Source organism: Rhinoderma darwinii, chromosome 3 (genome assembly GCF_050947455.1).
Source record: "Rhinoderma darwinii isolate aRhiDar2 chromosome 3, aRhiDar2.hap1, whole genome shotgun sequence".
Lineage (NCBI taxonomy): Eukaryota > Metazoa > Chordata > Amphibia > Anura > Rhinodermatidae > Rhinoderma > Rhinoderma darwinii.
Genome location: NC_134689.1, coordinates 178,211,319 through 178,283,407, shown reverse-complemented (window position 1 = coordinate 178,283,407; position 72,089 = coordinate 178,211,319). Strand labels below are relative to the sequence as shown.

The 72,089-nt window shown below is 43.2% G+C and overlaps 1 protein-coding gene across 1 annotated transcript; it reads left to right on the top strand.

Annotated features, from left to right (window-relative positions):
- The first annotated feature begins 31,461 nt into the window (after nt 1–31,461).
- TMEM168 (transmembrane protein 168) lies at nt 31,462–59,888 on the top strand. The gene is made up of 5 exons (XM_075857091.1): nt 31,462–31,599; nt 46,037–47,280; nt 50,279–50,421; nt 50,865–51,139; nt 54,871–59,888. The coding sequence occupies exons 2-5, from the start codon at nt 46,147–46,149 to the stop codon at nt 55,416–55,418; spliced, it is 2,100 nt and encodes a 699-aa protein (XP_075713206.1). The 5' UTR covers nt 31,462–31,599; nt 46,037–46,146; the 3' UTR covers nt 55,419–59,888.
- The last annotated feature ends 12,201 nt before the right edge of the window (nt 59,889–72,089 follow it).

The window sequence follows — 72,089 nt, the reverse complement described above, 5'->3', positions numbered from 1 at the left end:
TCAGTGCTAAATATGTTGTGCCACTGGAGAGACATACCCCATAAATAGTTAGGCTGGTTCTCCTGAAAACAGTAATACCCCATGTAATGATGGGGGTAGGGAAACGTACAAGTGAGCCCTAATCTACCTGCCACTCTGTCCCTGCCTACTTGCAACGACCCGCCCTAGGCGACGGGGTACAACTGGGCGGCGGTCCCTACTCTCAGTAAGTGCACGAGACAAACAGACAAGGGAACACAAAGCTAAGGGAAATGGGGCAGTTGCCCACGGCAACACCGTGAGCAACAAGAGTGGTGAACGAGCCGAGTCAAACCAGGAGTGCACAAGGTACCAAATGCAGAGCAGGAGAGTAGTCAGTAAGCCAGGGTCAGTATGGAGCAGGATCAAATAGTCAGAAGCTGTAGCTGGGCCAGGAAACCACACAAGAAGAATCACAAGCAAAGGAGGAACAGAAAAGGCAGGTATAAATAGACAGAAGGCGGGAGCTAGCTCCGTCTGGCCAGGCTGCGATAGGCTCTCCCACTCCTAAGCCTGCCATCCTGAGTGGTGGAAGATGGAGTCAGTCTCAGAGGCATAGACTCAGGTGCAGACTGAATACCTATGGGCGTATACACAGAAGTTGTGCCTGGCAGATCCTTTACAGTACCCCCCCTTTTATGAGGGGCCACAGGACCCTTTCTAAGTGGACCTGGTTTATTGGGGAAACGAAGGTGGAACTTCCTGACCAATACCCCAGCGTGAACATCCCGGGCGGGTACCCAAGTCCTCTCCTCAGGCCAGTATCCTCTCCAATGGACCAGGTGCTGGAGGGAGCCTTGGACCATCTTGCTGTCCACAATTTTGGCCACATCGAATTCCACCCCCTCAGGGGTGAGAACGGGAACAGGAGGTTTCCTCGAGGGAGCCAAGGACGGGGAGCAGCGTTTAAGGAGGGAGGCATGAAACACGTCGTGTATTCGAAAAGATGGGGGCAACTCCAGTCGGAAGGAGACAGGATTGAGGACTTCAATGACCTTATACGGCCCAATAAACCGGGGAGCAAACTTCTTGGACGGGACCTTAAGGCGCAAGTTCCTAGACGATAACCACACCAAATCCCCGACCACAAACAAGGGGTTAGCAGAACGTCTTCTATCAGCCTGAGTTTTTTGTACGCTCTGGGACGCCTCTAGGTTCTTCTGAACCTGGGCCCAGACTGTGCACAGTTCCCGATGAACGACCTCTACCTCGGGATTGTTGGAACTACCAGGTGAAACGGAGGAGAACCGTGGATTAAACCCAAAATTACAGAAAAAGGGGGAGACCCCTGACTAGTTACTGACCCGGTTATTAAGGGAAAATTTGGCGAGGGGAATGAATGAGACCCAATCATATTGACAGTCAGAGATAAAACACCTTAAATATTGTTGTAGAGATTGATTAGTCCTCTCAGTTTGGCCATTAGTTTCAGGATGGAAGGCAGAGGAGAAGGACAGATCAATCTCCAACTTTTTACAGAAGGCTCTACAAAACAATGAAACAAATTGTACCCCTTTGTCCGAAACAATATTGACAGGGACCCCATGGAGACGCAGGATGTGTTTGACAAACAAGGTAGCTAACGTCTTGGCATTGGGTAGTTTCTTGAGGGGCACAAAGTGGCATATCTTACTGAAGCGGTCTACTACAACCCACACCACCGACTTGCCTTGAGATGCAGGCAAATCGGTGATAAAATCCATGGAGATATGGGTTCAAGGTCTCTGGGGATTGGGAAAAGAACGTAGTAAGCCCGCTGGTCGGAACCTGGGAGTCTTGGACCTAGCACAAACCTCACAAGCGGCGACGTAGGCCTTAACGTCTTTAGGCAACCCAGGCCACCAATAGTTTCTGGCAATGAGGTGTTTGGTACCCAGGACGCCTGGATGACCAGATAATGCGGAGTCATGATTTTCCCTAAGTACCCTTAGCCAGAATTGCAGGGGAACAAACAGCTTGTCCTCAGGAAGGTTCCCGGGAGCTGAACCTTGATCAGCCGCAATTTCAGAGACTAAATCGGAATCAATAGAAGAAATGATTATACCAGGAGGCAAAATACAAGCAGGATCTTCCTCCGAAGGAGGGCTGGCCATGAAGCTACACGACAGTGCATCGGCCTTAATATTTTTAGACCCAGCCCTATAGGTAACCAAAAAGTTGAATCTGGTACAAAATAGCGCCCATCGAGCTTGTCTCGGGTTTAGCCTCCGGGCAGATTCTAGGAAAACCAGATTCTTGTGGTCGGTAAGGACTGTTACCTGATGCCTAGCCCCCTCCAGGAAGTGGCGCCACTCTTCAAATGCCCATTTAATGGCTAAGAGTTCGTGGTTGCCAATATCATAGTTACTCTCAGTGGGCGAAAACTTCCTGGAGAAGTAGGCACAGGGACGGAGATGGGTGAGGGACCTGGTACCCTGGGACAAGACAGCCCCCACTCCCACCTCGGATGCGTCAACTTCCACGATAAATGGCTCCATTTGGTTGGGCTGAACCAGCACCGGGGTCGAGATAAAGCACTTCTTAAGGACCTTAAAGGCCTGGACAGCCTCAGGAGGCCAGTGGAGGAGATCAGCACCTTTGCGAGTGAGGTCCGTAAGAGGCTTAGCGATGACCGAGAAGTTAGCAATAAATCTCCTGTAATAATTAGCGAACCCCAAGAAACACTGTAACGCCTTCAGGGAGGCAGGTTGGACCCATTCCACCACAGCCTGGACCTTGGCGGGGTCCATGCGGAATTCATGAGGAGTGAGGATTTGACCCAAAAATGGTATCTCCTGTACCGCAAACACACATTTTTCGGTTTTCGCAAACAGTTTGTTTTCCCGAAGGACCTGGAGCACCTTCCTGACATGCTCAATATGGGAGGACAAGTCCTTGGAAAACACCAGTATGTTGTCAGGTCCGTATTTCACACCGAATAACCACCTCTGTAAATTGAAAGCTGAAGGCATGCCTGGAGAGAAGTACACCACACAATTGTCTGAGGTACAGCTTCAATGTCAGCCAGGAGGAACTGAACTTTATTCAGAACAAAGAAACACACACAGAGAAGACACATGCCCCTCCCTATAGATGTGGGACTTGCTTAAATTCTATTCGCTCCCCAGCTGTAACTTTTCCTATACATTCTTCTGCACACTCCTCTTTGCATTCCAGGGGGCGGCGTCTACCATAGGTGTGTCCGACATGAACAAAGAACTTGTTATATATATCAGTATATTACACAAAGAACTGAAATGTATATACATATATGTGAGGATAATATTTTTCAAACAATATACATAGTAATGATCCCTGACAGTCCCCCCTAAAAATATTATTACTCTATCCCTGAGTCTTGCCTAGCAACCTACCACTGACCACTCGAACCAGGCGGGTAGGGGTTTTGGATTTCTTCACCAGCTTGAGACGAGCTACTCCTGATGAGTAACCCCCCTTTGTACCTGGACTTCCAAGGTGTCGGAGTGGTCCTAACTTTCCCTATTCTCCTCTGGATACAGGATGGTTGTCTTGATATAATCTACAAACCACTGCTGGTTGTAATATATATATATATATTAATCCGGTCTACATTTTTATTAACAGTAATAATTGTCGCACTGTCACTTACTGTCCTAATGGGACTTTACCCCTGCAGATATGACAGGTCATGGGCAACACAGTGACCTTCACCTCACACCTTCACATAAAACTCCTCAGATTGTAATTTGCAGCACCGTGGCATATTTACACACATTATAATTATAAACCTCAGACATTATAAACAATAGGGCCTCAGCTAATAACATAATGCTATCACCAATCTCATGCTATCACCCTCAGGTCTCGGGTCCCATCAGTTCATTGCCAGTCCTGTACACCATCGTCTTCTTCTTCTCCTGTCTTCTGCTCTTCACTGACTGTCACCCTCAGGGTAACCCACACAATTGTGGAGTCAGACTACGTTGGTGTCCAGTGGGGGAGTTATTATTACCCCCTCCTGGTCACTTAATTATCAAAACACTTGATCCTGCTGACGGATTCACTCAGGTCTTTGGTCTTTACTTTGCTGATGTCATCAGGACTTGGTTTGATCATTCTCATCTGTCCGACACCGTCTCCTTTAGTTTACGTCATCAGGCTGTACATAGCACCTCATGTTGTGAGCCTGGGGTGAGATCCCACGTAGGCGGATTAGTGGAGTTGTATTGTGACTATCAAACCCTCCGCATCTGTACTCTTCCTCTGGCAAGTTACTTGTCTGGGCGGCCGCTTAGAATTGTGACACTGCCGTCAGTTCATGATAAACGCGTTGTACTGGCTCAGGCTGTGCCTGCCGCATCTCAGTGATGGAGTTCATCGTGTTAAAAGTCTTATTGTTCATATTTACTGGCACTTGCTGGGGACCCCCAACTCTTGTCAATTGTTAAAATAAATACTAATCTGGTGATAACATCATCCGCATACACTATAAACGTTGTTCTAAGTACATACAATAATGTCAGGCCCTTAAACAACATCAAACACCTTTATATATATATATATATATATATATGGAAAAACTTCTCTGTTACAATGGGCAGGGCACCTAGAAGATGTGTAATTTATTGGGTACATTTCATTTGCACTTGGTGATACCCTTTCAGCAGGATTTGTACCTTGATCTCAGCTGATTGCCTAGAACATCTCCACCTCACAGAAACATACACAGATTCCACATGTTTATCTGACAAGCGTCTTAAACCTATTTTTCTTACTCTAATCTGGTTCGTTCTACCTGGAAAGGCCTCTCAAGGTCGGTTCTCTTCGTGGGAGGCGGGTATGATAAGGTTGGCACCGGTCTGCCAAGACTGTTCTGTAGGCAAATCAAACAGCTCTAACAGAATTTAGCAGCAACAGCTGTAAGGCCTGGGACATACCAATTAGATCTTACCAAATCGATCCTTGCAGTCTTGGGGCATATGTGAGGTCATACACCATCAAAACAAGTGCCATCAAGAGTGAATTGGGTGCCACTGTTCACCTTCCTTTATCCGTCCACATTCTGTTAGAATATGGTTCTCCCGCCTTCCGCTCCCAGTTGGACTCTTCCTGTGGAGAACAAGCTTTTTCATTGCATAAACATTAATTGATCTTAATCAGATAATTCAATTGAAGAGAAACATTAACAAATAGCATCTTTACATCAAACGTTCACACTGGTCAGTAACTAAAACTTACAAACTGATTCTTCTTCTTTATATACATATCTATACATACACATATACACTGCACAGAATTCTCTGCTCTAAAATTTCCCTTTCACAGCAAAAATAAAAATAAACAAATAAAAATGTTTTCGAATGGGAATATTCCGCTTCTGTACCTTTTATTTGACGCATGACTCTAATAGTCCAATGCTAAGGCTGGTCCAGAACTTTACATAAAACTTAACCTCAGTATTTAATATTCCCACTAAACTTAAATACAATTATTAAACAAACTAACTTTGGGATAACATCTGGAGAACTGCTGATATCTTATTGTACAAACATCAGGTCAATACCTGGGATACCATTGTTCCCCTGTCACTTACACACAACGTCTGCAGTGGGGAAGATACCGGCCATGCTTCAGGCCCCCCTGAGAACAGGTCTACACACACGAGCACATTGTCATACACTTCTACCTCCGGTAGTTGTATGTTCTGCAGTCGCTGGGACTGTTAATCTGGCCGGGCTGCACTTTTCACAGGTACCTTTGCTGTTTCACCTATGTCATGCCGTGCGCACATAATGCCGGCTGCTACAAACCTAGCGGTGGCATTATTGTATCCAGGGACAAGCCAATTTACTGACACCTGGCCGCACATACTCTTGTTGTCAGGTCTGTCTTCTCTCGCTCTCTCAATTGGCTTACCCGATGATCCAATAAAGTTCCTACTACCAATGGGCCCATAATTGTGGGCGATGCCAAAAGTGTACCTAGAGTCAGTGTAAATGTCGGCCGTCTTACCTTCTGCCAGGTTACAGCCTCAGCGAGCACCTCCAGCTCCGCTCCTTGAGATGAACAAGAAGGTGAGAGTGGTTTCTGGATGATTTACCTGGTGCCTCGTATCCTGTCTTGTACATATTGTATAATAAAATATCTCTTTATTACAAATTTACATTAAAAACCCATGTCACATATATATATATATAACATCTCAAAGGGGTGGCGTCTTCATCCTCTAAAATAAAACCAAATGTTATACACTTCTCCACACTCATCTGATAATCCAGAATACTTTGAGAATCTCACTTTTATCAGGTTCTGCAAATACTTGATTAATACAAAAACAAATAAAAAAGAAAACATTCCTAAAAACTTTACATCAAATTAACAATGTCCAGACAATTTTTGTTTTGCCTTCTCCCTCATCTAAATCCATAAAGACTCGTGTGAGTGACGTCACCTCTGCCTCCTGTGTAAATTTGCTGGAGGGGGATGGTCTCTTACACAACCATCTACACAAACCTCAAAATGTAGGTTACTCTCATACCCATTTAATCTGGATTACTCATTGAGGTCTCTTACACATTTTTAGATCTTCTGAAACCAAATTAATTAACTCAAAACAAACCAAAATTGTACCTGATCAAACCAAAATTGTACCTGATCAGTTCCTTCACCCTTCCCCCCTTTGTGGACTCTGCGAAAGTAATGTAGCAGAGTTCAAAACTACATCTCAACATAACAAAGTCTGGCACTCTATCTGTGCGGCACTAGTTTAACCCCCTGTAATGTGCAACAGCCTGAAACAAAAATGACTTTTTCCTGACGAAAATACATTTGATCTTTACAATGACATAATTTATGTGTGAAATCAAAAACAAAACAATTGTAGTTAGTTATTCAATAAACCAAAAAATATTATCTCTGATAACATTAATTACTGCAAACCAATAAACTGTATATATAAATAGGGAACGGTGGGGGCACATACATTTTCAAAACCCCGTGTCTCACAGTATCTAAAGTTTAATACATCTGAATGATCAAAACACATGAAATCTGATCACATCATAGCACATAAATATCGGAACGTTTATAAACAACAGCGCATGCGCAAAAGAGAAGAAATTTATTTAGGTTTGTAGACATTACTGATATATATATATATATATATATATATATATATATATATATATATATATATCTCAGCAGTGCATATTGAAATCCCTTTGTCTCATCAGCCCTGCAGACTGCACCCAGTCAGCCCCTCTCCTCCTCCTCCCAAACACAGCACACTACAGGGGAGAGGGAGGGGGGTCACACACTCACAGCTTCTCCCAACTTCTCACAGCTTCTCACAATCTTAACACTTTCAATGCCGGCAAAACAACATACGTATCTGCAATCATTCATCACACCATTGTATAGGAATTATCTACGTTCAAAACATCAAACATATAATGTGTAACAGTCTACAATCTGTCGGCCACCATCTCTATATTATGATGACGTGTTGTTTCATCAGTGAACTAGACTGGAACTTCTGTAAATAGAAAAAAAACACTACAAATGACAAAATTAACAAGGTGATTATTTCATACTGATTTGGTTGGGCCGGGCGTGGCCACATCAGGGGCAGAGGGGGCAGCCTCTCCCATTGGAAACACAGTGCGCAGCTGTGAAGGGGGGGGTGGTTTCCCACCAACAATGAGGACACACTCAACATGAGGTACGGAAGCCATTACCGGGCGTCGGCTGGTCCTGTTTTCTAATACATACAATACCTTTCTTATTCCTAACTTCCTCTTCTCTTCGCTTCATTAAATCATATGCCTAACAGTCTATATTATACACGTAATTTATATAACAATTTTCGGTCAATGACTCCCAGGCCTCGCAGGAAATATTAAAATTCCTCAGTCTACAGCCCCCGGTCCGCCGAAATATAATTTTATTTTAGACTCTCCGGCTACGCTGGAAATATAAAAATTTCACAGTCGATAACTCTCCGGTCGCTTATATAATCTTTATTTCGATTCTCCGGCTACGCTGGAAATATAAAAATTTCACAGTCGATAACTCTCCGATCGCTTATATAATCTTTATTTCGATTCTCCGGCTACGCTGGAAATATAAAAATTTCACAGTCGATAACTCTCCGATCGCTTATATAATCTTTATTTCGATTCTCCGGCTACGCTGGAAATATAAAAATTTCACAGTCGATAACTCTCCGATCGCTTATATAATCTTTATTTCGATTCTCCGGCTACGCTGGAAATATAAAAATTTCACAGTCGATAACTCTCCGATCGCTTATATAATCTTTATTTCGTCCCTAATTACCCAGAGGATGGTTAGTCGAGCGCGACTAAGGTCTCACAGGTTTTTTTACCCTCACAGCGGAAAATATCACCTCTGTCGCCTGAGATAATCCAGGAAATCAACAAAAGGGTTCTACAGATCGCCACAAGACTGCCCACTAACACAGATAAGACGAAGATTTATAAAATCAATTTGCTTACCGTGTTATTGCGGAGGTGATCAAATTCCTTCAGTGGGCAACTTTGAGTCCTCTGTTTCACCCTGTGATTGTCGACTGTCCGGATTTTGACTTTTCCTCAAGTGAGGTCCGGGTTTCGGCACCAAATGTCAGGTCCGTATTTCACACCGAATAACCACCTCTGTAAATTGAAAGCTGAAGGCATGCCTGGAGAGAAGTACACCACACAATTGTCTGAGGTACAGCTTCAATGTCAGCCAGGAGGAACTGAACTTTATTCAGAACAAAGAAACACACACAGAGAAGACACATGCCCCTCCCTATAGATGTGGGACTTGCTTAAATTCTATTCGCTCCCCAGCTGTAACTTTTCCTATACATTCTTCTGCACACTCCTCTTTGCATTCCAGGGGGCGGCGTCTTCCATAGGTGTGTCCGACATGAACAAAGAACTTGTTATATATATCAGTATATTACACAAAGAACTGAAATGTATATACATATGTGTGAGGATATTATTTTTCAAACAATATACATAGTAATGATCCCTGACAATGTCATCAAGGTACACTACAAGAAATACCCCCAGGTAATCTCTTAAAATCTCATTTATGAAATTCTGGAAGACCGCAGGAGCATTACACAACCCAAAGGGCATAACGAGGTATTCGAAATGACCTTCGGGCGTGTTAAACGCAGTCTTCCACTCATCCCCCTCTTTGATGCGGATAAGGTTATACGCCCCCCTGTAGATGAAACTTAGAGAACCATTGGGCCCCCTGAACCTGATTAAAGAGATCAGGAATCAAAGGAAGGGGATACTGGTTCCTTACAATGACCTTATTCAAGTTACGGTAGTCAATGCATGGCATAAGACCACCATCCTTCTTCCCTACGAAGAAAAAGCCAGCACCTACCGGAGAAGTAGAGGGGCGAATGTAACCCTTGGCCAGACATTCCTGGATATACTCTCGCATGGCTTCACGTTCGGGACAAGAAAGATTAAATATCCTACCCTTAGGGAGCTTAGCTCCTGGTACCAATTCGATAGCGCAATCGTATTCTCTATGAGGAGGTAATACTTCGGAGGCCTCCTTAGAGAAAACATCAGCGAAGTCCTGAACAAACTCCGGTAGCGTGTTCACCTCCTCAGGGGGAGAAATTAACAGAAAAACATGACGTCAAGCATTCATTACCCTATTTGGTAAGCTCCCCAGTATTCCAGTCAAACGTGGGGTTATGCAACTGCAACCAGGGAAGGCCTAAAACCAAATCGGACGATAATCTCTGCATCAACAGTACAGAGCACTGCTCCAAATGCATGGAGCAAACAAGGAGTTCAAAAACAGGGGTATGCTGCGTAAAATAACCATTAGCAAGAGGAGTGGAGTCGATACCCACTACCGGGACAGGTTTAGGCAAATCAATCAAAGGCATAGCTAGAGACATAGCAAATTCCACAGACATGATATTAGCAGAAGACCCTGAATCCACGAAGGCACTGCCGGTAGCAGACCTACCACCAAAAGAGACCTGAAAGGGAAGCAAGATTTTATTACGTTTCAGATTTAGGGGAAATACCTGTGCGCCCAAGTGACCACTGATGATCACTTAGGCGCGGAAGTTTTCCGGCTGCTTATTTTTACGCCTAGGACAGGTGTTCACTTGATGCTTGTCATCCCCACAATAGAAGCAGAGACCATACTTCCTGCGGAACTCTCTACGTTGTCGGGGGGACACGGAGGCCCCGAGTTGCATAGGTACCTCCGAGTCTTCCGTGGAAGAGCGAAGCAACGGGACCTCGGGAGGCATCATGGGGGAGTCAGAGGGGAAAACACAAAAACGTTCAAGTTGTCGTTTCCTGAGACGTCGGTCAAGTCGTACCGCTAAAGCCATAACCTGGTCTCGGCAGTCAGAAGAGGGATAGCTAACTAGCAGGTCTTTCAGGGCGTTCGACAGACCCAACCTAAACTGGCACCTTAAGGCAGGGTCATTCCACCGAGAAGCTACGCACCACTTCCTAAAGTCAGAACAATACTCCTCAACAGGTCTCTTACCCTGACGTAAGGTCACCAGCTGACTCTCGGCAAAGGTAGTCCTGTCAGTCTCGTCATAAATGAGTCCGAGAGCAGAAAAGAAACGATCAACGGAGGAAAGTTCAGGGGCGTCAGGAGCCAAGGAGAAGGCCCACTCTTGGGGCCCTTCCTGGAGCCGGGACATAATTATACCCACCCTCTGGCTCTCAGAACCTGAGGAGTGAGGCTTTAAGCGAAAGTAGAGCCTACAACTCTCCCGAAAGGAGAGAAAAGTCCTCCGGTCCCCTGAGAACCGGTCAGGCAACTTGAGGTGAGGGGCACTACCATGGTAGCATCAGGCTGGTTGACCCTCTGAGCCAGGGCCTGGACCTGTAGGGAGAGACCCTGCATTTGCTGGGCCAGGGTCTCAAGGGGGTCCATAGTAGTGTCAGGGACCAGGGTAGACTAGGTATATGGGCTTGTGATTATGTAATGATGGGGGTAGGGAAACGGACAAGTGAGCCCTAATCTACCCGCCACACTGTCCCTGCCTACTTGCAACGACCCGCCCTAGGCGACGGGGTACAACTGGGCGGTGGTCCCTACGCTCGGTAAGTGCACAAGACAAACAGACAAGGGAACACAAAGCTAAGGGAAATGGGGCAGTTGCCCACGGCAACACCGTGAGCAACAAGAGTGGTGAACGAGCCGAGTCAAACCAGGAGTGCACGAGGTACCAAACGCAGAGCAGGAGAGTAGTCTGTAAGCCAGGGTCAGTATGGAGCAGGATCAAATAGTCAGAAGCTGTAGCTGGGCCAGGAAACCACACAAGAAGAATCACAAGCAAAGGAGGAACAGGAAAGGCAGGTATAAATAGACAGAGGGCGGGAGCTAGCTCCGTCTGGCCAGGCTGCGATAGGCTCTCCCACTCCTAAGCCTGCCATCCTGAGTGGTGGAAGATGGAGTCAGTCTCAGAGACATAGACTCAGGTGCAGACTGATTATCTATGGGCGTATACACAGAAGTTGTGCCTGGCAGATCCTTTACACCCCATGTGTGGTTATAATCTGCTGTTTGGCTACACTGCCTGGCTCTGAAAGACCACCATATAACTTTTTGATAGCAAATTTTGCTTGGTCGTAGTTTAGTTTGGGGTATTACAGGTATTTCAATTTTATAATGTGTGGCCGTATGTAAGCTTTGTGGAGTATATCATGGCATAATAAGAGGGTAAAATAATGGGGTAAAATAAATAAATTATTAATCCATGGCTGTGTTTTATGCTTATTGAGTAATCCTTTATGCACAGGCCAGTTGTTTTTTTGCGGGGGAGGGGGGGGGGACGACTGTGTTGCACAGATAAATGGTATCCTTTCTTATCACCCGTTTGGAACACACTGCACCTTTTTTTGGTTCCTTCGCTTTTTTGCAGTTTGGGGAACTTCGGTGGGAAAGTGTTGTTCTGGTAAAATATAGGTAGCTTCGCTTCCAGTGAAGATGAAGACTTTTAGGGCAGATATGTTTGGGCCCTCTCCTTCCTGGTTCCCTAATATTAGGACCTTAATAACCACCTTTTGAAACTGAAGAAATGTTTACTTCTGGCCTGCAAATCGGGATAGTATGTACGCATTATACAGTGCCATCTGCACAATGTATAAACCTACAAAATAATGGGACAAGGAAGGATGTTCTGGAATGTATCAAAAAACTTAATTAAACTGACGCAATCCTGGCCAAAATATATTAGACTGAAGGTGTGATGGTTGTGTCAGCGGACATTAGTTATATCGATATATCAGAGAGAAGTAAGACCCAAAGAGACAATGTTTTGTATACCTAAAATCCTTCTCTGATACTATTGTAATTACATTCTATCAATAAACTAGGGGAGTAGGCTTGAGCTCAGCGAATCACGTACAAATGGGACGTTGGATCTAGCTCAGCCGATCACGTACAAGAAAGGCATCTTCTGGAAACTTACATGCAAGACGAGAGCTTCTCACGAAAAATGAGTAGGATTAGATTTCCCCATAACAACCTTCAGCTGCAAGGCCAACACATACATTATCCTAGCAGACCCAGATAAAGAATGATAAACATAGCTATGAATGTTTAACCTTATGAGTGTCCAGACAATCCCAGCATAAATTACATTTTACAAAGAAACATGATTCTCCAAAACATAAAATGGATTCTTCATACAAGAACCACGCTTAAATAATGGAGTCTCATTAACATATTTTACTCACTTTCACATAGACATACAGGACAAATGAATACAAAGTCACACAACGGATATCACCAGAGTGAAATACACAGGGTAAACACATGCCCATAGAAATATGGATACATCTTATGAATGTGCATAGTGCATAGTGCTAAGCAATATATGAATTCATAAAGATATATACGTATATAATATAAATTATCTTTGCAATACTGTAGGGAGGATGAGGACATGAACAAGAGGCTAGATGCAAGCAGTGACGGAAAAACCCTTTAAGACCTTTTGCACACAGTAGGACTTTTCATGGCAGCCCACAGCCGGACCAAATGCAACAGAAAAAAAGCGGTCATGAAATCGGAGGCACAGTAAGGCCTCATGCACATGACTGTAGCCATGTGCACGGCCGTGATTTCTGAGTCGGCCGCCCACGGAGTGAGAGCCGCGAGCCGCCTGCAAATCGCGGGCTGTGCACATGGCCGCGGCCATTATTTTCAATGAGCGCAGAACACGGCCATAATAAGGCTTGCCCGTTCTTTCTGCGGTCCGGACTCCGGGGCCATGCACGGACCGTGAAAACCACGGTCGTGTGCATGGCCCCATAGGGATGAATGGGGCCGCAATTCTCCCGTGAATTTTCGGGGAAATTGCGGCCACAAAAGCACGTTCGTGTGCATGGGGCCTAAGACCCTTTGCACTTCTATGGGTACCCTATAACCACTCTCTGCAAAGCAGGGCTGCAATACAGTCATGTGAATGAGGCCTAAGGCGTTGTTCAAGCAGCAAATATTCGACGTGAATGTTGACCCGGTTTACACACCGAAATATGCATCAAAAATTGCTTAGATTAAGCTTCCCATTGACTTTAATGGGAATACGTGGCAATAGTGCAAATGCGTGTGTTTCTGACGCTTATTTGAAGTGTTTTTAGAGGCGTTTTTTCCAGCCTCCAAATTACGCTGTGTAAACATAGCCTAAGGCTTTCATTTATACTTTTCCTCTAGGATACTTTCCTAACTTGAGTTAATAAAATGTTTACAATTGACGACTGTTCACCCACTACTTTTTTGGATCTTGTCCTGCAGCGAAACTGAAGTATTAAAGAGGCTCTGTCACCAGATTTTGCAACCCCTATCTGCTATTGCAGCAGGTAGGCGCTGCAATGTAGATTACAGTAACGTTTTTATTTTTTAAAAACGAGCATTTTTGGCCAAGTTATGGCCATTTTTGTAGTTATGCAAATGAGGCTTGCAAAAGTCCAAGTGGGCGTGTTTAAAACTAAAAAGTCCAAGTGGGCGTGTATTATGTGCGTACATCGGGGCGTTTTTAATACTTTTACTAGCTGGGCGTTCTGATGAGAAGTATCATCCACTTCTCTTCAGAACGCCCAGCTTCTGCCAGATCACGCTGTGACGTCACTCACAGGTCCTGCATCGTGTCAGACGAGCGAGGACACATCGGCACCAGAGGCTACAGTTGATTCTGCAGCAGCATCAGCGTTTGCAGGTAAGTAGCTACATCGACTTACCTGCTAACGCCGATGCTGCTGCAGAATCAACTGAAGCCTCTGGTGCCGATGTGTCCTCGCTCGTCTGACACGATGCAGGACCTGTGAGTGACGTCACAGCGTGATCTGGCAGAAGCTGGGCGTTCTGAAGAGAAGTGCGCCCAGCTAGTAAAAGTATTAAAAACGCCCCGATGTACACATATAATACACGCCCACTTGGACTTTTACTTTTAAACACACCCACTTGGACTTTTGCAAGCCTCATTTGCATAACTACAAAAATGGTCATAACTTGGCCAAAAATGCTCGTTTTTAAAAAATAAAAACGTTACTGTAATCTACATTGCAGCGCCTATCTACTGTAATAGCAGATAGGGGTTGCAAAATCTGGTGACAGAGCCTCTTTAAGTCCTTTCTTAATAGCCCTCTTCTCTATAGGTCTCACGGCCACCTGACAAAGTCCTGTGCAATCGTATGAAGCCTCCGTGCAGTTATTGGATAATACATTGTGTTTGGATGGAAAAGAGAGCTGCCTAAGAATGGGAAAGATTGTCAGGGGGTCTTTCATTGTAATATGGTTAAAATAGCTATATTAGGACATGCACACCCATTTTGGGTCTGTGTGGCGAATTTGGCCCAAATCAATCCACAGACTGCTGTTCATGACAAACTGTACTCTGTAAATGGGATTCAAGCTACAGACTATTAGAAAACAGCTTGTAGTCTGATGACCGATATGCAAGGTTCTCTTTGAATCTTGTTATAGAAATTTTCCTGCAACTAAAGGGGGGCAATACTCATACCTTTCTACCATGGAAAGGAATCTCAAATTAGAGCTGTAAATACTGTACTCTGTCCATTCACCTGCCAAAGTGTAAGGGTCAATTCACACTTCCTGGTCAAATCAGTTTTTTTGCTGCGATTTTCACAAAACCATGTTAAAGAGGCTCTGTCACCAGATTTTGCAACCCCTATCTGCTATTGCAGCAGATAGGCGCTGCAATGTAGATTACAGTAACGTTTTTATTTTTAAAAAACGAGCATTTTTGGCCAAGTTATGACCATTTTTGTATTTATGCAAATGAGGCTTGCAAAAGTCCAAGTGGGTGTGTTTAAAAGTAAAAGTCCAAGTGGGCGTGTATTAGGTGCGTACATCGGGGCGTTTTTAATACTTTTACTAGCTGGGCGCTCTGATGAGAAGTATCATCCACTTCTCTTCAGAACGCCCAGCTTCTGGCAGTGCAGACACAGCGTGTTCTCGAGAGATCACGCTGTGACGTCACTCACAGGTCCTGCATCGTGTCAGACGAGCGAGGACACCGGCACCAGAGGCTTCAGTTGATTCTGCAGCAGCATCGGCGTTAGCAGGTAATTCGATGTAGCTACTTACCTGCAAACGCTGATGCTGCTGCACAATCATCTGTAGCCTCTGGTGCCGATGTGTCCGACACGATGCAGGACCTGTGAGTGACGTCACAGATCTGCACTGCCAGAAGCTGGGCGTTCTGAAGAGAAGTGGATGATACTTCTCATCAGAGCGCCCAGCTAGTAAAAGTAGTAAACAAACCCCGATGTACGCACCTAATACACGCCCACTTGGACTTTTACTTTTAAACACACCCACTTGGACTTTTGCAAGCCTCATTTGCATAACTACAAAAATGGTCATAACTTGGCCAAAAATGCTTGTTTTTTTAAAAATAAAAACGTTACTGTAATCTACATTGCAGCGCCTATCTGCTGCAATAGCAGATAGGGGCTGCAAAATCTGGTGACAGAGCCTCTTTAAGAAAATTGCTGCAAAAAATGTGACTGCAATTCGTAAATAGAAGCCGTGTCTTTATTTCTAGTGGGATTTGCTGAGGGTTTACTCTAGAACAGTGATTCACCATGCGACCTTGACCGGGCCTCATGCTGTACAGCTGAGCCAACAAATTCAATATCTGGTTCATGTGGCTGTACACCGAGCATTTTCGATGCCCACTACGTTACTCTGTATTTTTAAAGAAAATAGACAACTGTTCCTCAAGTTTATCAAGTTTAACAAGGATAAAGCTGACCATGCACATCAGATCAGCCAAAAACAGTGATATTAGTGGAATTGGTGAATGGTCTACAGTCCTGGCCAAAAGATTTAAAACTGACACAAATTTTGGTTTTCACAAAGTTTGCTGCTTTAGGCTGGGTTCACACGAGCACATTAACGTCCGTAATGGACGGACGTATTTCGGCCGGAAGTCCCGGACTGAACTCAGTGCAGGGAGCCGGGCTCCTAGCATCGTAGTTATGTACGATGCTAGGAGTCCCTGCCTCTGCAGGACAACTGTCCCGTACTGTAATCATGTTTTCAGTATGGGACAGTAGTTCCACGGAGAGGCAGGGACTCCTAGCGTCGTACATAACTACGATGCTAGGAGCCTGGCTCCCTGCACTGAGTTCTGTCCGGGACATCCGGCCGAAATACGTCCGTCCATTACGGACGTTAATGTGCTCGTGTGAACCCAGCCTTAGTGTTTTTAGAACTTTTAGTCAGATGTTTTTATGGTATACTGAAGTACAATTATAAGCATTTCATACGTTCTTAAACTTTTATTGACAAATACTGTGTCACATAGCGGGTGTGTGGACCCACTAGGCCGTACCGCCGTAGCGGGGAGGCCACTGGCCAAACAACAGGAAACCCCAGCAATACAATGTCCCGCACAAGGGTACCTGGATAGTCCAGACAGTGGCCGCAGCTCCGGTACAGATGGAGAAGGACGCAGCAGGTAACGCCAAATGTGGCGGATGACAGAGGTGCCGCAGGTTGCGCTAGACGTGGCGAGTTCCTCCGGACGTGGGAGATGACAAAGGACGTGGCGGATGGCACAGAAGCCGCAGGTTGCGCCAGACGTGGCGGATTCCTCCGGACGTGGCACATTACACAGGACGTGGCGGATTCCTCCGGACGTGGTACATGACACAGGACGTAACACGACTGACACCAATAGGCACAGGAACAAGAACAGCACAGGATACAGGAACAGGTAACAAGGCACGGGTAACAACGGGAACGGTAAACACTAAAGGAACATTTGCAAGACAGACTGGGAAAACTAACAACGCTCAGGCAAGGATCAGAAGGCCTGGGGCCTTCTTATAGACCAGGAAATCATGGCAGTTGATGATGATGACTATTTCATTTGTGCGTGCGCTGGCCCTTTAAGGCCGGGCACAAGCATGCGTGCACACTACTGGACACAGCAGACAAGAGCGGAAGTGAGTGCTGGCATCTCCTAGGAAGAAGATGGGGACCAGCGCTCACGGATCCATGGCTGCGGGCGTCGGGAGGTGTAAAAACCTGACGGCCCATGGCCATGGACGCTACATACTGATTGCCTAATCAGTGCTTGGAGTTTATCACAATTTCTGTGTTTTTGTTTGTCCACCCGCTTTTTGAGGATTTAACCACAGGTTCTGTAATGTCGGGGTAGGGAGACAGAAGGTGAGCCCTAATCTACCCGCCACTCAGTCCCTGCCTACTTGCACGGCCCGTCCTAGGCGACGGCGTACAACTGGGCGACGGTCCCTACGCTCAATATGTGCACGACAGACAAACAGACAAGGGTACACAGGAGCTAAGGGAAATGGGGCTTATTTTTGGATACATATACACTGTATTATTGTGCTCCTGGTGGAATACAGACTTGAATTTTGGTATTTTGTAATTGATCTCTAATTAACCCCTTAATGACCACCAATACACCTTTTCACAGCGGTTATTAAGGGTGTTTATAACACTGTGCAGTGTCATAAGCCCGGCATGGGTGCCAGGCTGTCTAATGACTCCCAGGCTCCTACTCTAATGGCCGGGATTGGAGTTACCTTAGATCCCAATTGTTTAACTCCTTAGGAGCCACGGTCAATGGCGACCGCAGTATCTAAATGATTCAGAGGAAGGGGGCTGCTTCTGTCACCCCATCAGCAACCAGTCGGGGGTCTAACAAAGAACCCCAGGTTTGCCAACAATGTATGCCCTACAATTAAAAAAAGATAAACATAATTGGTAATGACGTGTCGTTATTTATACCACACGATGAATGCTGTAAAAAATAGGAAATTAAAAACAATAGCAGGATTACTGTTTTCTGTTCATCCCGCCTTCCAAAAAACTTAATAAAAACCAAATACTCGAATGTACTCCAAAAGATTACAAATACTACAAGTCGTCCCGCACAAAATAAGCCCTCATACAGCTATGTTGGCAGAAAAAAAGTTATGGATCTTAGGCCTAGTTCACATCTGCGTTCATTATTCCGTTGTTCTTCTCCATCAGGGGAGCAGAACAAGGGAATAACCGAAAGCACCGGTTCTGTAGCACCAAGGACACCACCGGCGGCCGACCGAACCCATTGACTTTAAGGGTATGCTCACACGCAAAATGAAAAACGGCTGTTAAATACAGAGCTGTTTTTAAGGGAAAACAGCCTCTGATTTTCAGCCATTTTTAAAACTACAAACCTTTTTTTGCAGCCGTTTTCTGGCTCCAAAAAGGCTCATAAAGTGACATGCACTACTTTTTACGCGCCATTTTTTTCAAACGGACGCGTAAAAAAGGCACCGTCAGAGCAAAATTCTGTTTTTGCCATTGAAATCAATGGCCAGATGTTTGGAAGCGTTCAGCTTCCGTATTTTCAGCCATTTGTCGAGGTTTTTACGCCCCAAAAAAGTCTGAAAATAATCCGTGTGCGTATACCCTCATAGATTCTGTCAGGGTGTCTATGGTTTTACCGAAAATAATAGCATAGCATGCTGTGCTATTGTTTCCGAAATTTTCGGCAGAATCTGCGACGGAGGCCCCTAACGAAGCCTCCAAAGCAGATGTGAAGTAGGCCTTAGAATATGGGGACACAAAAACAAATACTTTTATTAAAAATAAATGTTTTTATTATGCAAAAGTAGTAAAACACAAAAAACTATATAAGTTTGGTATCGCCGTAATTGAAATGACCCACAGAACAAAGTTATCATGTTATTTATACCACATAGTAAATGGTGTCAATTTAACCACTTGCGGACCGCCCATAGACTATAAACGTCCGGGCGTTCTGCAATTAACTCTGCTGGACCGTTCTAGAACGTCTTGCAGAGTTATAATTTTTTCAGCTCTGTAGCGGCATTTAGCTCCGTGATACAACCTGTCAAAATGATCACAATACTATCTCCGTTGGCGGAGCTTCCCCATACCCATATATATATATATCTATCTATCTCATATCTATCTATCTATATAGTTAAACAAATATATCCAGCAGCACCAGTATACGGTGGGTGCAACTCCTCAGGAACAGACCACGTTCTAATTCCAATAGTATCCAAAAAAGAGGCAGCACTCCGCAGAAAATATGATAAAGGGTATATTTATTGCCCCCTGTGCGTGCAACGTTTCAGCTCTATCCTCTAGAGCCTTTCTCAAGCCATCTATCTATATATATATATATATATATAATATATATTGATATATAGTATTGTTTTAGGCTGGGGCTACACGGCGACTTGGACACGACACAGTCGTGTGGCCAAAGATCATTATGTTCCGTAGCGTACATGGCAAGTAATGAAAGTGAATGTGGTCGCGGTAATTTTACCGGACAAAGCGATTATTGGCCATGGGACCTGTGTCGTGGCCAAAGTCGTCATGTAGCTCTAGCCTAGAACTATACTATATATGAATATATATGAGACAGACAGATATGAGATAGATAGATAGATAGAAAAAGGAAGAGCAGCACATATAAACGCAAAGAATGCGTAGTTGTGTGTGCACAAGCCTTAGAACCTCAGACTCCAGTCCCACATATATATTTCCAAACGAATAGGCAGCACAACACAGGTTCCAATTCAGTGAAAAAGGTTTATTCACCCGCAACGTTTCAGCCCACATGCTTGAGAAATGCCCATGTGGGCTGAAACGTTGCTGTAAAGGATCTGCCAGACTTGAGACCCTGGCTCAGCAAATGCAGGGTCTCTCCCTACAGGTCCAAGCCCTGGCTCAGAGGTGCAACCAGCGTGATGCTAACCAGGTAGTGCCCTCCACCTCACCTCTTGAACCCCACCTCAAGTTGTCTGACCGGTTCTCAGGGGACTGGAAGACTTTTTTCTCCTTTCGGGAGAGTTGTAGGCTCTATTTCCGATTAAGACCCCACTCCTCAGGTTCTGAGAGCCAGCGAGTGGGTATAATTATGTCTCGGCTCCAGCACAGCCCCCAAGAATGGGCCTTCTCCTTTGCTCCTGGCGACCCTGACCTTTCCTCTGTTGACCTTTTTTTTTCTGCTCTCGGGCTCATCTATGACGAGACTGACAAGACTGCCTTTGCCGAGTGTCAGCTGGTGACCTTACGTCAGGGTAAGAGACCCGTTGAGGAGTACTGTTCTGACTTTAGGAAGTGGTGCGTAGCTTCTCGGAATGACCCTGCCTTGAGGTGCCAGTTTAGATTGGGTCTGTCGAACGCCCTGAAAGACCTGTTAGTTAGCTATCCCTCTTCTGACTCTCTAGATCAGGTTATGGCTTGGCTTTAGCGGTACGTCTTTACCGCCGTCTCAGGGAACGACGACTTGAACGTTCTTGTGCCTTCTCCTTCGGCTCCCCCATGATGGCTCCTGAGGTTCAGTTGCTTCGTTCTTCCACGGGAATCTCGGATGAACCAAATCAACTCGGGGCCTCCGTGTCTCCCCAACAACGTAGAGAGCTCCGCAGGAAGTATGGTCTCTGCTTATACTGTGGGGATGACAAGAATCAAGTGAACAACTGTCCAAGGGGTAAGAATAAGCAGCCGGAAAACGTCCGCGCCTAAGTGACGATCGGGGAGGTCGCTTGGGCGCACAGGTATTTCCCGTAAATATGAAACCTAATAAGATCTTGCTTCCCTTTCAGGTCTCTTTTGAGGGTAGGTCTGCCACCGGCAGTGCCTTCATGGATTCAGGGTCTTCTGCTAATATTATGTCTGTGGAATTTGCTATGTCTCTAGCTATGCCATTGATTGATTTGCCTAAACCTGTCCCAATAGTGGGTATCGACTCCACTCGCTAATGGTTATTTTACGCAGCATACCCCTGTTTTTGAACTCATTGTTGGCTCCATTCATTTGGAGCAGTGCTCTGTACTGCTGATGCAGGGATTATCATCCGATTTGGTTCTTGGCCTTCCCTGGCTGCAGATGCATAATCCAACATTTAACTGGAATACTGGGGATCTTACCAAAGGGGGTAATGAATGCATGACGTCCTGTTTTTTTGTTAATTTTATTTCTCTCCCTGAGGAGGTGAACACTCTACCTGAGTTTATTCAGGACTTCGCTGATGTTTTTTCTAAAAAGGCCTCCGAAGTGTTACCTCCTCATAGAGAATACGATTGCGCAATCGATTTGGTACCAGGAGCTAAGCTCCCTAAGGGTAGGATTTTTAATCTCTCTTGTCCCGAACGTGAGGCCATGAGAGAATATATCCAGGAAAGCCTGGCCAATGGTTAAATTCGCCCCTCTACTTCTCCGGTAGGTGCTGGCTTCTTCTTCGTAGGGAAGAAGGATGGTGGTTTTAGGCAGTGCATCGATTACTGAAACTTGAATAAGGTCACTGTAAGGAACCAGTATCCCTTTCCTTTGATTCCTGATCTCTTCAATCAGGTTCAGGGGGCCCAATGGTTCTCTAAGTTTGATCTTCGGGGGCCTTATAACCTTATCCGAATCAGAGAAGGTGAAGAGTGGAAGACTGCGTTTAACACGCCCGAAGGTCATTTCGAATACCTCGTCATGCCCTTTGGGTTGTGTAATGCTCCCGCGGTCTTCCAAAATTTCATAAATGAGATTTTAAGAAACTACCTGGGGGTATTTCTTGTAGTGCACCTTGATGACATACTTGTGTTTTCCAAGGACTGGTCCTCCCACATTGAGCATGTCAGGAAGGTGCTCCAGGCCCTTCGGGAAAACAAACTCTTTGCTAAATCCAAAAAATGTGTGTTTGGGGTGCAGGAGATACCATTTTTGGGTCAAATCCTCACTCCTAATGAATTCCGCATGGACCCTGCCAAGGTTCAGGCTGTGGCTGAATGGGTCCAACCTGCCTCCCTGAAGGCGTTTGTAATGACCGGGGAGTAGGGAAACGGACAAGTGAGCCCTAATCTACCCGCCACTCTGTCCCTGCCTACTTGCAACGACCCGCCCTAGGCGACGGGGTACAACTGGGCGGCGGTCCCTGCACTCAGTAAGTGCACGACAAACATACAAGGGAATACAAGCAAGGGAAAGGGGCAGTTGCCCACGGCAACACCGTGAGCAACCAGAGTGGTGAACGAGCCGAGTCAAGCCAGGAGTGTGCGAGGTACCAAACGAAGAGCAGCAGAGTAGTCAGTAAGCCAGGGTCTGTATGGAGCAGGAACAAAATAGAAGGAGCTGTAGCTGGGCCAGGAAACCACACGAAAAAGAATAACAAGCAAGGAGGAACAGGAAATGCAGGTATAAATAGACAGAGGGCGGGAGCTAGCTGAGTCTGGCCAGGCTACGATAGGCTCTCCCACTCCTAAGCCTGCCAGCCTGAGTGGTGGAAGCTGGAGTCAGTCTCAGGGATGTAGATTCAGGTGCTGACTGATTAATTAAGGGAGTTAACCCCGAAGCTGTGTCTGGCAGATCCTTTACAGCGTTACAGTGCTTCCTGGGGTTTGCTAATTATTACAGGAGATTTATTGCTAACTTCTCGGTCATCGCTAAGCCTCTTACGGATCTTACTCGCAAAGGTGCTGTTCTCCTCCACTGGCCTCCGGAGGCGGTCCAGGCTTTTGAGATCCTTAAGAAGTGCTTTATCTCTGCCCCAATGCTGATTCAGCCTAACCAAATAGAGCCATTCATCGTGGAGGTTGACGCCTCCGAGGTGGGAGTGGGTGCTGTCTTGTCCCAGGGTACCAGGTCCCTCACCCATCTCCATCCTTGTGCCTACTTCTCCAGCAAGTTCTCACCCACTGAGAGTAACTATGACATGGGCAACCGCAAACTCTTAGCCATTAAATGGGTATTTGAAGAGTGGCGCCACTTCTTGGAGGGGGCTAGGCGCCAGGTAACTGTCCTTACCGACCACAAGAATCTGGTTTTCCTAGAATCTGCCCGGAGGCTAAACCCGAGACAAGCTCGATGGGCGTTGTTTTTTTACTAGATTCAACTTTGTGGTCACCTATAGGGCTGGGTCTAAAAATATTAAAGCTGATGCACTGTCGCGTAGCTTCATGGCCAGCCCTCCTTCGGAGGAAGATCCTGCTTCTGTTTTGCCCCAGGTATAATTATATCCTCTGTTGATTCTGACTTAGTCTCTGAAGTTGCGGCTGATCAAGGTTCAGCTCCCGGGAACCTTCCTGAGAACAAGCTGTTTATTCCCCTGCAATTTCAGCTAAGAGTACTCAGGGAAAATCATGACTCTGCACTATCTGGCCACCCAGGTATCCTGGGTACAAAGCACCTCATTGCTAGAAACTATTGGTGGCCTGGGTTGCCTAAAGACGTTAAGGCCTACGTCACTGCTTTTGAAATTTGTGCTAGGTCCAAGACTCCCAGGTACCGACCAGCGGGCTTACTATGTTCTTTGCCCATTCCCCAGAGACATTGGACCCATATATCCATGGATTTTATCACTGATCTGCCTCCATCTCAAGGCAAGTCGGTGGTGTGGGTTGTAGTAGACCGCTTCAGTAAGATGTACCACTTTGTGCCCCTCAAGAAACTACCCAATGCCAAGACGTTAGCAACCTTGTTTATCAAAAACATCCTGCGTCTCCATGGGGTTCCTGTCAATATTGTTTCTGACAGAGGGGTACAATTTGTTTCATTAATTTGGAGAGCTTTCTGTAAAAAGTTGAAGATTGATCTGTCCTTCTCCTCGGCCTTCTATCCTGAAACTAATGGCCAAACTGAGAGGACTAATCAGTCTCTAGAACAATATTTAAGGTGTTTTATCTCTGACTGTCAGTATGATTGGGTCTCCTTCATTCCCCTCGCTGAATTTTCCCTTAATAATCAGGTCAGTAACTCGTCAGGGGTCTCCCCCTTTTTCTGTAATTTTGGGTTTAATCCACGGTTCTCCTCCGTTTCACCTGGTGGTTCCAACAATCCCGAGGTAGATGTAGTTCATCGGGATCTGTGCACAGCCTGGGCCCAGGTTCAGAAGAACCTAGAGGCATCCCAGAGCATACAAAAGACTCAGGCAGATAGAAGACGTTCTGCTAACCCCTTGTTTGTGGTCGGGGATCTGGTGTGGCTATGTTCAAAAAATTAGCTCCCCGATATATAGGGCCGTACAAGGTCATTGAGGTCCTTAACCCTGTCTCCTTCTGGCTGGAGTTACCCCCGTCTTTTCAAATACACGACGTGTTTCATGCCTCCCTCCTGAAACGCTGCTCCCCGTCCTTGGCTACCTCGAGGAAACCTCCGGTCCCTGTTCTCACCCCTGAAGGGGTAGAATTCGAGATGCCCAAGATTGTGGATAGCAGGATGGTCCAAGGCTCCCTCCAGTACCTGGTCCATTGGAGAGGATACGGGCCTGAGGAGAGGACTTGGGTACCCGCCCGGGATGTTCACACTGGGGTATTGCTCAGGAGGTTCCATCTTCGGTTCCCCAATAAGCCAGGTCCACCTAGGAAGAGTCCAGTGGCCCCTCATAAAAGGGGGGGGGGTACTGTAAAGGATCTGTCAGACACAGCTTCTTTGTCGACGCCCGTGGTTAATCAGTCTGCATCTGCTCCTAGGTCTGATAGAGTGACTCGATCTGATACCACTCAGGCTGGTAGGCTGAGGAGTGGGAAAACCTATCACAGCCTGGCCAGACGGAGCTAGCTCCTGCACTCGGTCTATTTATACCTTCATTTCCTGCTCTTCCTTTGCCTGTGATTCTGTCTGGTTTCCTGGCTCTGCTGGTCCTGCTAGTACTATTGACCTCTGCTTCAAATTGACCCTGGCTTTACTGACTACTCTCCTTCTCTGCGTTTGGTACCTCCTACACTACTGGTTTGACTCGGCTCGTTCACTACTCTTGTTGCTTACGGTGTTGCCGTGGGCAACTGCCCCTTTTCCCTTAGCTTCTGTGTACCCTTGTCTGTTTGTCTGTCGTGCACTTATTGAGCGTAGGGACCGTCACCCAGTTGTACATCGTCGCCTAGGACGGGCCGTGCAAGTAGGCAGGGACTGAGTGGCGGGTAGATTAGGGCTCACCTGTCTGTCACCCTACCCCGACATTACAGTTGCACTGATGTATGGGTGAATAAACATTTTTCACTGAATTGGAACCTGTGTTGTGCTGCCTATTCGTTTGGAGATAGATAGATAGATAGATAGATAGATAGATAGATAGATAGATAGATAGATAGATAGATAGATAGATAGATAGATAGATAGGAGATAGGTTTCAGACAGATATATATTAGATAGATAGATGATTATAATATCTTTTTATATATAAAGAGATAGGTAGATAGAAATAATAATAATCTTTATCTGTATAAAGAAAAAAAAATCGCTATTTTTATATATATATATATATATATATATATATATATATATACATACATAAAATCTAAATAGTGATTTTTTTTTTTATACAAATAGAGATTATTATTATTTCTATCTACCTATCTCTTTATATCTATCATATATATATATATATATATGAACAAAGCCATTCATTTCTATTGCCCACGGGCGCCTTTCCGTATATTTACGGGAAGGTGTCCAGGCCATACAAATGACCCGCAAAAAAAGGACATGTCCTATTTCTTTGATTTTACGGACTGTGCTCCTGATTTTACGGTTTGCAAATGTGAGTGTCTCTTCGTGGCCAGCCGTGCCTGTAATCACCTTAGGCTGGGGCTACACGGCGACTTTGGCCGCGTGACTGGTCACATGTACAAAGATCGCTTTGGAACCACCTTTTGAAAATTTGCTCTCCAAAAGACAGTTTACGCACCATTAATTGTAAGCTCTGCTTTGCACCCAGCGTGTATGAAATGCACACATATTTGGTATTGTTGAAGTCGGCAGAAGTTGACAAATATGTATTCAGGTGTGTTTGCCCAGTGGCATGCACCAGATGTCAGAAAAGATCACCTGAATTCACGTATTTGGAAAAAAAATGCCAGTTTTAATTTTTTCCATCATAGTCAATGAATTGTCTGGAAAAAAAATAGAGGTCTAAAATCTTTTATATGTCACTAATCAAATAGATTGGGGTGTAATTTCCTCAAAAAGAGTCCTTTTGAGGGTGTTGATAGTGTTTTGGCACTTCACAACATCTGTAATGGTCGTATGGTGTTAGCAAACCAGCTTTGGAAAATTTGCTCTCCAAAAGCCAGTTTGCACACCATTCATTGAAAGCTCCGCTTTGCGCCCAATGTGTAAAAATGCACACACATTTAGTATCGCTAAAGTCGGCAGAAGTTGCCAAATAAGTATTTAGGTGTGTTTACCCAGTGGCATGCACCAGATGTCAAAAAAACATCATCTAAATTCACATATTCACATTTTTCCTTAATTTTTTTTTCCTTTTTTCCTTTTACATTTTTTAAAAAGTTAAATATATGTATTCTTTTTTACACAATATGGAAGCCAAACATGTTCTAAAAAAAAGCAGACCAAATACATGTAGGTTTGAAGAGTGATGCTCTATTCACACGACAGGGTCCGAGTGTCGGCCGATAAAAACATCAGTTTTGGTCAGTTTTTCGCAGCCGTTTTGCATGCGTTCCGTTTCCATTCCGGGCCATGTTTCCGTTTTTAACGGCCGATTTTGACCCATTTTGCATCCGTTTTTTTCCCTGTCTGATTTAAAAACGGATGAATTTCATTTGTACATTTTTTTGCCACACACTTCCCTCTGTACATACTGCCAAAGGCCCCCTGTAGGTAGTGCCACACAGCCACCCTTGTAGGTAGTGCCACACAGCCCCCCTTGTAGGTAGTGCCACACAGCCCCCCTGTAAGTAGTGCAACACAGCCCCCTGTAAGTAATGCCACACAGCCCCCTGTAGGTAATGCCACACAGCCCCCTGTAGGTAATGCCACACAGCCCCTCTGTAGGTAATGCCACACATCCCCCTGTAGGTAATGCCACACAGCCCCCTGTAGGTAATGCCACACAGTCCCCTGTAGGTAGTGCCACACAGCCCCCTTAGGTAATGCCACACAGCCCCCCGTAGGTAATGCCACACAGCCCCCTGTAGGTAGTGCCCCCGTAGGTAATGCCACACAGCCCCCTGTAGGTAATGCCACACAGCCCCTCTGTAGTTAATGCCACACATCCCCCTGTAGGTAATGCCACACAGCCCCCTGTAGGTAATGCCACACAGCCTCCTGTAGGTAATGCCACACAGCCCCCTGTAGGTAATGCCACACAGCCCCCTTTAGGTAGTGCCACACAGCCCCCCTTAGGTAATGCCACACAGCGCCGGGGATTCCGCTTCAGAAATCCCTGACGTCACTGTGTCCATATATGGACACGGTGAAGTCAGGGACTTCTCCTGGAGTGGAATCACTGACCACAGCGCTGGGGATTCCACTTCAGAAGTCCCTGACGTCACTATGTCTATACATGGACACATATATGGACACAGTGAAGTCAGGGACTTCTACTGGAGCGGAAACACCGACCGCAGCACCAGGGATTCCGCTTCATAAGTCCCTGATGTCACTCTGTCCATATATGGACAGTGAAGTCAGGGACTTCTCCTGGAGTGGAATCCCCAATCCCCGGCCATAGTATTGCCGAAGCTGTGGTCGGGGATTCCGCTCCTACAGGGAGAAAAAAAAATACCCTCCTCCTCACATGCACTTCGCACTGTGGGGAGGAGCAGGAGAGAGCGAGTGACGGAAGACATGGCCGTCACTCGGAACACATTCCAGTGATGGCCATGTATTACCCGGCCCCATAGACTTCTATGGGAGCCGGGACAACAGCCGAAAATAGGGCATGACCCATTTTTTGACGGCCGGGTTTCCCTGGCCGTCAAAAAATCGGTTGTGTTAATAGCCCCATTTGGGGTCTATTGTTCCTACTGCGGCCGTGTGACGGACGTTTTTTTGAACGGCCGTCACACGGCCGGGAAACACTGTCATGTAAATAGGGCCTAAGGGTATGTTCACACTGAGTTTTTTGCAGGCAGAAAATTCTGCCTCAAAATTCAGTTTGGAATTTCAAGGCAGATTTTGATCTGCTTGCACGCCGTTTGCCACGTTTTTCGCTGCGTTTTATTTCCGCGGCCATTGAGCGCCGATGGGCAAAAAAAATATGCTTTTTCTGCCTCCCATTGATGTCAATGGGAGGTCAGAGACGTAAACGCCGGAATATAGGGCATGTCGCTTCTTTTTCCCACAAGACGGTTTTTCGCTCGCAGGATAAAAACGCCTCCGTCTCCCATTGAAATCAATGGGAGGCATTTTCGGACGTTTTTTGGCGCGTTTTCCGACACTGTTTCCGCGTCAAAAAAGTGTCAAAAAAAACTCTGTGTGAACTGGGCCTTATAGAAGAACAATTCGCTTTTAAATTGGCACACGGCTAAACTTGATAAAAAGTTAATAACAGATACTCAATAAGTTATATATATCCCAAAATGGTGCCATTAAAAAAATACAACTTGTTCTGCAAAAAACAAGCTCTCACACGGCTATGTATACGAAAAAATAAGAAACTCTTGGCAGACAAAGTACAAGACTGATCTCTCGCGCTCTCCTCTCCCCAGCTCTTAAAGAGGCTCTGTCACCAGATTTTACAACCCCTATCTGCTATTGCAGCAGATCGGCGCTGCAATGTAGATTACAGTAACGTTTTTATTTTTAAAAAACGAGCATTTTTGGCCAAGTTATGACCATTTTTGTATTTATGCAAATGAAGCTTGCTAAAGTCCAAGTTGGCGTGTTTAAAGTAAAAGTCCAAGTGGGCGTGTATTATGTGCGTACATCGGGGCGTTTTTAATACTTTTACTAGCTGGGCGTTCTGATGAGAAGTATCATCCACTTCTCTTCAGAACGCCCAGCTTCTGCCAGATCACGCTGTGACGTCACTCACAGGTCCTGCATCGTGTCAGACGAGCGAGGACACATCGGCACCAGAGGCTACAGTTGATTCTGCAGCAGCATCGGCGTTTGCAGGTAAGTCGATGTAGCTACTTACCTGCAAACGCTGATGCTGCTGCAGAATCAACTGTAGATTCTGGTGCCGACACGATGCAGGACCTGGGACAGGAAGTGAGTGACGTCACAGCGTGATCTCTCGAGAACACGCTGTGTCTGTGCACTGCCAGAAGCTGGGTGTTAACGAACAGAAGTGGATGATGCTGATTCGTCAGCATCATACACTTCCATTCACAACGCCCAGCTAGTAAAAGAAGTAAAAACGCCCCGATGTACGCACATAATACACGCCCAGTTGTACTTTTACTTTTCAACACGCCCAGTTGTACTTTTGCAAGCCTCGTTTGCATAAATACAAAAATGGTCATAACTTGGCCAAAAATGCTCGTTTTTTAAAAATAAAAACGTTACTGTAATCTACATTGCAGCGCCGATCTGCTGCAATAGCAGATAGGGGTTGCAAAATCTGGTGACAGAGCCTCTTTAAGCTCTTAGGGTATGTTCACACGCAGTGTTTTCAGATGTAATTGGGCATTTACGCCACGAATTACGCCTGAAAAATGCCCCTAATACATCTACAAAACATCTGCCCATTGCTTTCAATGGGTTTTATGGTGTTCTGTTCCCACGAGCCTTAATTTTACGCGTCGCTGTCAAAATACGGCGCGCAAAAAGACCCCCGCGAAAAAGAAGTGCATGTCACTTCTTGGGACGTTTTTGGAGGTGTTTTTCATTGACTCCATTGAAAAACAGCTCCAATAACAGCCGTAAAATACGCCGTGAAAAACGCGAGTTGCTACAAAAACGTCTGAAAATCAGGAGCTGTTTTCGACTGAAAACACCTCAGTATTTTCAGACGTTTTTGGTGACTGCGTGTGAACATACCCTTACACTGTCCGTAGTAGTTACACGCCCCCTTGCCAGTTCGGCAGAAGACTGATCTTGACAGCTGAAGAGTGAGAGCGCGCGTGCACACTCTCTCCTCTATCCTCGCTCTTGTTGTAATACTGTCCGTATCTGATTGGACAGTGTCACAGCCATAGTAACACGCCCCCTTGCCATTACACGCCCCATTGACCGTTCAAGGGGTTATTTAAATATCGGGCGCCAAATATAACGGCACCGGTATCTAAAAAACGGGGGAGGGTAGAATTTTTTTTAAAGTGCCCCAGGGTTTGTGCAGCCCTCCCCATTACATGCTGCACTCAGCTGAAAATGTATCTGGAGGTGAAAGGTTCTCCTTAAGGCTGCTTCTATCGGCCCTATAAACATTGAATGGAGCGGCAGCGCAGCGCTCATACGAGCACTGCACCCCCTTCAAAACAGCTGATCGGGGGATGTCCTGGAAGTCGGACCTCGACACATCAGCTATTGGTGGCTTATCCTAAGGATAGGCCATCAATTTTTAGGGACTGGAAAACCCCTTTAAGTGACCGGGCTATTTGGGCCCTTATCACCTATCCAAGGATAGGTGATAAACGTATGATTGCTGGGGGTCCTACCGCTTGGACCCCCACTGATCTCTAGAATGGGATTTTGAATAGAGAGGCGGTCGCGAATGTGTAAATTGATGACACACATGTAGCGGCGATTCATAGTATTGCAGCCTTCTTCTCCCATTCACTTCAATCTCAGAAGGCTGCAATATTGTGAATCAACGCTACAAAACATCTGATTGGCGGGGGTTTCGGGAGTCGGACCCAGACCCATTCAGCTATTGATGGCCTAGCCTGACATATATTTTTAGGGACTGGAAAACCCCTTTAACTGTCCTTACTTGGTCAAACAACACCAAAAATAAATATTTTTATAATGAAACTATAATATTTCTGATGATATATTCCCTTTAATGGGGCACTCTGGTTGGCAACTTTGATAGGGGCACTCTAACAGTCATTGTGGGGGCAGGGACAGTATCAGCAGATCATCAAATGACTATAGATTATGGTCAATCCGAACAAATTTGAACAAAGCTTCAGCTAGATCAATAAACTGTTCCGGGATTATATTTCTTGCATTGTTTGTGTTATGTCTCCAGGAAACAAGAGTTGCAGCACAGCCCTCAGTCATTCACTATGGTAAAGGTCGCGAAGCTCAACGCTTTGATAGGTTGTTTGTCCCTTCCTGCTTCCCCTAGCTAGTGACACGGCTTCAACATGGCGGCATTTGCGGAAACAGAGAAACTAATGGATTTACCGAGAGAGCTGTAACTGCCGCCGAGCTCCGTGTGGCAGCTGCAAGGCGCCGGTGAGTTAGGCTGATCTTCGCTATACCAAGCCTGGGCACGGCGTACGTGGGCCGGGGTGCCGGTAATGCTATAGTTTACCTCACACTCTGCAGCCTGGGGTTTTATAGCTATCATAGACGTCCAGTGCTGTTGGGGGCATGCTGGGACATGTAGTACAGACGGACATTTGCTCCTGGGGTTGTAGCTGGAAAGGCTAATACAAATGACTCCCACAATGGAAAATGTAATCCCCCCCCCTAGATTACAGTAGAAGCAGTGAGACCGGGTGACATTGGCAAGTTCATGTTTTCTATGTAACTTTACTGGTTGTTATAGTATTACGTGTGGGCAAGTCTGACCCTGACAACCCAGTATAGAAGTAACCCGCTGCTCCCCTGTGACCTGGCCATGCGTAATACGTAGACGTCTGGCAAAGTGGCCCGAGGAATATTACTGACCAATATCAGATGCCATTTTTATATGTATGGCTGTGTCAGCCAAATGTCTAACTTTAATGCGGTTTCTATTTTGGGCGGGCATTTTTGAAAAAATGTGTAAGGTTTGTGGTCGCCCTGAATGACTGGAATAGATAAGCTGTGTATTTTAATGGTTAAGGTAGCCATTGTAGCTACTAAAGGGGTGCTACCCTCTTAACAGGATATGCCATACAAGCCTGATAAGTAGGTCACCCCTGGACACCGTTCCATCAGATGGGGCTGCTGGCGGCTTACTTGGGCCTTTCTGTAGCGATCATAGACTTAAAGGCTATGTTCACATGTTAAGGATTTTCCGTCTGGATTTGCATGCAGAAAATGTGCCACGTTTTACAGTAACGGCGAAGGGATGAAATTTGACAAATGTCCATGCACTGCTGAAACTTTTCTGTGCAGAAATCGACCTGCGTTGCATAGTTGCGCATTTATTGCAGATTTTCTGCATTAAGTTCAATGGGAAACGGAAGATCTGCAAAAAACGTCAAATGTTGCTGTTTTTTTTGCAGCATGTTAACAGAAGAGGACAGCTCAATGACTTGACGGTTAATAAAATCCCACTTTTCTTCAATATTTCAGATGCTTCTGTTTAATGGATAACGTAAAATATAGGTAACCCCTTCCTAATGTACGTATCGTAAAATAAAGTTACCCCATTACAAAAATGTACGTCCTGGACAGCAATCAGTTGCCGCCCCATTTTTGTCACGATGATCTTGTGGACTGCAGGCCGTGTTGGACAAAATTGCTGATTTGGAACAAAATCGGGCCAATCCCTACCCCCTTCTTCTGGCCTCCCTGATAGAAACGCGTCTCGCTCAAGAAACATCTCGCTCTAGATTTTGATAAGCAGAATAAACGGCTAAAAATGTGAAATACTACAATGCAAACAGCAAAGCTAGTAAATTGATGGCCAACAGGGTTAACCGGTTAAGGACTAGGCTGTTTTACAGCTAAATGACCAGAGCAAATTTCACAATTTTGCTATGCGCTTCTTTAGATGACTATAAGGGTATGTTCACACGGCGGGGGTCCGTAACGGCTGAAATTACGGGGATGTTTCAGCCTGAAAACATCCCCGTCATTTCAGCCGTACCGGCATGTGCAGGCGCTTGAACGCCGCGTCACTTACGGCCGTAATTAGCGCTGCTATTCATTGGAGTCAATGAATAGCGGCTCCAATTACGGCCAAAGAAGTGACAGGTCACTTCTTCTACGCGGGCGTCTATTTACGCGCCGTCATTTGACAGCGGCGCGTAAATATACGCCTCGTGTGAACAGACAAACGTCTGCCCATTGCTTTCAATGGGCAGATGTTTGTCAGCGCTATTGAGGCGCTATTTTCAGACGTAATTCGGGGCAAAAACGCCCGAATTACGTCCGTAAATAGGCCGTGTGAACATACCCTAACTCTTCAGGTGAATAAAGTTCATCTTTGAATTTTACACTCTTTTTAAAGGACAGATAGGGCTTTGTTTTAGTGGCATTTGTCAGTATATATCATTTTTATTTTTTTCTCTAAAGTGGGCAAAATTGGAAAAAAATGCAAGAATTTAGCAATTGTGTCAGTTTATGCTAGCAATTTTCACACACGGTATAGACCACGGACAAAATTCATCCCATTTCACATTCTTCCACTTCTCCCGTGCATGGGGATACCAAATATGTGTGCCTTATTCACTGTGCGGGCATGTGCCAGGGCTTGGCTTTTTGGCCTTTTCGGTCCAGGAATTCTGCACTTGACTTTATAGCAGCATACTGTTTTCTGGGGGGTGTAATGCTGAAACATTAGAATCACCCCATAAATGACTTCATTCACACAAGTAGACCCCATTTTCTTCTGAAAGTTTCTTGAATGAGATGGATCAAAATAAAATGAGCTTTTTTTTAGCAAATGCGTCAGTTTATACCAGCATTTTTCACACATAGAATGGACCACGGACAAAATTAATCTCCTTTCACATTCTGCCACTTCTCCTGTGCATGGGGATACCAAATATGTGTTCCTTATTTATCACATAGAGATGTAGGAGGGCGGACGATAGAAGAAGCTTATTTCACAAATCGCTTTTTTTCAAAGCTGGTTTTACAAAACTCAACAGAGTTTCTATAACACTTCCAAAATATCTGCTCTTGAAGCAGAAATCCCAAAATATTCATCTAGGGATATAATGGGAATTTATTTTTTGGGGTTTTCTAAAATAAGAAATTGCAGGTTTATGCAAATGGAGCTCTCCAGCAGATGAACTTTAGAAAATAAGCAAATATGACATCCACCCCCCACCCATTCCCTCCCTCACACTTGGAGTAAAATCAGGGGAAAAATAAAAAAGTAATATAGGGCAAATATATTTTCAACAAATTAACTAAAATCTAATAATTCAGAACAGTGTGGTATTTTTTAAAACATGGCTCAATGCACAGGCCTGGTTGTGAGGGACATGAGGGACAGAAATATCGGGAATCTTTGCGGTGCCCGTCTTTTCTGCAGACGCGGCACTTTTTCTGAGGGTTGCTTCTAGTTGGTGTTGGGGGAATCCGACTGATGAAGTGTCTTTCAGTCAGTCGCGTGACATCCTCAGACTGGGGGCATTCTCGGGTGTCCTGAACATCAAAAATGAGGCCTTCAATAATTTTTTCCTGGAAATCCAGGTATGTGTCTCTGCCTCTGTTTTTTTTGTAGAGCACAAATGAGTTGTGGATGGCCACCTGTAACAAATAAATGGCCACCTTTTTTGTACCAGGTTTTTGTTTTTCGCTGTACTGAATAGGGCTGTAAAACCTGGTCGCTTAAATCCACCCCCCCCCCATGTACTTTTTATATTCGGACACGCTCACTGGTTTGTGCTTGTCCGATGTTGCCCCTCTTTCCCTCACTGCCACTGTTCCTGCGGTATGAATCGTGCTTAGCACATACACATCTTTGCGATCCCTGAACTTGACCGCCAGCAATTCCTCAGATGCACAGGAGTCCCCCTTTACCATGCGCTTCCCCACTAATTGCTGTGGAAAACCAATTATTTTTTTGCGCATGGTACCACATGCCCCAGTCCTTGCAGCATGCAAATGCCTAAACAGGGGCACACTAGAATAAAAATTGTCGCAGTACAGGTGGTACCCCTTGTAAAGCAGAGGCTGCATTATCTCCCACACGATCTTACTGCTGGTGGAAAGATCAGGGGGGCATCCAGGAACATTTATAGTGCGGTCCCGCCCTTCATAAATTCTGAAGGCGGTGGTATATCCTGACCCGCTTTCACACAGTTTATAAAGCTTAACGCCATATCTTGCCCTTTTGGAAGGTAGATATTGGCGAAAGCTAAGTCTGCCATGGAAGTTGAGGAGGGATTCGTCCACACTTACATTCTGCTCAGGGGTGTAGAGTTGCAGAAATAAATTATTCAGGGAATTTATCAGTGGTCTAATTTTGAACAACCGATCCCGGTTTGCATCGGTACTTGGGGGGGGGCCTGTGCGTTGTCGTTGAAGTGGAGGAACATCATTATTGTCTCATAACCTGGGCATTACTGCAGAATACACTGGGGTGGCTTGGGCGGGTCTTGTTGACCAGTAAGACCTAATGGAGGGCTTTTTGTCAATACCCATATTTGGGGTGACCCCCCAAAAAATATTTAATTCCTGCAAATTGGTGGGCGTCCAATCTCTGGCATGGGTGGATGAAGGTTTCTGCCTTATATATTGAGTGGCATATAAATTTGTTTCGTGGACAATCTGATTTAGGATGTCGTCCGTTATAAATAAATGGAAGTAATCCATTTGGACAAAATTTGTATTGTCCACGGTTATGCCAGGAGTGGCAGTAAATCCGTGGATTATAGGCCCAAAAGATGGGGCAGGTGCCCATACAAGAGCCTGGACTGAAGGGACCAGGCTGTCCCGTGCTACAGCGCTACTTGGCCCTGCGCTTTCAAGTTCTGCAGTTTCAACTGCATCAGGGACAACGTCCCCTGAAGATGAACCTGAAGTGACGCTGTCATCGTCACTGCCCAAAACAGGTTCCATCTCTGACGCCATCTCTAATGCGGTCTCCGACTCAGACCACAGCATGGCGTATGCCTCCTCGGCGCTAAACAACTTCCTCGCCATAACGTCACTAACTAAACAATTTTTTTATTTTTTATAAAACACACAAACTAACTGGTATATCTACACTACCGCTAACAAAAAAATAAACCGCTATTGCTATATATATTATATATATGTGGATATATATATAATTATATACTCCCTACCTGCCTATTCTAATAGAATAAAAGAAAGAAAGGTAGATAGAAAAAAATATCTATCTATCTATCTATCTATCTATCTATCTATCTATCTATCTATCTATCTATCTATCTATCTATCTATCTATCTATCTATCTATCTATCTATCTATCTATCTATCTATCTATCTATCTATCTATCTATCTATCTATCTATCTATCTATCTATCTATCTATCTATCCAGAGAATGTTTTATGAGTGTCACTGTATTTTTTGTGTAACTGTAACTGTAATCTTCTGGCAGCAATTCTCCCGAGTCTCTTCTTCTCCTGAAACTGAAACAATGTTTGAGGAGAAGAAAAGAGGCAGGAGATTTGCTGCCAGAAAAGTCAAAATAAAACAAATGTGGTCCCTGTGATTTGTGGTTTTCACAGCGACCACATGTTCAGGGACCATCAGATTGGTCCCTGATACTCTGTCCAGTGGCCAGAGCTGTTGGTAACAGCGTGGGCACAGGGCTGTGTGCACGCGATCGCGTGCACACAGTTTTATACGCAGAAATGCATGTGATCGCTGTGATTGGTTGTCACAGCGATCACATGTTCAGGGGCCAAAAGATTGGCCCCTGACATTCTGCCCAGTGCCTATGGCTATTAGCAACAGCCAGGGCATAGAGCTATGTGCACGCGATCGCGCGTGCACAGTCTCTGAAGTGCCGCCATAATTAGTCTATACGGCGGACTTCAGAGACCCTGACCGCTGGCCGTAAAAATACAGCCAGCGGTCGGGAACCTGTTAAATAAAAGCCAGATGAGCCGATCTACAATCCCGAACTACTGGGAGCAACATCCTCCTTCCAAAAGAAATAGCAGATGAATTTAGAAACTACTACTGTTTGCCCTATAATCTTCAAGATACCAATACCCCCACCCCACTGAAATCCATTATTTTCACCAATCCATACATCCTCCACATATCACATCTGCTAAATTGGAAACACTTTTCTTTAGCAATCCAATCTCTTAAATTGGGAAAATCATCGGGGTCCAACGAATGCTTTAAACTTTTCCCCCCTCACCTCCTACCCCTATTTGGCCATGACTGAAGGGAGGGTCCCAGAAGAAATGATTTAAAGGGGTTATCCAGGGACCAAAAATTGCATTGCAATAATATATTTATGTGAAACTAAGTAACTTACTAAGTACTTGAATTAAAAATTCTGTACTAAATGGTGCAGTTCAAACCTCATGAATTCTTCAGTTAGTGCTGGAGCTTTTCTAATAGTGATGGCGCTCATCATAGCGCTAGCTGATGCTCTGCTCGGGACTCAAGCAATAGGCGATGTGACAGCCCCTTGCGGTCATGTTCACGAACAGCACATGAAGCAAGAGCTCAGTCACGTGGGGCTGTGTCGCACGTCGTCATTATTAGAAAAGCTCCAGCACTTCCTGAATAATTCATGAGATTTGAACTGCACCATTTAATACAGAATTTTAAAATAAAGTATATTAGTAAGTTATTTCGTTTCACATAGATATATTAATGCAATGCAATTTTTGCAGTCACCATATTCACGCTCTCCAAACCTGGGAATGAACCAAACACCCCAGCTAATTTCTGTCCGATCTCCCTACCTCCTAATTTATTTATTTTTAGTCCATTACATACGGTTGACATACGTGCGCTAAACACGGACATACGGAACTAACACAAAGATACTCGCGCGCGTAAAATGCTGTGTTTTGTGGACGATAAACAACTACTCTCTGACTTAAAACTACGCCAATGTTTTTGTAAGTAGACCTCTCCCCATCCTTCCAAATTATTAAAAACCATCAAGCAGGTTTCACGAAGGGCAGACAAGCCCCCCCGATGGTACCCGCAGAATGTTCAACCTCATACCCAGAGCAAACTCTCATTGAACACCTTCTTTGCTCTTCGTGCTGGATGCAGAGAAGGTGTCCGACAGACTTCACTGGGGATATACATTTGAGACGCTCAGAAAATGGGGATTTAATGGACCCATTTTGTCTGCCATGACTGCTCTCTATACTCCTCCCTCTTCCTAGGCATCCGAGTGGCACCCGATAATCTTCACGGACCCATTCACTTTGACGTGTGAATCGGGTTCGTGAAAAATGGTCCGAGTCTCCGATCCGAGGAAAGATAGAACATGTCCTATCTTTCCTCGGATCACTGACGGGACTCGGACGGCACTCTCGGTCGTGTGCATGAGGCGTTACAATTCCCTCCAGACTGCCCAAGACACGCTTAGTTCATTTTCTCAAGTCTCATATTACAAGGTCAATGAGTAAAAATTGCAAATGTAAGGAATCAACATCACAGGGACGATAAACAATAATCGAACATCCTTTTCAATGAAATCCTCCCTTCCCTACTTGGGGATTTGACTCCCATCTTCTAATCACACACTCCTTGAGGCAAATATCTCCCCTCTAACTTCCTCACTACACACAGAATTACACCAGTTTGCGAAGTTGGATGGGAAGAATCATTCTTTACAAAGTGTCCATCCTACCTCGCATTCTTTACGATCTACGCACTGTGCCCATCCAAATCTCTGGATCAACATTCAAATCTGTATATAAACAAATGAATTTAATTGGCAACATACCAAACCCCATATTGCTTTCTCTATCCTGACCAAACGCCTATTTCTTTCCTCAATTGGGAAACATACCTTGCTAAAACATTTTCCAGTACATCCCTCATGACAGCACTACAGGAGGTTGCCCTCTTGACCTCTGTAGGGACTGGAAGACAGAGAGGTTAAAAGGCCCCTCCCACCACCCACTTGCCAGTGTTCTTCCTGTCCCCACAAGGGTCAGGAGCAGAGAGCGTCGCTCCTAAAATAGTGAAAAACTCGGGCAGGGGGCAAGATCGGGGGGTCCGTGCACTCCCCCTTCTCTTCCCCCTAAAGCCCAGGCTAACACCCCCTCATACGACGGGTCCCTTAGCTCCCTCCCCAAGACACCTACCGGAGGAATCCTAGGCACGGTTCTGGTAGTGTGTGGGGGCTGGGTTTCCCAAGGGCTTCGGCCGGACCGCGGACCAGGCGGGGACCGGCAGCTCCATAGGCATGGACGCACCGGCAGGGATCCTCGCTGCACCGCATAGCAAGCCTTAGCGCCGGCTATGGCGCCTGCACTCCAGGTACACGCTGGACAAATAGCCGACCGGAAATGACGTCGGGCTACTTCCGGTCCGCGGCCATCTTGGAAGGCGGGAAATTCAAACGCCCGCATTTAAAGGGACACGCACAGGTATGTAGTTAGAGCTGATAACTCTAACTTGGATTTATTTTGTGTGGATTGCATATTGCATTGCCTGTTACCTGTCGCGATATGGAACTTCCTCGTCCTGATGGAACTCCAGATATGTCCCAGGGTCACGTGAGTCTCACCCTTGGGGGAAGGGTATAACCCCTTATGTATGTACGCCATACTTTACCTACCTTCTGTTTTCTCTAGGAAAAAGATTTCTCTCAGAGACAAACTGATAAAAAGGTTAAAAAATGTGCGACTTGTGCAAAAAAATTGCCAGAATCCCATAAAAAACAATTGTGTCAGGATTGTATTGCCAAAATACTAAAGGAGGAACAACCAACGTTCATGTCCGAACTTAGGACTATGATTCGTGAGGTAGTGCGTCAGTCAGTAGCCTCCCTCGCCCCTCCGCAAGAAACTCCCTCACACTCCCGGGCAAAAAGACCACGGATTGAAGTGGATCAAAAATATTGGCCTCCTTCTCAGGGGTCGGACTCTGAACAGGAATGCTATTACCTATCGGAAGATGAGTTAGAAGAACGAGAGGAACTCTTACCTTCAACTTCTTCCACTCAAGAGAAAAAAATTTTCTTCTCTTCCGAGATGTCGGATACCTTAATTCAAGCAATACGGGAAACTATGGATATTCCCGAAGAGGACCAACCACATACCATCCAGGATGAGATGTTTGGAGGTCTAACGGAAAAGAAAACAAGGGTTTTTCCGGTAAACGAAAATCTTAAAAGAATGGTGACAACTGAATGGGAAGATTCAGAAAAAAGGCTCTTCATTTCAAGAGATTTTAAGAACAGACTTCTCTTTGATCCAGAGGACACTAAGCCTTGGGATGAAATCCCAAAAGTAGATGTCCCAGTCGCCAGGGTTGCTAAAAAAAACGCAATCCCATTTGAAGATTCCTCTCAGTTGAGGGACGCCATGGACCGAAAGGCAGACGGATTACTGAAAAGAGCGTGGGAATCTTCCTCTGCCTTGATCTCAACTAATATCGCGGCCACATCAGTAGCAAGAGCAATGTTCATATGGCTAAACCAGCTAGAAACCCATTTGATGATGAAGACATCACGACAAGAGCTACTAGAATCTCTACCTTTACTAAAAATGGCAACCGGATTCTTAGTAGACACTTCAGCGGAATCTATTAGATTTGCTGCCAGGAATGGGGCTCTCTCAAATTCTGCTAGAAGAGCATTATGGCTCAAAATGTGGTCAGGAGATACTAAGTCCAAAAACAAGTTGTGTTCTATCCCATTTACAGGGTCTCTGATGTTCGGTCCTCTCCTTGATAACATACTGGAGAGTGCAACAGATAGAAAAAAGGGGTTTCCTGAAGAGAAACCAAAAAAAACCCCTCAAATTGGAAGATTTCGCCAACAGAGGGATCCTACTTCACAGAACTACAGCGGTAAAGGGAAGTCCGGACGCTGGAGTTACCCCAAAGGAAAAAGGGGTCGAGGATATCTCCTTAACCCAAATAATTCATTCCAGCCCTCAAAGCAATGACGCCAAGAGCGTGGGGGGAAGACTCCTACAATTTTATCCCGAATGGTCGAAAATAACCCAGAACTCCTGGGTTCTAAGGATAATAGAAGAAGGATACAAAATAGAATTTTCCTCCATTCCTCCAGAGAAATTCCTAATAACCCAGTACCAAGCGAAAGATCTTCATCAGATACTTATCCAGGACGTCCAGAAACTACTCAGATTGAGAGCCATTTCCCCAGTTCCCCACGACGAGATATGCAAGGGCCACTATTCGAAAATCTTCTTGGTCAAAAAACCAAAGTGGGAGGGGCCTTTTAACCTCTGTCTTCCTGTCCCTACAGAGGTCAAGAGGGCAACCTCCTGTAGTGCTGTCATGATGGATTCCTGGAAATACAATTACCGGTAGGTCTAATTGCTATTTTCTCTAGCAGAATGGACTTCTTCACTTAAGTGGGCAAATCTACTCCGTGTGCCTCCCATCGGGAGCAATACCAAAAGCTGTTTCTAAAATTGTATTACCCTCTCCTTAGACGATCCCGCATGTACCCTAGTTACTCCGTGGAGTGCTGGAGAGGCGGCTGAGCGCTAGGTTCGTTATTCCATATATTCTGGAAATGCTATATCATTGCCCCCTTTTGGGACTCCAGGCTTCTGAGTAGAGTTTGCCCAACACCTACAGCCTTTAAAGGGGTATTCCCATCTCAAAGATCATATTTAAATGTGTTCCTGATGTAAAGTTATGAATATCTGCCAATATATTTATATTTTCCATACCGTTCTTGAGATATTGTTTCCGCTGTATCCCAGGTCCCTTTGTGAGTTTACACTCCGTTTCCTATGGGTACGACCACTGCCAAGATTCTGATGTGGTGGCCGCGATTGCGCAGATGCTACTTAACTGTTTGAGGCGTGTGGCCGGGTTCTCAGGAGTCCGCATTTGAAGAGCATGCGCAGTAGCTCCTGAACCGGCCACCTTTCTGCTGCGCTATAGAAGTGAATAGGACAGCTCTCAGAAATGCGCAGTAGTCAGAGAGCCGTCCTATTCAGAAGGACAGCTAATGTCTGCACATCCCAGGTAAGATATAGCAGAGTTATTAGGCTTCATTTACATCATCTGCGCCAGGGTCCCGCTCCGATGTTTAGTCTGCGCTTTCAGTCAGAACGGGACCCTGACTGACACAAACAGAAACCAGAGGTTTCCGTTTCCATCACCATTGTTTCAATGGAAACGGATCCAGTCCCAATGGATTCCGTTTGTCTCTGTTGTGCAAGGGTTCCGTCATTTTAACAGAATCAATAGCGTAGTCGACTACACTATCGACACTGTGTTATATCAAGTCCAGAGTCTACGCAGCCGTCTACCAGGAAATTTGCTTCCCTCTGCTGACAAGCCTTATGGAGATGCTGATTTCATGTTCCAGCAGGACTTGGCACCTGCCCACACTGCCAAATGTACCAATACCTGGTTTAATAACCACAGTATCATTGTGCTTGACTGACCAGCAAACTCCCCTGACCTAAACCTCATAGAGAGTCTATGGGGTATTGTCAAGAGGAAGATGAGACACCAGACCCAACAATGCAGACGAGCTGAAGGCCGCTATCAAAGCAACCTGGGCTTCCATAACAACTCAGCAGTGCCACAGGCTAATCGCCTCCATGCCACGCCGCATTGATAACCCCTCAGCAGTGCCACAGGCTGACCGCCTCCATGCCACGCCGCATTGATGCAGCAATTCATGCGAAAGGAGCCCCGATCTATCAATCGTCTGCTTTTCTTCTCTCTTCCCCACCGGGTCCCCTCCGTCTCCCTCTTCATGTGGTTCATTCAAGTTACTGACGCCCAGCAGTATCAGTACCTATGTGATGCAGCACTTTGCTGCCCACCGTCAGTACCTTGAATGAGTCGTGGCATTAAGGCCCTGTTCACACTGAGTTTTTTTACGAGTATTTTGGCACAGAAACCGCTCTGCAAAACTCGTCAAAAAACGCCCAAAAATGCCTCCCATTGATTTCAATGGGAGGCAGACGAGTTTTTTTACCATGAGTAAAAAAAACTCGTCGTGGTAAAATGAAGCGTCGTGACCCATCTTGAGGCGGTTTCCGCCTCCAAAACCCCATTTCAATGAGTCAGAAAGAGAAAAAAAAAACCTCGACGAGTTTTTGTCAAACCACTGTGCAAAAACCTACTGGAGCAGTTTTTGCAGGAGAAATTTTCCTCCTGAAAAAAACTCTGTGTGAACACAGCCGTAGATGGAGCCAGAGGGGACCCGGTGGAGAGAAGAGTAGCAGTGAGGTGAGTTTGTATTTTTTTTTTATCTGACATGGTGGATGAGGTTCAATTGTTATGCCACAATTGTGGCGCACGGTCAGCGGAAAGTTGCAGCATATTTATTTAGAGGCATTAGTTTCTTAAATGTCGCACTTTACTCCGGTGAATTGGTTATTAAGACTGGCGTCCGTTTAAATAAATCTTCCCTGTGTGCGCCACTGTGATAAATTTGCTGCATTTTCTGACTGCCTGGTCTTAATTTTACACAACATTGTGCCCCATTGTGTTTATATGCGCCACTGATTATCTGTGTACGTTGTTGGATAATGGAAGATGGGGCTGGGAGAGCTGCCACATAAGCTTTAAGCGGCATTCTTTATTAAAAGGCCCTAGGTTTTTATTTTTCAAGATAGAGACAAGAAGTGAAATTGATGTTTATTTCTTTCCTCACTAAACTCAATCATCATTACACATCAGTAAGAAAGTTAATAATAGTCATCACTTTACGAAACTAGGTCATAGTACTAAACATGGTGCGATCATATAACTAAAAAGAACTGGCAAAACATTGTCTAGAGTAATGGCTGGAGACAATGGGGCAGATTTACTAATCCAAATGCGCCACATTTATTAACGGTTTTACAGACTGGGGTGTGACTTTGCGGGAAATGTGGCGTGGTCTATCGGCATAGCATAAAATGTGCGGTTGTTCTCCAGAATTTTGGCGTAAACTAAGCCAGTCAAGAGGTGATATAAGGAAGCGAAAATTGTCTAATATGTCTATCAAGATGTGGCAATTTTCTCATGCGGCACCCACCACTGTGATAAATTAGGTATGTGTAGATCAGCAGCACAGGATAAATTTTCAAGAGGGTGCGCGTCTCCTGGGTCACAGTCCGAGTGACCCCTCAATCAAGATAAAAAAGAAATGGAGACAGCACTACCAAATTTTCAAAGTGAAGATCCTTTTATTCCACGGTGCAACGTTTCAGCTCAATACGAGCCTTTCTCAAGCATGCTTGAGAAAGGCTCGTATTGAGCTGAAACGTTGCACCGTGGAATAAAAGGATCTTCACTTTGAAAATTTGGTAGTGCTGTCTCCATTTCTTTTTTATCTTACTGTGATAAATTAGGTGCGTCTTCTCTTTGCCTGCTCTAAGTTTACATTGTCTAAATGTTAGACGGCATTAGTAAATCTGCCCTATTTGTGAATATGCATTCAGTTTGTTCGTTCCTGACTCTTGCCCTGTCAAGCTGCATATAATACTGTCAAACTAATAATATTTGATAGTATGCCGGATGTGTTCTTATATGCAAAGAGGAACCAAGCAGTATAGTGAATGCATTAATGCAAATGTGTTGGTATTCTCAGTAACACACGGAGTAGTATTGATGAATACGAACCAATAGGCCACTTAGAAGCAATGCTTAGTGGGTAGCGCAGCAACACCGCACCGAATAGTTAAAGCGACTTTCCAGGCTCATGTGTGGCATTTACTATAAGACCATATTGAGATGGCCTTATGTTACATGCAGATTTTCTACGAGTTTTACCCTTTGCATTGGCAAGTCCTCAAATCTGTGTGTGAATGGGGTATTGTAAACCTCCATGACATGTATTGTACTGTATTTTGTTGCAGAATTCAGACTGATTGATAAGTTCTATCTATACATAGTGACTTGAATATCATGTTGGGCTTATGATTAGAGATGATTTTCTAATTACCTACCCATACCTGAACATATACAATTGTATTTTTAAGGCCCAGTTCACACTGAGTTTTTGGATGCTGGTTTTGACACGGAAGCCGCGTCGGCATCAGCGGCAAAAAAAGTCAAACTGGTTTCCATTGATTTCAATGGGAGGCGGAGACGTTTTTAGCCGCTCGCGGGAAAAAAAACGGCATGCTCTTTTTACTTTGGGTCCGCCTCTGACCTCCCATTGAAATCAATGGGAGGCAGAGAAAGCGTTTTCTTGCAGTGGTTTTTTTCACGCTGCGTTCAATGGGCACGGGCGAAGACGCTAAGAAAATTGCGGCAAGAATCATTAGGCAGGTCAAAGTCTGCCTCAAAATTCCTGAAGTAATTTTGAGCCTGATTTTTCTGCATTGCAAAAAAAAAAAAGTTAACAGGGCCTAAGGGTCTATTCACACTGCAGTGTACTTTGGAGGTTTACGTCTGGAGTATTTCCTTCGATAGATGCCACTGTATAAGCATACAGTTGCATCTATCACCCATGCGCTCCCTTGTTAAAAAACAACGTTTTTTGCGGCATGCCTCTGTGTGAAATAGCATAGCAGACTACGGAATTCCACACAGTTAAAAATATACCAGCCCAGGACACTCTTTTGGCCTTCTTCGAGTGAATGGGGGCCTATGGATACGTTTGACGTGTGTGCAAATAATGCAGTGTGAATTCAGCCTAACCTCTTATGACTATCCAACTTCTGTAGTGTATGCCACATATAATGTATCGAGTATCACACAATTGGACATCACTAGGGACACCTTTTAGTGAAATAGACAGGTATATGTGCTAAAAATACTACGGTACCAAACATGGGTACTTATTATAGGCTGACTAATACAGCTATCACTTAGTGCCATTTTGGCACTGCTATAGGTCTTTTATTTTCATGCTGGTGCTAATTTCATTTTCTTATGTTTGTCTTTGTAGGCTGCTTGGTGAAATGCTACAAATGAAAAACGGAAATCTGCAAATTGGCCGTTCTCTATGAAAACTCAACAATTCAGGCTTTATGAAAAACACAGTAACCAGCTATTTACATGTGTAGGTCACTCCGTTACTGTGTTAGTCACTGTTTGCATGCAGCAATGACTCGACTGGAAGAGGCAAACAGAGAGGTCAACATGCATTCTTCAGTCAGGTATCTGGGCTACTTAGCCAGGATAAGCCTACTGGTGGCCATATGTATGGGCCTTTATGTTCGGTGGGAACAAACCGCAGATACATTAATATTAGTCATCTTTATAATGGGGCTGTTCATCCTTGGGATCGCAAGTATCCTCTACTACTATTTTTCCATGGAAGCTGCCAGTCTCAGCCTTTCTAATCTTTGGTTTGGATTTCTACTTGGTCTCCTTTGTTTTATTGATAACTCAACGTTCAAGTACGATGTCAAAGAAGAAGCTACAAAGTACCTGCTTGTTTCCTCCATAGGCATAAGAACAATGTGTGCTCTAGTAGAGAGGATCTGTGGATACGTTCGCCATCGTCCTACACTGCTGACATCGGCTGAATTTTTGGAATTAGTTGGTTTTTCAATAGCCAGTACCATCATGCTGGTCCAGAAGTCAATCAGCATCATCCTACTCGTCACTGCATTTGCTTTCATAATTATTGACTTGCGAATGAAATCTTTCCTGGCACTTCCAATTCTGGGGACTTTTGCAGTCCTCACCCCCTTGTTGTTTTTTCCATCATTGGAGATTCCAGTCAATCCATACGCATTGTCCTGTGTTTTCTGCTGCATTATTAGTGACCCACTTCTTGATGTCTATTTCAGTGGTCTTTCTGTCACCGAGCGGTGGAAGCCATATCTTTACCGGGGCAGAATTTGCCGAAGGTTTTCAGTCATTTTTGTTGGATTGATTGAAATTGTATTTTTTGTGCTTGCAGCCTTTAAACTAAGTGACTTAAATCTTTGGTATTTTGTCATTCCAGGTTTCTCCATCTTTGGTATTTTCTGGTTAATTTGCCATATTATATTTTTAATTACTCTTTGGGGTTTTCATACTAAGCTAAATGATTGCCATAAACTATATTACACACACAGATCAGATAATAGCCTAGACAGAGTTATGGCATCCAAAGGAATGCGCCATTTTTGCCTAATTTCTGAACGTTTGGTGATCTTCAGCCTCCTAGCAACAGCTATTTTCGGTGCGGTTTCTTGGCAGGTGAGTTGATTATTCATATATAGATTCCTATGAGGTTTCCTTTTTTAATGTAAAGTGTAAGCAGTGTTCAATATCTACAACCGAAATGTATTTAAGGGGCAGCAGGGTATTCTATGTAGTGATACATGTGGTCTATAGCTCTTAAAGAGGCTCTGTCACCACATTATAAGTGCACTATCTCCTACATAAGGAGATGGGCGCTATAATGTGACAGCTGTGCTTTTTATTGAAAAAAAACGGTCTATTTTTACCACGTCAGGAGCGATTTTAGATTTATGCTAATGACTTTCTTAATGCCAAAATGGGCGTATTTTTACTTTAGACCAAGTGGGCGTTATACAGGGGAGTGTATAACGCTGACCAACCAGCGTCACGCACTTCTCTCCATTCATTTAGTCAGCGCATAGTGACACTGCATTGTTCACTATGTGCTGTCTTATACTGACTTATTAACGTTCCTGAAGTGTTTAGACCGTGAATAGACATTCCTTCCAGCCAGGACAGGATGTCTATTCACAATCCCGACACTTCGTTAACGTTTCTGTGGTACTTACAGCAGAGCAAAGCGTAATCTCGCTGTAACCTGTCATTTACAGCGTAATCTCGTGAGATTACGCTTGCTCTGCTGTAAGTACCACAGAAACGTTAACAAAGTGCCGGGATTGTGAATAGACATCCCGTCCTGTCTAAACACTTCAGGAACGTTAATATGTCAGTATAAGACAGCACATAGCGAACAACAGTGTCACTATGCGCTGTCTAAATGAATGGTGAGAAGTACATGACACTGGTCAGCGTCATACACTCCTCTGTACAACGCCCAGTTAGTAAAAAGTAAAAACACGCCCAGTTGGGCATTAAACTAATTAGCATAAAGCTAAAATCGCTCATAAAGTGGTAAAAATAGATAGTTTTTCTAAATAAAAAGCACTGCTGTCACCTACATTACAGCGCCGATCTCCTTATGTAGGAGATAGGCCACTTATAATGTGGTGACAGTCTCTTTAAGCGTTTTTGATCTGCACTGGCCCTACGCAAACGAAGTGTTGTCTGGATCCAATTGCATTCCTAGGTTTTTACTTTGGTGAAGTGAAAAGACTAAAAACTGACTTTGTATTGGCAGCTTCCATAGCCATTTTGAACTTGAAGGCATTCTCCCATAACACACATTTACGATATGCCATAATTAACCAGTTGGTGTGGGAGTATGATCAAGTTATTCCACTCTTAGGCTGGGTTCACACGTGGCGGAATTTCACTTGAATTCCGCTGCGGACACTCCGCAGCGTTAATCCGCAGCGGAGCCGTTTCTCCATTGACTTCCACTTAAATTTAGAAGTGTTCGTTTAGACGATGCGTAAAATTCCGCTGCGGAGCATAGGCTGCGGAGCGGAATTTGGTGTCCGCAGCATGCTCTGTCTGTTGCGGAGCAGTGGCGGACTGGTTGCGGACTCATGGCGGAATTTCTCTATTGACTTCAATGGAGATTCTAAATTCCGCAATGTAGTCCGCAGCTGTCATGCACATGTTATGTGTGCTGCGGATGCGTCTTGCTTTTTTAACATGACATTTCTTCATTCTGGCTGGACCCATGTATTTCTAGGTCTACAGCCACACTGAGGAAGTCAATGGAGCTCCCGGAATTACGGGAGCGTTGCTAGGAGACGTCAGTAAATAGTCACTTCAGGGTGCTGAAAGAGTTAAGCGCTCGGCAGTAACTGTTTCTGCACCCTGGACAGTGACTACCGATCCCAATATACAGCAACCTGTCAAAAAAATAGAAGTTCATACTTACCGAGAACTCCCTGCTTCTGTCTCCAGTCCGGCTTCCCAGGATGACGTTTCAGTCTAAGTGACGGCTGCAGCCAATCACAAGCTGCAGCGGTCACATGGACTCACGCGTCATCCAGGGAGGTCGGGCTGGATGCCGAAAGAGGGACGCGTCACCAAGACAACGGCCGGTAAGTATGAAATTCGTTTACTTTCACTAGGGAAAGTGCTGTCCCTTCTCTCTATCCTGCACTGATAATAGAGAGAAGGGAAGCACTTTTACCGCAGTCCGCAGCAGCTAGTCCGCATCAATTTACTGCACATTTTGGGCAGATCCGCAGCCGTAATCCGCAACCCGGATTAGGTGCGGCATTGATGCGGACAGTTGCGGAGGAATTCCGCCACGTGGGGCCATGCCCTTAAGCTAGGTTCGCATTTAGCGTATCTGTTGTGGGATCCACCCAGAAGCACTGCAACAAACAGCAAAATAAATTTGCAGCAGATTTTCAACTCCGCAGGACGCCCTATCTGTTGCAGATTTTTGCTGTGCATTTTGCTTACTACAATGAGTGAAATCCTCAGCCAAATCTTGGCTGTGTGCTTGAAGCCTAAGAGTAGACATCTCAAGGATGGAATGTCACTGCTGCAATGATCTTATTGGGACTTAGGGGTGGATTTATGAATACTGGTGTGCCAGTATCTCTCACCTATGCAGTATGCGCCACATTCATCATTTTCTACACCGGCTTGGAAATGATGAATGTCCACAGGTGAGAGATACTGGCACACCAGTATTATTGCATTTCCCCCTTTGTCTCAATAAGATCATTGCAGCAGTGACATTTCCACCACTTTCCTAATTACTAAAGTGCCAAAAACTAGCCATCTACGCTCTTGAAGTTCTTTTGAGTTCAAAGGAAAATTCTACAGTAGTAGTGATGCCAAATTCTGTATGACAGGTGGTAGAGAAAGAAAATCTGTTCATATGGAGAAAAGTTCCACATGAGAGCTTTTTACGCGATCTGTGGACACTGCTGTCATCATTTAAAAGACTGCTTTAATACTTTTTTAATGGACGTCTCACCCTAGAGTGAATTAAGATTCTCAGTCACAGCTCGAAAACTGCCTAAATTCTGATGTCCTGTTTGGAGAATTGTTGATCTTTTTATTTTTTTCCCCCGTTACCTGTTTTTTTTTTAACGTTTTTAACCTTTTGTTTTTATTGCAGCCTTCCAATGGGATCTTTATGAGCATGTTTCTTATTGTACTACCCCTTGAGTCGATGGCGCATGGCTTATTCCATGAACTTGGGAGCTGCTTGGGAGGAACTTGTGTTGGTTATGCAGTTGTTATACCCACAAATTTTTGCAGGTATGTTGTACTTTCATCACAGGTGATTTATGTTCAAGAACATGATTGTCGGTTTTTTTTTTTAATGTATATTTTCCACTTTTCTGGAGCACTACGGCATTTGCAAATGTAGCCGTTTTGTTAATTCACTGACACGACAGCACTATTTCTAACTCTACACATCGATTTTTTTTTTTTTTTTTTTTAATTTTTAATTTTAATTTTTTAATTTTTTTTTTTTTAAATTTTTTTGTGCACTTGTGTGTGATTGAACGGAGTTTAAGAATAGCAAAAATCTATCAAATTAACTGTATTAAATTCAGTATCATCATTTGGTCCTAGATTGAGATATGTCATGCTGAGCGTAATAAACAAGGCACATATTTGTTTATTTATTTTCAAATTATAATCTGACTTGTTTTCGCTGTAAATTTTAATGATCCCTTTTGTTCTTTTTATATCAGCCCAAATGGACAGCCCATGTTACTTCCACCTGAGCATGTACAGGAGCTAAACCTGAGATCAACCGGAATGCTAAATGCTATTCAGAGGTTCTTTGCTTCCCACATGATCGAGACATATGGATGTGACTATTCTACAAGTGGGCTTACATTTGACAACTTACACACAAAATTAAAGTCTTTTCTGGAGTTGAGAACAGCAGATGGGCCCAGACATGATACCTACATAATATACTATAGTGGACACTCCCATAGCACTGGAGAGTGGGCTTTAGCAGGTAGGTTTCAAGAGGTCCGGCGGGATTCACACATGGCTTATTTTTCGCAGCGCATCTGCCACAAAAACTGCATTTGTTGCAGACGGCATTGTAATGGGTTAAATCCGCAGCAAATCCACATGTAACACATGCAGATTTTACAACGGTTTTGCTCCAGCCAAATTAAGGAAAAAATACACCACTTATGAATCCAGGATAATGAAAAAAATGTGCAGTTGTCTTTCATCAAACCTATTCTGAGCATTAAAGTGTACCTTCGATTATAAAACGCCTTTCCATAAATCAGCAGTCGAGCAAATATAAGATAAGATACCTTGTAATATATCTTACTGCAGAAAAAATGCCTCACACTCCTCCACTTATACTCTTTCCTCACTCCCACCCCCTCACTTACACAGAATTAATTCACTGCTTCACAGAGAGATCAGGTTACAGCTGCTCCATAGTCTATGGAGAGTAGAAGGGGAGAAGCAAGCAGAAGCAGGGGACTAGCTGCTAAGTCTCCTATACACGGCATACAGCGAAAGATCCTGCTCCCATACCTCACTCTCACACATGATCAGAATCCAGTACTGGGTATGATAAAACACTTACTAGAGCCAGCAGCGTCTCCGTGTGCCTCTCTGTCTGCAGCTGCTTCCTCCTCCCCCTCCTGTCTCCATAGACTTCTATGGCCAGCTGTAACCTGATTTGTCCTTGAATTCAACTCCTCTCTGCTGTACGGGTTCTATGAGTGAATTCTGAGTGAGTGAACATTTAAGGAGGGAGGAGAAAAGGAGTATAAGTGGAGAGGAATTTTTCTGTAATAAGATATATTGCAGTTTATCTTCTCTTGTACTATTAATTTATGGAAAGTTGTTTTATAATCAGAGAAACATTTTAACGTTTGTCTAGGCTGTGTTTCAGATATCATGGCTGTATTTGCTCCATGTATCTTCTTTTCTGTTGGTTATTTTATTTTTAGTATCTGTATTACGGCCACAATGCCAGGACCACCGCACTTCTACTGAACCAAACTCAGTCGTTTTCTAGCAATTTTTTTAAACCTGAATTACCTTACATAGTTTTGTATAGCAGTATCCGTTATGGACAGCACATTATAGAAGTCTAAAAATAGGATGCAAATTATAGTCTGTCATAAAGCAATCTGTAGCCTGCTGACTGTTACCAGGAAGTTTGAAGTCCCATGAGAATATTGCTCTGTAAAAGTAGTATGTTCTGTAAAGTACCTAAAAAGTTGGAGCTCCTCCCTAACACTATTCATTTCTATACCTCAAACCATCATTTTTTTTAATTAATTTGTTTGAAATAAATTTAGTGCAAGCTAATTTTAGCCAATCAGAATCCAGCTTTCATTTTTCTAGCATTCATAAGCGAATGAAAGACCAGCTCTAGATTGGTTTCTATAAGGATCCATGTTCCAATGATAATCTTGAAGAGCAAGAGTTCGGGAATTGGAAGTGTAAGGGTATGTTCACACGGCCAAATTTCAGACGTATACGAGGCGTATTTTGCCTCGTTTTACGTCTGGAAATACGGCTCCAATACGTCGGCAAACATCTGCCCATTCATTTGAATGGGTTTGCCGACGTACTGTGCAGACGACCTGTTATTTACGCGTCGTCGTTTGACAGCTGTCAAACGACGACACGTAAAAATACAGCCTCGTCAAAAGAAGTGCAGGACACTTCTTTGGACATTTTTGGAGCTGTTTTCTCATAGACTCCAATGAAAACCGCTCCAAAAACGGACGTAAAAAACGCAGCGAAAACGCCGCGAAAAATGCGAGTTGGTAAAAAAACGTCTGAAAAGCAGGGTCTGTTTTCCCTTGAAAACAGCTCTGGATTTTCAGACGTTTTTGTTGACTACGTGTGAACATACCCTTATTAGGCCACAAGCAGAGAAACACTTCTCACACAATTCTCAAGCTTTGAACTGAAGACATGAATTAGTTATTTTAGTTTACCATCTCCCAACTGCTACCGTATTAGGGTACTTTCACACCGGCTAATTTTGACAGTAAAAACGAGTGCTGATCAATGAGACCGCTCATTGATTGACGCTCGTTTGGTCTTTCACAAGGAGCGGACAATTGGTTGTTACTGCAATCGTTCGTTCCGATGCATTTCCATTATGTCGGCAGCACGTCTCTCTGTTTACACAGGAAGATGTTCTGCCGACAACGATAATATTTTGTGCTGCATAAACGATACAATCAGCCGATGAACGAGCATTTGCTTGTCCATCGGCAGATTGTTGCCCTTTTTACACCGGGCAATGATCGGGAGCGAGTGTTTATATAAACGCTAACTAATTTGCCAGATCATTGGAATTTTCCTCATTTTATGGAAAAAGTTCCTTCCGTATTCCTAATCTGGCAATCAGAATAAATCCCTGGATCAACGATGCATCTCTAGTAATCTAGTAACCATAACTTGTAATATTATTACTTTCAAGAAAGGCATCCAGGCCTCTCACTGAATTAAGCATGACAAATTCCTCTGGCATAAAGTTACAAAGTTAATAGATTACCACTCGGCCATATTTTTTCTGAACTAAATAACCCTAATTTTAAAAAATTTTCGGAAGACTAGTCCACCCATTCCATTTATTACTTTAGTAGCCCGACTTTGAACCTGCTCTAGCTCTACTATGTATTATTTGCGCACTGGTGCCCAAAATTGTATACAATATTCCATGTACGGTTTTACTAGAGCTTTATTAAGTGGTAGAACTATGTTCTCGTCATGTTCATCTATGTCCCTTTTGATGCATCCCATAATCTTATTAGCCTTGGCAGCTGCTGCCTGACACTGGTTGCTACAGTAAAGTTACTGTAAAATGAAACAACAATGAGAAAAGGAGTCCAAATACTATATATAATCCAAAATAGAAAAATATAAATTTTATTGAATACAATATAACAGGGGGGAATGTATAAAAACAATTGGAGGATGTAAAAGAAAGTCTGTATGAGGACCACTCAACAGGGCGACATTACTGCCATGAAAACTAGATGGCACAATGTATAATACATGTATGTATAATATACCAAAAAAGCCCATCGCTCATGAACATAAAGATACTTAAAATATATTCGCATGGTACAAGCTACCCGGTAATACTGATAGAGAAACTAATCGTTATACATGACACAAGAAAAAAAATCCGTATATAAGCATTATGTAAGTCACAGACCAAGGTGGTGTAACTTGGCATATGAGCCAAACCCGCCTGGTCTGGTGAACAGTAATGAATATACACATCCAGCCTTGTAGCTAGGGAAAGTATGACCAGATCATATGTCAGGAGGTGCCCATGCAACGAGCCTTACCCATGTCAATAAATGTAGTCCAGTGGTCCACAAAATGAGACAGTGCTGTCAAACCTCTAACCGTATTTTAATATAGTTTTTACCTTGGTGCATTTCTACCCATCATCATTTTAAACACCTATATTGTCTCGTAGTGTGTGCCCCTTTCCAGTTATTACGATGTTTTCTGAACAGACCGTAGTCCTTTCTGTTAACCATCCAGCCATGTCCCTAGTAATTCCCACTAGGTCATACTTTTTCCTCTAACATTATTACTTCCAGTCCATCAATTTTATTTTTAGGCTTCTAGCGTTGGTTAGAATGCAATTTAGGTTTTTGTTAATTTTTATTTTAAACTTCTCCTAATGCCATTTCCTGGAATGTGCAATGACTCGTTAATTTTGTAATGTATTTGCAGGCGGTGAGACTTTACGCTTTGAGAGTCTCCTGGAGTGGTGGAGGGAGAAGAACAGCGCCTACTGCTCCCGCCTTATCATTGTGTTGGACACAGAATGCTCACAGCCCTGGGTTAAAGAGGTTCGAAAAGTGAGTGATCAATATATTGCAGTTCAAGGAGCAGAAATGGCAAGAGTAGTAGACATTGAAGAGGCCGATCCCCCACAACTGGGTGATTTTACTAATGAATGGGTGGAATACAACTGCAACCCTGACCATAGTATAAGCTGGTCTGAGAAAGGACGTACTGTTAAAGCGTTATACGGAGTGTCAAAGCACTGGAGTGACTACACCCTGCATTTACCCACCGGGAATGATGTAACGAAGCACTGGATGATTTATTTTCCTCGAGTTACTTACCCTCTTGTCCATCTTGCAAACTGGTGTGGAGCACTTAATATTTTCTGGGTGTGTAAAGCTTGTTTTAAGTGTTTGAAAAGATTCAAAATGAATTGGTTTCTTCCAGCAGTGCTCGACACAGGGCAAGGCTTTAAACTGGTCAAATCTTAATAACCATGCAGAATAAAATATTGTATTATTGTTATAAATATATTTACATATATCTATATGTAAATAAGTATATTTAGATATATATAAACATATGTAGAGATATTTTTTCACCCTTGCTGTTTCAGCAGTGCAGTGCTTTGATAAATGTATCTTCTCAATGCAGATTTTTTTTTTACAAGTTGAACTTTATTACTGAGATATGTGTGTGTGTAATCTATATCTATGTGAGTATCAAACGTATCTAGTTTATATTTTGGATGTTTGGGTGGTTATTACATCAAATTCTCTGAATTACTCTGAAGGCAGTTAAACTACTATAATAATTTTTAACTGTCTTGTAACAATCTACACAGAATGACCATTGCTATTGAATGTGATCCATTTAGAATGTAAGTTTGACCTTGATCTGTAGAAAATAGGTCTGTTGTATATAAAAAAAAACAATATTTATTCCAAAGGACAAACCATTCAGTCTCTGTTCTGTCTGGTTCTTTACATACAGATGGTAATTATTTCTATAACTTCTATTATTAGGACCCTTAAGGGATATGTACACATTTGGAACCATTTTTAATGTTCCTTTGCATTGAAAATATAAACATTTTTGAGCAACTTTGCAAATTCTAACATTCTAATTCGATCCGTTACGGGTGGACAAGCCCTTACCCTGCAGTCCTGTTTTACATTCTTCTATCTGCTCCCTCTCCTACGGTCCGTAGGATGGCAATAATAAGGGGTGGGGAGAGTGAAGTAAAACATGACTACAGGACCAGACTTGACACTTGTCTGCAGTCTAATTATGGAGACACACAGGAGCTAAAGACACAAAACACGAGTTTTTTTTTTTAAAATCCATATTATTTGTAAATTTATATATATTTTTTTATACTGAAAGTATTGGAGCAATAAAAATGGTTGTAAATATGCGCATGTCATTTAAGATTAAAAGTACATACGTTTAGGGGCTTGAGAATCATGCACATAAACTTTAGAAAGAGAATGTATGAAAATGATTGCAACTAGATATGTACCATACCATGAGCTCCTTCATCCATGGACCCTATTGCAAATGTTGCTTATAGCCCTGAATACAGCAGAGTTAAGTGATGTTATAGGCACAGATTTGCATGTCCTTAAAGTGCCACTGTCTTGAGACCGTGGCACTTTACATACAGGTCTCTGTAAGATGGTGTAGAGTACTTAAAGGAGCAGGTGCGCAGCCTTTTTATCCATAGACCTCTTATACATGCCTTTATCCAAAGTGCCACTGGTTTAGGACAGTGGTACTTTAAGAACATTTTCACCTAAAATAACCAAAAAAGTTCTGATATTCTGTTAAGCCATTTTTTTGTTTTTTCTTTGTTTTCCAAAAGTGACATCAGCCCTTTCAGCTTCTATAGAGGGTGCCACCTATTCTTTTTTCTAGACTCTAGATTGGCAAGTCTACCAAGTAATGCAGTGATAAAATGGCAAGTACAGTATTAAAGTATACCCAACATAAGCTGAAATGGCATTACCTGTAGTCACTTTTGTAAAACAGAGAGAATAGCCATTTCTTAGTTAGAACGGTTTAAACACCATTTTTTTGTTTGTTAAAAACTCAAACAAAAAATAACATGAATTATATTTATTGGTGTTTCTTGTTTGTTTTTTATAGCGTAGGTGGAAATGTTCTAAAACCCCTCTACTGAATATCCCGAGCTGTGCGCGTTTAGCAGTAAAAGAAAGGACAATGATGTTTAGAACGAGCACAGGGGTCCACAGTCTTCCTGCAGAGGGAGCCTACTAAAGGCTCTAGCTCAGGCTAGAGGCACGATTTTGTTATTCTTTTAAAATGAAACCAGTATTGCATCTTTAGAGCCAGAGCAGCTTGAAGTGGGAGATACATTTCCGCTCACCTATCTGCCTGTGTGGTAGGGAGGGGGTGGGGTGCGACGAGCGGAATCTGATCTTTCTTTATTTCAGATGACCCCAGGGAAGGGGTAACATGGACTTTTATCTTGCACTCTGATTGTAACGTCCTATATATTATTTTTTTTTAATCCTGTGCGCCTTATTAAGCTGTTCACTCCAGAAACCGGTCAAATAAAGTGTTTAGAAAAATAAAAAGAATTTCTAAGTATAAAAGAAAAAACCTTTTTCCCCTTATGCAGTTTGCCACATCAAGAACGACCCATACTATAAAATTAAAATGTTACTTATCCTGCACAATAAATGGCGTAAAGAAAAACGAACTGAAAAACAATGCCAGAAAAGCAGTTTTCTCCATTTATTTTTTTCTCTCCCAAAAACAGGAATAAAAAGTGACCAAAACTGTATGTACCCCAGAAACATACAAATAAAAAAAAATCATCACCCCAAAAAAATTATATCGTTCCAGCAATGTGGCGACACAAAAACAAATTCTGTAAAAATAAAAAGTGTTTTTATTGTGAAAAAGTAATAAAAAATAATAAACTATATAAATCTGGTATTGCCGTAATCATAACGACCCATAGAATAAAGTTACCATGTTCTTTATATCGCACGGAGAACGCCTTCAATATAAATCCCAAAAACCAATGGCTAAATTGCTGGATTATATTTCTATCCCCCCCCCCCCCCCCAATATATTAATACAAATTATTCAATACATTATATGTAGCCCAAAATGGTCTAATACAGCTAGATATAAAATAAAGTTATTAACGCTGAACCACAGGGGAAACATTTTTTTGCTGTAAAATTAGTTCCATCATTAATGGGTTAAACTACTCTTAAGGGACCAGAGTTATGTGGCAACTATACTACCTTGAGATATAAATAAAAAATCTTCAATAAAAAAAGTGACATTTTCATAATGGTTTTTCCAATTTTAAGGACACTCTTGGGGGTTAAATGTGTTACCTACTTTGTTAAATTGAATATATCAATACATGGTTCTGTTATTTTTCTTTTTTGTACTGGAAAATTATTTTCGTGATGTACTTTTGCCATTTTATTACATACTCGCACTTTTATGGTCACTGGACAGATCACAGGCATTAATTAGAATTGTATAACTTTATTAAATTCTTATACATTACTTTAAGTATCACCCACGCCTGAAGTCTTGCCAGTGGAGCTGCAATGTGGCACAACAGATGAACAGTGGCTCTACGTCCTTGGTTCAGTCAGCTCATCGTGAAACCAGGGCAATTCGAAATGAATAGATATCTTTGGCCTGCCTAGTAACAGATTAGACATGGTTTGTATTATTTATGCAGGATAGCTCTAGCTGTATACCTTTTTTACATATAAGTTCAGTGAGTATTTATTTGATTTCTAATGGGAGCTTGTACTTTTTGTATTACTTTTTGCAAAAATTATTTTTCTGCCAAATATATTAAGGTTCATGTAAAAGAAGCGTTGTTGATGGCAAATGTAATTCAGCCTTGAGAAATAGTTATGGTAGTCTCACACAATATGCCTAAAAACTGTTTGAGATTTTTTTTATTTTTATATTCTCATCTTTCCAACAGAAAATTTTGGAATATCCACCCTTTTAACTCCCTTGTGTCGTCCAGTATTCTATTCGTATCTTTATAGGGATCAGCACTCTGTTTTGGTTTTTTTCATACAGCACTCCAAATCCTCTGCATGGACACAGAGTTAAATGCTAAAATTCGGGCCACATGCTGCCACCACTAGGGGGAGCCAAGGTGCTGACTGCATGCTGTTAGTACATTGAACTCCATAGAAATACAATATTCAGCGGCTGCAAGGTAGCAAGAATTTTAGCATTTTACTGGAGCGCTATATCAGAAAAACAAAAATATATTAAGATATACATGGAAACAGAATTTTGGACTAAGTTAGATCAAAAAACAAAATGGTGTTCAAGGGTCGACATTCACTTAAAGACCTGTCAGTCATGGTTAGACTGCTTTTTTAGTACACCAAAGGCTGATAAATGTAATAGCACAGTCATAAGAGGTCTCCTATGCACAATTTCCCTCCTTAAATGTATATGTTGGCTGAGACATTTATTTTTTTTCAGACAAAAGGAAAATAAATTAAGAAAACATTTTCTACGTGACCTCCATTATGTATGTATTCTATGGAGCGTTTTACATTATTCTGATCCCTGTACATCAGAAAGATCTCAGGGAGCTCAGTATTGAAATTTACAGATTTTCTTAGTTTACTTTTTTTATACATTATTTACAACATATTTGTATTAAATCTATGCAATGTAATAAAATGTATGGACATGTAATTGTATATGCCATTTGTTTTTTCCTCTTTGCTCCACAAATATGAGGCCTCTTACTCCAGTGTAAGTAACACATTGGTGGCTGCTTTTTTTTTTGTTTGCAGTTTTTATATACATAACCTCATATTCAAATACATAAAATTTGGTTTAAACAAATCAGTTATTTAATTTAAAAAAAACAAAACTTTATTTGTTCATCTGTAAATAAATTCTTTGAAAAAAAAAATTCCGATGCTGTTTAGATTTTGTTTTTTAAAAGATATGGCTACATCTGTACTGCTGATAGTATTAATACTTTGTTAAAATTGTTTTTTCCCATCCAAGACCTATATGGCATATCCATGAGATATGCCATAAATGTCTGATATCTGGGACCCTTACCGAGGTAGAGAACAGGGTCCCCAGACCACTGTCTTGCCTGTTGATGTGGATGTCGCATCTAGGTGGAGAACGAATGGAGAGGTGGCCGAGCCGTCCATTTTATTCTATGGTAGTTCCTAAAACGGCTTGCTCGACTGTTTCCGTAACTCACATAGAACAGAATGGAGAGAGCCGCACCGCCACCGCTCCATTTATCGTCCGCCTAGATGTAGCAATGTAGTTACCAAAACAGGATAGTGTGTGTGTGTGTGTGTGTGTGTGTGTGTGTGTGTGTGTGTGTGTGTGTGTGTGTGTGTGTGTGTGTGTGTGTGTGTGTGTGTGTGTGTGTGTGTGTGTGTGTGTGTGTGTGTGTGTGTGTGTGTGTGTGTGTGTGTGTGTGTATTTTATTTCATTTTCACTTTTCAACCCAATTGGGAACCACCATATACATGATATACTGAAAATACTTCCCCCAAAAATAATACACCAGTAAACAATAAAATAGAGCAATACATTTATAATCAATATAAACTTTTTAAGGCTTCATTCACATCTGCATTGGGGGTCCCGTTCTGACGTTCCGTCTGAGGTTTCCATCACAACGGGACCCTGAGCAGACACAAACTGACATCGGCAGAAACCAGAGGTTTCCATCACCATTGATTTCAATGGTGACGGATCCGGTGCCCATAGCTTCCGTTTGTGTCTGTTGTGCATCGGACCAGTTGTTTTGCTTGAAGCAATAGCGTAGTCTACTACGAATGAGACCCCAACGCAGACGTGAGCAAAGCTTTACAATGACACACTGTTGTACAAACATCTAGAAACACCCATTAAAAACAAATGTCAAGGATGGACACTGAGCACAAGGCAAGGCAAATCATACAGGTCACTACACATAATTGAAATAACCGCTAGTACATGCGAAATGTTCAATATGGACAATCCACAATATATGTTTACATAACCATGTACCATAGCTCAAAATGAAACATAATATAGACAGGCCTACAAGGGATAAGTAACCACCAGGGTCAAACAATTACCCACCAAATGCCATGATATATTGCCTACAAAACAGTCCAGCACCCCCTAGATGTAGCAGCTGTTGACTACTTCAAGAGGTGGGTCCGGGGACCCCCATTCTCGACGTGTGTGGGTCCCAGATCTAACACATTTTATGGCATATATTTTTTAGATGGGAATAAAAGTTTAGGATTTTAAACTGGCCATAGAATTGAGCTCTCAACTGGGCGATGCGATTTACTTTTGGCCAACACCACTACAATCATTTACAATATTAGGTTTTGAAAAACTAAAGAATGAACAAAATCCTCCTAGACCATGTCTGACCAGCAGTTCATTGACTGATCTTGATATAAATTTCAGGTTATGGGCAATTACCAGGTGAAAAAAATCCAACACAACAAATTGTCTGTCTGTTATCAGTAGTTGTCACAAAAAGACGTAGCCAATCAGTGGGGAAAAAGAGTTAATCTACTGTTTTGGCTAATTATTCTCATATCTTTGGCCAGGTTTAAAATAATTATTTGTTTTCATTCTCGTGAAATAATAACATATGGTGAAGTGTAAAAGTTCTGGCGCCCCTGGTGAAATTGTTTTACCAAAAAGTAGCTTTATTAAAAAAATAAAAAAAACTTCTTCTAGGTCTACTTTCTCTGTAAATCTTTGCTAATTGTAATGTGTAGCTACTACTAACTTGCTTGTTTTAAGAGCTTGGAAACCATATAAGAGGCGGTATGATACAATGCTTGGGCACCTTTTGCGTCGTTAATTAGTAACAACCTACTTTACAGAAATCCTAGTCTTGCTTTAGGCCTCATTCACATTGATTTTTTTTTTTTTTCTTCTAGCCAAAACAATGAGTGGTATCCTCAAAGGAGAAGTGTAATGAAAATAATTATTCTTATTCACTATGTAAATGAGGCATTGTGGGTTTTTTTATTCTTGTGTTTTGCAGAAAGCTTTAATCCAGAAGTAAACTGGTCAATGTTGAAAGATTATTTTGGAACTAGGAGCTAAGGTTGTATTGCACGCACGATGTGGAGGCCATTTCAAATCCTTTATACTCTCTTGTACTGTTTATTAGTTGGGGTATGTTCACACGTAGTGACCAAAAACTTCGGAAAATAAGATTTTCGCTGTGTTTTTCGCTGAGTTTTTAACAGCCGTTTTTGGAGCTGTTTTCCATAATTGCTTGTTTTATGGTTCACAGGCGGCTCAGACATGGACATCTGATTACCGTATACTGTTACCGCTTCATATGCGGTCCTACTTGCATATAGTGCGGCCGCCTTTTGGTGTGGACTTGCCTGATTCCTTTGCTGCCTGACACGGAGTGGAGACCAAATTTAGCATTAATTGCAAACCAACTACTTGAAACTCGGTCCAAGCCCCCTACCAGTGGGGCGACACATGATGCTCACCACATCTGAATTTGTACCGATCCTATGGCCGTTACTAGGGACTTAACTTAATAATCTGGACTTGCTCTAAGTCCCGTGTCACTGGGGAGACATATGGTGCCTAGTACACCTGAACCTGCACCAACCCTTCTTGGCTACCGTAACTGATTTTGTCCGACCTGGCTTCGGTCCACAAGTTTTGGACCATCATTTAAGCACTTACTGGACTAATCTCTGCTTTCCATGATTAGATGAGTATATTACATCCTTACGATCTAGAATTGCTCTTTTTGGAGTCTCTTGTGCCATGTGGTTCTATGATTACCTTTGATTATTTTATGTGCCACTCAATTGTTGCACATATATATCCCTGCATAGATATAAGGTTGCTACGCATTATATATTTATTACAACATATAACATGTTATCTTCAGCATATGTATTATTATAGGGAGTCTGTGTATGCTTTTCATACACCATCTATCTATGGATGGTAATTGCTAACCAGTTCTACATATATACTTTTATGGCTGTCCATTATATTTATGCACGTCTTTAGTAGGTCCATATATTATTAAGCACTTTCTTTACATTTGTAATACTTTGCATCTACAATTTTGGCTGTGTTTAATACCTTTGATGTTGGTCGTGTGTAACTTTGACTCGGCCAGGTGTGCGTTCTTTATTCCCGCTATATAGGATTACCGGTATGGTGGATGTTTTGATATTGACATTTTGATTAATAATTAATCTCTTTGTACAAATAAAATGTCTTAATTTTTACACCTCATGAGTCGAGTGCCCCTCTATACCAGGTGTTTCTCTCTCTTTTTCTCTGTGTTCATGTCCTGGTGGTACCGTACTATTTGTACAGTACACTGGTTTATTATCCGAGATCCGTTAGCTTTTCTGTTGCTTCTTTAATCTACATTTAACTTCACTGATCTCTTGTTTATAACGGTTCCCCTTTTGTTCTGTTTTCTAAATCGGAATCTGAAGTTTCCCTCCAGCTTCTTTGTTAGGCCCTGTGTAGTTTGGATGTAGTTTTTGCATGCTTTTTTTTTTTTTTTTTTTTTTTTTTTTTTTTTTTTTTAATGCCAAAACTAGGATTGAGTCCGTGCTGGATGCCTTTTAATTTACCTGTGTTTCCCATTTATTGACTTTGTCTTTTTTTTCTTTTTTCTTTAACTGGAAGTTTGTCTTCAATCCATGGTCTTTAGAATAAAAAAAAGGCAGTATTAAGTTGCACAAAATCAATGTCAGGTTGGCTGTATACTTGTGAATATGAATGACCAGCTCTACATTAAGTGTCACATATTGCTAGCTTAAAATAACCTGTCTATTTTGCCAACAGTTATATGATGTGTATGGCCTTCTTAAAAGGGAATCTTAAAGACACTCATAGAAATCAAGAGAATGTTTTCTGGATATTTTCTTATATCCAGATGCTATTTCAGCAGTAGGGGCAAGTTTGCTGCCCGTATTGTCATTTAAAGAAAACAGGATAACAAAAATATATAATCCAAAAAAAGGATAAAAATTATAATCCAAAAATACAAACATTATTATAAAAAATAAAATGTTTCAGTATATATTTTTAATTAGTAATAAAAAAGAAAATAAGGTGATACATTCCCTTTAACAAATCCAGGGCACCAACTAAGGCATTCTGCATATTGCAAAGCAATGTGCCCAGATCACATACAGCATGCAGCCATATGGTATGCAGCACCGTATTCTCCCCTAGAATCAATGCTTCTAGGGAAGAATACCTCTGTAATACAGCATACGATGTAATTATTATTATTTATTTTTTTATCCATGTAAAATTGGAGGTACACTAGGGTTTCAATAGATTCCTATGGTTGCCGTGGATCTGTAACACAGCCATGTACATGAGTCCTTAAACACCTACTAACAGACCACCACGTTTTTCATACATGCAAAATAAATTTTTTACTTCCAAATTGATGCTATACCTTAGAGGGAGAACCCATAATTTATAGCTATGGATGCCTTTGACATGGAAAACAGTATTTTGATATATGTTAGTGGTTACCTGGAGTTGCACTAAGTTTCAGGCTGCAAACTAAATTCCTTTATGCGTTTCTTGACCCCTTGATGCAGTTTGAAACCTGTTCCTAATTTCATACTTCTCATGTGAGCATGTCCCTCCCAGTAAGGGTGGATTCACATGTGGAAGATTTTATTGCAGAAATTTCTGTGACTGAAAACCGTTTCATTCATCTGAATGAAACTTGCAGAATTTCATGTGCTTGCGCAGAAACGACCACATTCAGATGAATGCAGGTAGATAAAAACAATGGGAACCAGGTGGGATCCACTGTAAAAAAGAGACACCATCCAGGCGCAATACTCCCACGAGTCCAACATGTTTTTAAGATTTTTTTTTTTTTAAATAGGTTTTATTGTCTAAAACAATAGAATCTACATAAAGAGATAAGGGGTCTCTTGAGGTACAACGTGTTTCGGGGAAACAGAACCCTTTTATCAAGTAATCATGAGACCATGAAGTGACTCTTATTTTTTAAATGTAGATTCCATTGTTCTAGACAATAAAATATATAAAAAAAAATTCTCAATGTGTCGGACTCGTGCAAGTAGTGTGCCTGGATGGTGTCTCTTTTTTTTACAGTGGATCCAACCTGGTTCCCATTATTTTTATCTACCTGCATTTACTCCCCGGCGAGGTTGGCACCTGAAGTTCTGGGGATTACGGCATCGGCAGCATTCTTACTAACCAACTGACTCTACAATAGGGTTGTGCCTATCCATGCATATCCCCTAAAGGTGAGCCTCCGTTTACTATACCTAACAGAGAAATCCATTGTTAATCTGACGTACTCACCCTATGTAGCCTTTTTGTTCTCTCTGTTCCCAACCAGCCTTTTATCCGACAGTCAGATGAATGGAATTGATTTTCAGTCACAGAAATTTCTGCAACAAAATCTGCCGCTTGTAAATCCACCTTAATACATGCTAGATCTTCGTCCAGGATGCTGCTGCCTTCACTAGCTCTTCAGCCCATCTTTCTCTCTATAACAGCCTGTATGATTCCCCCTCTGATCTCCTCCCTATTTATGCTCTTAATACTGAAGACCTCTGTGACTTGTCCTCCCAGTATTACATTCTGGATGTGAGGCCTGTGACTGCAGGATGCTACTGCCTTCACTTGCTCTCCTGTATTAGCAGGACTTCAGTCCTGTACTGCTTTCTTTATTTTTGCCCCCTCCTCCCCATCTACACTCTGATACTGACAGCCTGCGTGATCTGCTCTCCCTGAACACTTAGATGCTTTCCCCCCTCGCTATTATCCACCCTCTCCTCCCTGCTGCTATCTCTAACACTGAGAGAAGGCAGCAGGGAGAGCAAATTACGTAAACTACCGACAGAATTAGTGTGCTGTTGGATTTATGTCAGAATGCTTTTTTGTGTTTGCCACTTTTCTGTCCTTTTAGTGCGGGTTTTTTTTTTTTGTGGAAAATATGCGAATCAATAAAGTCTGAAGCGTTACATTTCAACATCTCAGGGGAATTTCTTTTGTGGTGTGGCTATAATGTGCCTATTCCATGGTCCAACACTTGCTTAGGAATTAAGTTAAGAAATAACTGGAGTGACATACATAACTACTCTAAACTAATCCATAAAAAACATGAACTCCTGGGCAGATTATTTATTTCCTGGATGACTGGGAAAAACTCGATAAAGGCAATAATTCTTTCCAAAATTAATTACCTTTTTTAGATCCTACCTTTTTTATTTTATTTTTCACTGTTCGATTTTTGCATATACCACTTGAAAAACTAGATAAATTTGAAGACCTTGTCCACTTCTTTTTTTCAGTTCACTTTTGACGCTGAGAACTGCAACCTACAATTCCCTGCGGTACCTTGCAGCTGTGACGTGGAACAGTGCGGCCCCATCTGCCAGCGTGGCAAGGCACAGCCACAGCGAGAGATGTGAATGGGGGAAGTGTGAGCTCTGAGGAGAGATACAGGGGTGGCGCTTGAGAGAAGCGGGGAGGGATTCAACGTCCTGCTGTAGTTAAGATGAGTCTATGCACGCAGCAGAGAGTGACCTCTGGTCTGCACAGGAAAAAATGCACCAGAGATCTAGTCACATTGCGATGACGTGACTCGGATAGGAAGAATGAATGGTGGTGAATAAAGTAGGCTGTGAGGAAACATTGTTAATGAGTGGATTGTGGTTAAGAGGACCTATATATTATTGAATATTCATCTTTTTTTAGGCCTACCCACTTTCCATGTGAAATAAATGGTCTCCATAATTAGACACAATTTCACATAATGTTGCTCTTCACTGGATTTATCTGCATATGAATTTTAAGAAGTATCAAAGATGCTATGTCATAACACTTGAGTCTTAGGGTATGTTCACACGCAGTGTTTTTCACGCCTGAAAAAATGGAAGCTGAACGCCTACAAACATCTGCCCATTGTAATCCATAGGAAAAACAGCATTTTGTTCATACGGGGCGTCTTTTTACGCCTCTGTTTTAAAAAACGGAGAGTAAAAAGACGCTCCGTAAAAAGAAGTAGCATGTCACTTCTTGAGGCGTATTTTGGAGCTGATTTTCCATTGAACACTGAAAAACGCCTCAAAAAACGCCTGAAAAGAAGCTCCAAATTCATTTTCAGCTTCAAAAACGCCTGAAAATCAGAGGCTGTTTTCCCTTGAAAACAGCTCCGTATTTTCAGACTTTTTTTTGCTAAGCGTGTGAACATACCCGAACACAGTAAGAGGTGTAGTGCCAGTAAGCGTGGTCTCGTACAGCAAAAGGTCAGAGCAGGCGGCAAGGTACATAACGGGTAACATAGCAAATGGTGAGGGCAGGTGACAGGTTCATCACGCGTCACTTAGCTAGAGGTCAGGGCAGGCGGTAGGCAAAAATATTGATATGTACCAGCTGAGGTCAAAACACAGAAATCCAATAGCGGAGAACCACAAGGAACAATAATATGAACCAAATTGCTCCGGCAAGGAAGGAATCATAGGAACCTTTATAGCCAGGGCAAGCTGTGAAATAATCTTGGCTGGCTCTTTAAGAAAGCTAGGATCAGCACGCGCACACTAGGACCCTACGATGTAGCTACTTACCTGCAAACGCTGATGCTGCTGCAGAATCAACTGTAGTCTCTGGTGCCGATGTGTCCTCGCTCGTCTGACACGATGCAGGACCTGTGAGTGACGTCACAGCGTGATCTGGCAGAAGCTGGGCGTTCTGAAGAGAAGTGGATGATACTTCTCATCAGAACGCCCAGCTAGTAAAAGTATTAAAAACGCCCCGATGTACGCACATAATACACGCCCACTTGGACTTTTACTTTTAAACACACCCACTTGGACTTTTGCAAGCCTCATTTGCATAACTACAAAAATGGTCATAACTTGGCCAAAAATGCTCGTTTTTTTAAAATAAAAACGTTACTGTAATCTACATTGCAGCGCCTATCTGCTGCAATAGCAGATAGGGGTTGCAAAATCTGGTGACAGAGCCTCTTTAAATGAGCATAGATTATGTGGGAGGCAACCAGAAGAGGAGCAGTGCCGGCCAGGATGCCTGGAGCAGTAAATATAGAGTGGGGGATATGACAATCGAATAGATCAGCCATTTCCCCTTTCTACTCCTCATTGTGCTTACTGTGCCTGGCTATAAGGCAACTGGTTGGAGCAGGGGCCCTCCTCCTCTGCCCTGTCTGCAGTAGAACAAATAGGGTATGTTCACACGGCTTATTTTCGGACGTTTTTTGGACCGTAAACGGGCTGAAAAATCGGAAGCAGAACGCCTCCAAACATCTGCCCATTAATTTCAATGGGAAAAACCTTGTTCTGTTCTGACGGGGCATTTTTTTACGCAGCCCTTCTGAAAAACGGGCGCGTTAAAAAACGCCCGTGAAAAAGAAGTGCATGTTACTTCTTGAGACGTTTTTGGAGCTGTTTTTCATTGACTATAGAAAAGCAGCTCCAAAAACAGCCGTAAAAAAACTGCGAAAAACGTGAGTTGCTTAAAAAACGTCTGAAAATCAGGAGCTGTTATCGCTTGAAAACAGCACCGTATTTTCAGACGTTTTTTGCTAAGCATGTGAACATACCCATAGATTGTGAAGTCCTGCCCCCTTGGCTAAGCATGTCTCTCAGCCATTCCCTAGCCAAAAATGGAATATATCAGCAGGACACTAACCCCTGTGTTCAGGAGCATGTAGAAAATCCTGCAGACAAGCAGTGGGGGCAAATATATGTACGGTTTGCTTTTATCATAATTTCTAGGCTGTGTTCCTATGCCTTGCTGTGTCCCCAAAAAACGTAAGTTGATATGAATGCAAAGAATGCCACAAACACTTCTTACTGCCCAGAGTAATTTTGTGTTGGTTGTTCAATTTACATTTGCAGGGACCAGGTGTCAATAACAACTTGCAAATACTATTACCGTATTTTCCGGACTATAAGGCGCACCGGATTATAAGGCGCACTTTCTATGAGCGCCTTGTAAGCAATCATGTTTCATATATAAGGCGCACTGGATTATAAGGCGCAGCACATTACCGTTAAATAAACCATTGCTCAGACTGCAAGTCAAAATTTATTACACTTTTTAACAATAACTTGCAACTGGTTCAGCTGTAATTGCAAATCAAAACGTTAAGGGTATGTGCACACACACTAATTACGTCCGTAATTGACGGACGTATTTCGGCCGCAAGTCCCGGACCGAACAGTGCAAGGAGCCGGGCTCCTAGCATCATACTTATGTACGACGCTAGGAGTCCCTGCCTCGCTGCAGGACAACTGTCCCGTACTGTAAACATGATTATACTACGGGACAGTTGTCCTGCAGCAAGGCAGGGACTCCTAGCGTCGTACATAAGTATGATGCTAGGAGCCCGGCTCCTTGCACTGTGTTCGGTCCGGGACTTGCGGCCGAAATACGTCCGTCAATTACGGACGTAATTAGTGTGTGTGCACATACCCTTACCGTACTTTTTCAGTTCATTCCTCCACCAGAAATCCATCAAATCCGTCATCTTCAGTGTCGGAGTTGAACAGTTGGGCGATTTCGGCATCAAGCATGGGGTCCTCCTCTTCATTATCCGAGTCGGTTTCGTTGCTGCTGCTAGGCTCTTCAGTGGTGATTCCAGCCTTCCTGAAAGCTCGGATGACACTGGAGACTGATACATTCTTCCAGGCATCCACGATCCACTGGCACATAGTGGCATAACTCGCACGGCGTTGCCTCCCTGTTTTGGTGAATGTGTGGTCACCTTCTGTCATCCAATGCTCCCATGCAGCTCGCAATTTAACTTTAAATGACCTGTTGATGCTGATATCTAGCGGCTGGAGCTCTTTGGTTAATCCACCAGGGATGACAGCAAGCTCCGAATTAGTTTTCTTCACTTGGGCTTTGACAGTATCGGTCAAGTGGGCGCGCATCGAGTCACAGACCAATAGGGATGGGGATTTGTGAAAAAAGCCACCCGGTCTCTTGACGTAGACCTCCCTCAGCCACTCACTCATCTTCTCCTCATCCATCCAGCCCTTTGGGTTAGCCTTAATGATGACACCAGCAGGAAAATTTTCTTTAGGCAAAGTCTTCCTCTTGAAAATTACCATGGGTGGTAGTTTCTGGCCATTAGCCTGACAAGCGAGAACTACAGTGAAAGATGACTTCTCATTTCCTGTGGTACGTATAGATATCGTACTGGTCCCTGTTTTCTCAACAGTACGGTTTACGGGGATATCGAAAGTGAGGGGAACCTCATCCATGTTAATAATGTGTTCTGGCTGGATATTCTTTTCATTTATCTTGGTTATGCAGTAGGTGCGGAAAATGGCCAGCTTCTCTTCATAATCCTTTGGTAATTGCTGGCACACAGTAGTTCTGGTGCGAATGGAGAGATGACGCCTTTGCATGAAACGAAAGCACCATGAAGGACCTCCTCGAAAGTCCTTGATCTCCATGTCACGTGCTAAAGCAGTGGCTTTGAGTCTAATAGAGACAGTGGAGACGCTTCTACATGCGTTTCTCTGTTCCATAACCCACTGTTCTATTTTGTCCTCCAACTGTGGCCACCTTGCTTTGTTTCCTCGGAAACTCAGTTTGGTCTTCTTTACTTGGCGGAGGTCATCTTCTTGTTTTCTCCACTTACGCACCATGGATTCATTAATGTTGAATTCTCTTGCAGCTGCCCTATTTCCATGCTCTACTGCATAACTTATAGCTTTAAGCTTGAAACCTGCATCATAAGCATGTCTCTTAACAGGAGGCATTTTTTGGGGTAGTGGGTATAGTTAACGCTAAAGCAAAGATATATTGCAAGGATCCTACAGAGCTGTAAGTATCACTCAGTGTGGCTCCTGATTACGGTGGCCGTAATGCTCAATCCATTTATGGATACTGTAAAAACCCAAGTGAAGAATAAATTCATAGGCGCACGGGGGGGAGGAGCATGGTGTGTGCTGTGGTATGCCGCCGCCGACCCCTGCCGCCCACGATAGAGGTAAAGGATCCTGTATGAACCCCTCTCTTTACTGTCGGGTTCATATATAAGGCGCACCGGATTATAAGGCGCACTTTCTATTTCTGAGAAATTCTCAGCATTTTATGTGCGCCTTATAGTCCGGAAAATACGGTATATGTATAGCCACCAATGTGCATTTACGAGAAAGAAAATAATACTAAATACTATATCTTAGCATCACAAGTATGTGTTCAGCATTGCAAGAACTATAAAGCTAGAGAGAGAGTGTGCTATTGTATAAAGATTACAAGGTTAGAATCTGCTTATAACATTCGAAAGAAAGCAATATCATGAAATGCAATTTGCAAAGAGGCATTTACTAGAAAAAAGAAAAAGTTAATGGGCGATTGTCTCTAATCAAGATGGCACCATGTCAGATAAGGCACTTTATCTCCTAATGCAGATTCTAGATAGAAGTGGTGCTATCACTGACAGCAAATCAGACAACAGTAGGTGTCAATGATTAGACATCTAGACATCCACAAATATCTCCAACTGGTACAAAGTTCTACAGAGTTCAAACATTTCAGTGCTTTTTTTTTATAATACGACGAGATAATCAGTTATATAATTCCATAATTTCTTCATTTTGAGAGCAACTGACAAAAAAGGGGCAAACTGAGGCCCTGTTCACATCACGTTTGTACGCCAGCAAAGCTTCTAGCGTACACGCTAAACATATCCATAGGGCTCCATAGCTCGACAAAAGGGCCAAAAGAGTGTCCTTTTGTGTCTGGCCGGTCTATGTCATTAAACTGCAAAAAAAAAGGTCATTTAACAAATCTACCTTGTACTTTTTACTGCATGTGTCAGCATAAAAGGATGTGAAGCATAGCCTAGAGATTACTTCTTATTGTTTAAAATAATTACAAGTTAGTAACTTATAAGAACTTGTAATTCATGAAGTAGAGCAGCGTATTGAAGTTATAAGTAATTTACGGTTAGATCATACATTATGTGAATGTTAGGCGGAAATACTGGTTCTTAACCCATTCCTGCAAATGGGCGGGACTGTACGTCCTGATTAACAGTCCATTCCCGCAATAGGGGGTACAGTCACGCCCTGTAGATGAAGCGGGCGCAGGAGCTGTGC

Coding starts and splice junctions, on each gene's coding strand:
- TMEM168 (XM_075857091.1), top strand. CDS start 46,147: ATGTGTAGGTCACTCCGTTACTGTGTTAGTCACTGTTTGCATGCAGCA. Junction 47,281..50,278: donor TCGGTGCGGTTTCTTGGCAG/GTGAGTTGATTA, acceptor TTTTTATTGCAG/CCTTCCAATGGGATCTTTAT. Junction 50,422..50,864: donor ATACCCACAAATTTTTGCAG/GTATGTTGTACT, acceptor TTTTTATATCAG/CCCAAATGGACAGCCCATGT.